General features: G+C 46.0%; 2 protein-coding genes across 3 annotated transcripts; both read left to right on the top strand.

Annotated features, from left to right (window-relative positions):
* Nucleotides 1-14,441: 14,441 nt before the first annotated feature.
* PRIM1 (DNA primase subunit 1) lies at nt 14,442-34,035 on the top strand (the record flags this gene model as incomplete). The annotated part of the gene is made up of 13 exons (XM_084256178.1): nt 14,442-14,544; nt 15,039-15,196; nt 16,849-16,955; nt 17,027-17,100; nt 17,901-18,037; nt 19,099-19,157; nt 20,094-20,206; nt 20,680-20,762; nt 21,362-21,491; nt 23,590-23,659; nt 24,337-24,425; nt 25,895-26,059; nt 33,818-34,035. 13 exons carry the CDS (start codon nt 14,442-14,444, stop codon nt 34,033-34,035), a joined length of 1,506 nt encoding a protein of 501 aa, XP_084112304.1.
* Nucleotides 34,036-34,132: 97 nt separating this feature from the next.
* Nucleotides 34,133-45,365, top strand: NACA (nascent polypeptide associated complex subunit alpha; the record flags this gene model as incomplete). 2 transcript variants are annotated; one of them, XM_084255858.1, is made up of 8 exons in its annotated part: nt 34,133-34,202; nt 36,652-38,399; nt 41,670-41,988; nt 43,163-43,248; nt 43,421-43,498; nt 43,653-43,799; nt 44,221-44,349; nt 44,863-45,365. In XM_084255858.1, 8 exons carry the CDS (start codon nt 34,133-34,135, stop codon nt 45,010-45,012), a joined length of 2,727 nt encoding a protein of 908 aa, XP_084111984.1. In that variant the 3' UTR covers nt 45,013-45,365. The 2 variants fall into 2 exon arrangements, with proteins under 2 accessions (XP_084111984.1, XP_084111985.1); XM_084255859.1 differs by lacking the exons at nt 36,652-38,399; nt 41,670-41,988.
* Nucleotides 45,366-60,948: the final 15,583 nt, after the last annotated feature.

Genomic DNA, 60,948 nt, shown 5'->3' with positions numbered 1-60,948 from the left:
TGATTGTATGGATGGACTGGCTGTCCTTGTGTACTACTTGAGAATATCCAGGATTGGGGAAGAGATGAAATGAGCTAGAAAGATTAGAAGGCAGTGTTGCAAGAATGGAGATGTAGGCAACTGAATGGCACGGACGCCTCAGGCTATTAGGAAATGAATGAAATTACCAGGCCTCAGTCCATCGGCTGTCTCTGCTTGGAAAAACTTGCATGGCCCAGTTAACAATAGGACCAAAGTCTAATGATTTAAAATAGATGAAGCAGAATGTTATCATGCCCCAGGTACTTCCTTCTTCATTCACCATACCTGATAAATGATCATATTGTAAATGTGCAATTTACCGACAGTGTTAACTGTGACCTTTCATTCTTTTGCATTTAAAACCTATATTGGGGGGCCTTCCTGGTGGTGTGCAAGGAGTTAAGTCTCAGCACTATGAAGCTATTGGCAGACACTGCAGCAGGAGTTCGATCCCTGGCCAGGGAGCTACCCACATGGCACAGCAGACCTCTCCTGTCTCCCTGCAGCTCCCCTCAGCAGTATATTTCAGTGGCTCTGCCTTTTCTGTTTCCCACTCTGTCTCTGGTGAATCCTCTCACCCTCTGCACCTTTGGCCTGTACCCCAGCTCTTCTACATTAAAACAAATAAAATCTTAAAAAAATAAACTGCGTTGGAATGTAAGTGACCCAGAGATAATGAGACCATAGATTATGTCAACCGCTTAGCCATGAATTTTGAGGGAGGGAAGGCGTGCACGAATGCCCATCCCAACATCTTCGCACACTCCTGATTGTTGCTAAAACACGGCAAGGTGCAGGGTAAACTGGTCGCAGTGACAGTCTTTTTTTTTTTTTAATTTATTTATACAAGCACTGGGTACAGTCAGAAGCACAGGAGGGTGAGAGAATTCACCAGAGCCAGAGCAGGGAGCGGAGCAGGCAGAAGGACCGAAGTACACTGCTGAGGGGAGCAGCGGGCGGCAGGAGAGGTCTGCGCACCATGTGGGACCCTCCTCTGGTGGCTGGGGCGCAGCCAGGGATGGAACCGGTGCTGCAGAGGCCGCTGGCAGCTTCGCAACCCAGCGCTCAACCGCTGCGCCACCGGGGAGGCCCCACAGTGACAGTCTTGACCCTGAAGGGTGACACAGGTAGAAACCCACGAACAGGCAGACTTCTCCTGCCTCGCCCGCTGCTCCCCTCAGCAGTGTCTCTGGTCCTTCTGCCTGCTCTGCTCCCCGCTCTGTCTCTGGTGAATTCTCTCACCCTTGCCTCTGACCTGTACCCCAGTTCTTGTATAAATAAATAAATCTTTTTTAAAAAAATAAAATAAAAGCCCTGATTTAGCAATGCACAAGGAGGAAAAAGGTAACTGTTGGAAACCACAGGCACCGGCACTCCCCAGATTTAGCTCCTGAAGTATAAAAAGCTTATTTCGGGCCTCCCCGGTGGCGCAGCGGTTGAGCGCTGGGTTGCGAAGCTGCCCGCAGCCTCTGCAGCGCCGGTTCTATCCCCGGCTGCTCCCTGGCCCCGGAGGAGGGTCCCACATGGCGTGCAGACCTCTCCTGCCGCCCGCTGCTCCCCTCAGCAGTGTGCTTCGGTCCTTCTGCCTGCTCTGCTCCCCGCTCTGGCTCTGGTGAATTCTCTCGCCCTCCCACGCTTCTGACTGTACCCAGTGCTTGTATAAATAAAATAAAAAAAAATAAAAATAAAATAAAAAGCTTATTTCTAAAAACAATGGGGGCTGTGAGGTCTTGAGGCTTCAACCTTACATTAACACAGTGCAGAAGTTTCTCTTGGCAGAGCCATTTCATTTTTCTCTCACTAGGGCAGGAGAGGAAAGGGAAAGAGAAACTTCCCAGGAGGCATAGATCCCAGAGCCTAAAGAATTTTCAAGTGTCTGTGAAAATATATCAGGCAGGGAAAAGTCTTTATTCACTCCAGGATACTGAAATAAAGTGGCCAAACAGAACACTTATTGAAATAAATGATTACCAATTATATGTCCTCCTCCTTAGTGGTTCATTGTTCTGTGAACAATTTAGGGCTCAAAATTCCTCACATCAAGAGAATTCCTTAACAGCCTTACCTTTATTTAGCGTGCTTTTCCTGGTGACCTCCCATAGTTGGTCTCCCTCCCCACACCCCAGCCTCTTTCATCTTAGCTATTTAAGGTGGTGACTGAGGCCTTGTGGTTGAGTTACTTAGCCTCATGGGTTTCTCCCTTATATACAGGAGTGTTAGGCAGTTAAGTCAAAGAGGGCAATGCCTAAAGAAAATTAAAGCACCAACTGTACCCAGGACCCCAGGAAACACTTGCCAAAGTTGATAAAGCCCAAGGAGAGCGAGAAGCAGTGAAGAACCATAACTGGTTCTAACCAGTCAAAGATTTTAAAGAACCATGAGCTTTGAAAAATGAGCTGTTATAGGTCAGGTAGATTAGCTCCTCATTGGACCTAAATGAAGACTGTCTACGAACCAAAGAACAATCAAACTCAATTCAATCAATCACATATGGGCTTGAGCAATTCTTCTGCCCAAATCAGGACACAGATTTCAATTCTAATATGCATAACCAAGCCCCTTCTAATCACACAAAAATCTGACTTCTCTCTTTTGTGAGACTCCTACCAAATTTCTGCATTGCTGTATGTTTTACTACCTGTATTTTATTGGTCATTAATGAGCTTAGCTCTTTTATCTACACGGTAGCTATCACAGTCTGTAATCGTATCTGTGTCTTTAACTCTTTTTTTTTTTTTAAGGATTTATTTATTTAGGGCCTCCCTGGTGGCGCAAGGGCACAACAGACCTCTCCTGTCTCCCCGCTGCTCCCCTCAGCAGTGTATTTCAGTGGATCTGCCTGTTCTGCTCCCCACTCTGTTTCTGGTGGGTCCACTCATTCCCCCCATACACACCTCTGGCTGTACCCCCGTTCTTGTATGCACAAATAAATAAACCTCTAAAAAAATCAACATGAAAAGTTGTGTCCAACAACTCCTTTTTTGAGACACCTTGGATTTCTCTGATCCAGTTCAAGGGTCAATATTATTGTTTCTAATTTCCAAGTACATTTTCCCATGTTTCAATTACAGGTCTCTCATCTCTGTTCACCCTAATGCTTAGAGCCTATTACAACCTCTAAGTCTAAATTGGTCATGCTGTCCAGTTTCTGAAAATTGGTAAGGGCTGGAACCAGGCTCCATTGCAGGTCACAGATGGCAGAACTGGTTGGTCCTGACAGACTTCCCCAGCCTCCATCATTTCATTTAACAAGAAGAGATTATCACTTTGCTTTTATTATCTAAGAGTCATCCCTCTCATTTGAGAAACCATGTAGATGTTAAAGAATAGCCACGTAAGGGAGAAATGCTAATCTACAACTTGGAAGATATGATTTATCATCCATTATGTTGGGGGGATAATTAATAATTGTGCCAAGACAATAGGAGTAAACTGAGAACATTAGACAAGGACCCCATAAGAAGATCAGATCGGGAACATGGGTTTGCACACCACGTCAGGAAGTGGGACCAAGCTAAATCGACCCTCATTGTGGAGTGTTTGATGTTCCCAGGGGCAAATCCCAGCACAATGGGGAAAGTTAAGAGGTTTGATGCAGGTACAAGAGCATCAGGGAGCGCAGCCCCTGTAACAAAATGGCAGACCAGAGGCTTACGGGATGGGGCCTGTTAATTATGGAGTTTTTAAACTCTAGCTTTGGGGCACATAGTCAACTTCTGGCTTCTCCCCTACAAAATCCTCTTTTGTAAGCAGATTCTTGGGAGCTAGGGAGGGAAAATTGGAGAGTTCTCTGAGGTAGGCTTTTGGGCTTATACCAAACCAAAATAATGACATGGCTGCCAGAACTGGAGCACAGGAGACCATCTTTATCTCGGTTAATTAACCGAAACAACTCTTGAATAACAGGGGCTTTATAAGCATTTTCATTTATCTTTAAACACACTACAATCCCACACAAAGTAACATGTGCTAGAGACCATGAGTAGCACAGGACAAAAACTAGGAAGGAAGGAGTTTGATTCTGAAGACTCAGAAAAGACTTCAGAGAGGCCCGGGAAAGAAAGACTGTCAAGGAGCAAAACTCTGGGCTAAGGATGAATTAGCATTTATAGGGGAAGCGAGGAAACTAGTCTCTCTAGAAGAGTGAGAGTCTGGATTTAGGTTGGTATCTTCAATCTGCAGGTTGAAAAAGGAGGAGTGGGGGGGTGGAGTACCTGCTGCTGTCTGTCCCCAAAGGCCACAGTGCCTCCTGTGCTGCCAGGCCTCTGCTTCTCAGTGTGCCCGGATATTCTAGAAACCCGGAAATTCCCTGAGGCTCTCAGTCCCTGGCCCCAGCCTTGGTCAGCAGCTTGGCCTTGCCCTCACCTCACACTGATCCTGTGCTGCACTCTGGAGCCTGGCTTTGGTGCTCTTAACTCCCTCACCCTGGCGCTGTCATGGCAGGAAGGGGAGGTTCCAGACTGACAACAAGAGCCAGACAAAATCCCTCAATATATTCCCCGACTTTTTAATTACAATTATTTGCATACACAAGAGACTATGAGTTGCATGCATAGAAGCTATGAGGCAAAACAGCGTGGGGCCTACCCCCAGGCTGAGAATGGGCCTACTGGTAAGCAAGAGTCAGCTTGCTCCCTGATTCTTCATCTGCCCAGGAGGTAACCACGGTCCTGAACTTCACCTTTTCCCCTGTTTTCTTTATAGCTTTACTATACACCCCTTAGCAGCATTGTTTAGTTTTCCTTGTTTTGGGATTTCATAAAACTCTTTTCAAACTACCGTCCTCAAAACCTACTTCCTTCTGTCACTTAACCGTGTATTTCTAAGATTAACCCCTGTTTGGTGTTAATCTTAGTGTAGTTAGTTCATCTTCCCTGCTAATTTTCTTTTTTATTATATGACTACACCACAATTTATTTCTCCTATCTTTTATTGATGGGCAATTTTTTGTTTCTTTTTTAAAAAATTGTGAGTTTTTTTAAATATAAAAATAAGATATTTGGCCTCCCTGGTAGTGCAAGGGGTCAAGATGCAACATATGAAGCTATCCACAGCCACTGCAGCACGAGTTCAATCCCCCTCCAGTGAGCTACCCACATGGTGCAGCAGACCTCTCCTGACTCGCCCGCTGCTCCCCTCAGCAGTGTATTTCAGTAGATCTGCCTGTTCTATTCCCCACTCTGTCTCTGGTGAATTCTCTCACCCGCCACACACACACCTCTGGCCTATACCCCAGTTCTTGTATGCATAAATAAATAAATCTTTTAAAAAAAGATACATTATTGTAGATAGTTGGAAAATAAAGGTCATTTGGAATCTCACAAATGAGATTTGTGAGATTTTGCCCTATATTTCTAACAAAATTTGGATCATACTGAACTTAATCTAATTTTACTTCACCCAGTCATGAATATTTCCCCATTCATTCAGCAGCGTCTTTCTCCAACTTGATTTGCCACGGCCATCTCTCACTGTGTCAGGGATGAGGGAGCCTCAAGTTTTTGAGCAAGAGAAATGAAGTTGTCATGAAAATATATTCTGAACAGAAGGATGAGGCAGAAGAAACCTGACATCCATTCAGAGACGAGGGCATTCAGGCTTCCCTTCCGAGTCCTGCAGAGACACCGAGAAATGCAAACAGGTCCCAGCCCTAAGGAAAGCACAGAAAATGGCTGCTCTGTAAAGCACCACAGGAGTGAGGCCAGTGATGAGTCTGTGAGAACTCCAGAGGGAGGAAGAAAGGGTCCCCACCCGGCAAGGAAGCTCCATAAGGTCTGGCCAACCGGAAAGAGAATGATGTGGACACTGCTTCTGCCTTTCTCGCTGTCCTCTGTTATTCACCATTTTCTATTCTGCCAAAAGAAACTAAAAATATCTCTTCCTTTCTCCCTTTTCCACGTGAAGACTGTTCTCACTTACTGTCCTCAGTGCAATCAGAGAAAGATGAGGCTGAAGAACCCTCAGCCACAGGGAGACTGACTCAGTTTAACTTTTACCTAATTTCAAATCCTTGAATATGATTCTTGACAATTTTGTATTTGTCTCACAGCTTATTTCTTGCATTGTTAGCTACTGTTTATAAGGTTTTTCTCTTTGTAACGCTCTCTCTCTCTCTCTCTCTCTCTCTCTCACACACACACACACACACACACACACACACACACACACATTTCTTTGGCAGCAAATCTCTGCTTCACTGTTACAACCTAGCTCAAATATTACATTGTCTGAGAAGCCTTCCCCCACATTCATTCCTTTCCTCCCACCCTTCCAAATAACTCTTCCTTTCTTTGATCCCCATTGTCCCAGGGCCGGCCAATGTCACACCACATAGGGCGGTGTTGCTTGCTAAAGTCTAAACAAGGTTCTTTCTAGAAGCAGGGATCAAGCCTACCTCCTGGCCTCTGTGGCCCTATAGTCTGGCTCCCTGGAGCTCAGTTGTGTTGCATGGATGCCAATTTGGAAAAAAAAAAAAAAAAAAAGCAAAAAAGAATCTAAGAAAAGTTTAGAGGATATCAAATTTCCTAGGGTCTACACTAAAGAGAACTCAGCTCTGGGTGGCTGTTACATAATCACATCACAAATTTTCCGAGGCACTATTTTCCATCCAGTCGCCTCTGTGCCCTGCGTGTTCAACATTAAATACCATCTTATTACTACTTCCACCCACGCAAAAACCTGCAGCGCATCTCAATGAAAAATCCTTCATATCTGCAGAACTCTGAAGTGCCTGCCTATCTCTGATTTCTCATTAAATGAATATTTATTAAGCAACTCTCAAAGAACAATCTCTTTTGATGTTCCCTGCAGCCCTCCTGAGACCCACTGCATGAAATAAACAAGGGCGCTATTGTAAACGGGCACCCAGACACTGGATAATGACAGCCAAGGAAGCTTCCAGTTTCATATCTGCGATGTGTGCTTTCAAAGTCATTACATCCTGTACTTCCTGAGTCCCAGCTTTCCCCATGCCTTTTAAATTTTCATAACTTTGGCTGTCCCCTTGATATAAACCATCTAGAAACAACTTTAAAAGTAAGGTTATTAAACTTTTAAAAAACTGTGTTGTACATGATATGTTATCATTTTAGCTCCTTTGGCTAATAAGAAGGGACTGTAATACAAGAGAAGTAAAGTGTGTCCTCAGACCAGCAGAACTGAAGAACTTGTCTGCTGTAACAAAATGCATAAAACTTCCTCATAAAACTAAATTGCATAGAAACAGAAGTTCAGTTTCTGACTTGATGGAGTTGACCAAGTTGTTCCTGTGTAAAGAATGGGACTGGTGTGAGATGGGGGATCCTGGAGACAGACAAAGAAAATAACCCCTCTCGAAGGAGACCCTGGAGGGTATGATGTCTTTATTAAGAATCTCAACATAGGCCCTCCCTGGTGGTGCAAGGGGTTAAGCACTGCACTATGAAGCAATCTGCAGCAGTAGCCTCTGCAGCCTGGCCAGCGAGCAGCCACATGGCACAGCAGACCTCTCCTGACTCACCTGCTGCTTCCCTCAGCAGTGTATTTCAGTCAGTCTGCCTGTTCTGTTCCCCACTCTGTCTCTGGTGAATCCTCTCGCCCCCACATCTCTGGCCTGTACCCCAGCTCTTGTATGCATAAATAAATAATTCTTTTAAAAAAAAAGAAGTTCAAGAGAGAAATACTATATTAAGGTCAAAACTGACTGGCTTTCATTAATTTTTTAAGATTTTATTTATTCTAATATTTTTATTTATTTTACTATTCATAGATCTACATTATTAATTTTAGAAAGACTTATTTTTTTAAATAAATTTAAAAACTATTTATTATATGCATTCCAATAAATTTAAACCCAATTTTTAAAATTATTTTATTTTATATAATTCTTACATCATTTTTCATTTTTGCACAATGTATGCATTTTCATTTTGGTTATATTCCCCATACAATTCCCACACACACCCCCTTATTTTGACCCTAATCCCCTCCTCTGCAGTGTGCCTCTGGTTTATAGTTGCTTGTTGATTTAAAAACCAATTTTTAATAAATATTTCCAAAAACATATTTTTAAGCAAGATGTTTTCAGCAAGATGTTTCATTCCCAAAAGGGTCCCAGTTTGGTATCAACAGTAAATTACTTGGTTACCCTATATGTGGTATCTTATACTATTTTACAAGTGTTTCATTTTTCTAAATAACATCTTTAACATTTTCCCATATTCAAAAAGTCTTTAAAACATCCCATTAAATTTTCCATTTAAGATGGGCATGTCCACCTCTGTGCACTTGTCCCATTCTCCCTTAGGAAGAGTTTAAAATAAACAACTTACTTTGAAAGTCAAAGTAGAGATTTAGTAAGATTTGCTCTTTCAATCTGAGATAGTCATGCTGGAAAACTGGTAATAGCCCCTCATTTCACAAATATTTGTTATGTTTGCATCTGTCTAGGCTCAATACCAGATACTTAGGAACATCTCACTCTCCATAACATTATAATCTCTTGCAGAGAGAAATCTGTAGATAAAAAAAAAAAAATACAGAGCAGCTCAGGAAATGTGTTGATGAACTGCCAGGGAAATCCCTAGCAGAAAGAGGTCATCTGGCCAGGTCATTGCAGAAGGTAGGGATAGCATCTACTATGGTATAAGATTTAGGATGTTATCTAAAACTGTACTCCAGGGCCTCCCTGGTGGAGCAAGGGGTTAAGTATCACACTATCCACAGCCACTGCAGCAGGAGTTGGATCCCCAGCCAGGGAGGTGACCCACATGGCACAGCAGGCCTCTCCTGTCTCCCTGCTGCTCCCCTCAATAGTGTATTTCAGTCAATTTGCCTGTTCTGTTCCCCACTCTGTCTCTGGTGAATCCTCTCACCTCCCACACCTCTGGCCTGTACCCCAGTTCTTGTATGCATAAATAAATAAATCTAAAAAGAAAAAGAAGACAACTGAACCATGGTGCTCTTTTGTTTGTTTAATCATTTCACTCAACAAACTTCCATGTGCCAAGTTCTATAATACGACTGAGGAAATGCAATTCATCAGATAGTAAGAGAAGACAGCATGGACAGGATTCTCAGAAGTGACACCTACTCTGGGATTCACTTTTTATTGTGATTAAACAAATATTACCTAAAATTTACTATTTGAACCATTTTAAATTACACAGGTAAGTGGCACTGAGAACATTTACACTGTTGTGCAACCTGATCTGAGACTTTTTTTTAAAGATTATTTATTTGTACAATCACTGGGTACAGTCAGAAGCGCGGGAGGGTGAGAGAATTCACCAGAGCCAGAGGGGAGAGCAGAGCAGGCAGACTGAGGAGGTACACTGCTGAGGGGAGCAGCGGGCGGCAGGAGAGGTCTGCGCGCCATGTGGGACCCTTGCCTGGTGGCCGGGGATTGAACCGGCGCTGCAGAGGCTGCGGGCAGCTTCACAACCCAGCGCTCAACAGCTGCACCACCCGGGAGGCCCCTTTAAAAATTTTTTTTTTATGTATTTTTTTTTCATTAAGACTTTTTTTTTTAAGGATTTATTTATTTATTTATACATGCACCGGGTACAGTCAGAAGCGTGGGAGGGCGAGAGAATTCACCAGAGCCAGAGTAGGGAGCAGAGCAGGCAGAAGGACCGAAGTACACTGCTGAGGGGAGCAGCGGGCGGCAGGAGAGGTCTGCGTGCCATGTGGGACCCTCCTCCGGTGGCCAAGGAGCAGCCGGGGATTGAACCAGCACCGCAGAGGCCGCGGGCAGCTTCTCAACCCAGCGCTCAACCGCTGCGCCACCGGGGAGGCCCTATAGAGATTTTTTTTGACATATTTATTGATTTTCTTCCCAAGGACTAAACTATTTTGCATTGCTGTTATCTGCTAACAATTCTACAGTTTATTTACTTCAGCTGACAGGATAAACAGGTCTCCCCATTAGTGATCCACTTGAACAAATTCTTCAGAATAGTGTTTGGCCATAGTAAAAGTTCCAACAATAAGCAGTAAATAAGAACATAGAAAAGCAGGTTCAAATTACTACTCCTGGGGAAGAAGCGATAGAGGCGGTCAGTCTGATAGTGGGAGTGGCCTCAGAACTTTAGTGGGGGGGGGGTGAAGTGAGGTTTATACACATATAGATAGAATTGTGAAACTGTACTCCCCAAAATTAAATACTATTATACTATTAATGGGCATCCCTGGTGGCATGGGGTTAAGTCTCAGTGCTATCACCACAGCAGCCAAAGCTCGATCCCCAGCCAGGGAGCTGACCCACATATGGACCAGCAGACCTCTCCTGTCTCACCCCCTTCTCCCCTCAGCAGTGTATTTCAGTAGATCCGCCTGTCCTGCTCCCCACTCTGTCTTTGGTGAATCCTCTCACAGCCCCCTCCCCGCCCCCCCCACACACACACCCGCACCTCTGGCCTACAACCCAGTTCTTCTGGGTTGCATAAAGAAATAAATCTTTAAAAAAATTATTTACAATAAATTACTATTCCCCATTGGAAATTTTTTTAACAAACAGTTTAAAACTAGGTGGGGAAGAGTTTAGAACACTGGCTGGCGCTCTGGGATGTGGGAACTGTGGCTCCCTGGCTGGCCATGTGTTCTGATTCAGGCAGTTTCTTGTCCGTCTTTCCTTGATCCAATTTCTCTTCCCGCACCCAAAAGATAGGGTTGTAGTCAGGTGTCTTCTCTCTGCACATTCCCCTTCCCCTTTTCTCTGGACTACAATACCCCCCAAAGCCAGTTACAGGGCTGCTGCTGTTCAGCACGGGGTCTTTATGTGAAATGGAAAAGAGAAAGCTCCCTCTGGTCTTGGCAAGCTGCTAACTTCTTTATGTGAAGAAAAAGCATCCCTCCCCCCAAGAAGCAACACCCCCACACCAGCATGTGGGACTACTAAGAGGACTGCCTGGCCTCTGCCTCCTCCACCGTGAGGGAATCCATCCTGTCTCCCCCGGCCGCAGAGGCCTGAATAGGCAGCCTCACCTTGGGCCAGTTTGTTACTGAGCATTGGGGTTTTCTGCCTGACGTGCGTAATCAGATAATGACATAAGTATTTTAGAAACCAGCTTTATTTTGTGAAATGACTGGTAAGGAGGTAGAAAATAAACTCAAATCTACCTCCCCAATTAAAAAAGGCGATGGGGTTTTACAGGTTTGGGGGAAGAGGGTTGAGAATAAAGGAGTTAAATTTTATTGGCTAAAAAAACAGGTTGGGGCAAAGAAATGAGGACTTGGCTGAAATTCACTGGGCACTTCATACCTGAATGTGAAGAGGCTTTTCTTCAAATAACTGGAATAGCAATACTGCCTCCCTGTGGTAATTGGAATAAAAGCCTCTATGCCAGCGCACTGTCCTGGAAGCACCTCGAGCGATTCTGTGCCTGTGCAAAGCACTCCTTACTTTATCTCACTTAAACCTTACAACAATCCCTTGTAAGGCATCATAGCATGTTGTTTAAGGATTAAATACACAGGGCCTCCCTGGTGGCTCAAGGGATTAAGTCTCAGGACTATCAAGCTATCGCCAGCCATGGCGGCACGAGTTCAATCCCAGGCCAGGGAGAGAAACCACCTGGCGCAGCAGACCTTTCCTGTCTCCCTGCTGCTCCCCTCAGCAGTGTATTTCAGTCAATCCACCTTTTCTGCTCCCCACTCTGCCTCTGGCGAATCCTCTCACCACCTTCCACCTCTGGTCTACACCACCCCCACTCTTGTATGCATAAATAAAATAAGTCTTTAAGGCCTCCATGGAGGTGCAAGGGGTTAAGATGCAACCTATGAAGCTACCCGCAGCAACTGCAGCGCGAGTTTGATCCCAGCCCAGGGAGCTACCCACATGATACAGCAGACCTCTGCTGCCTCGCCCGCTGCTCCCCTCAGCAGTGTATTTCAGTTGATCTCTCTGTTCTGCTCCCCACTGTCTCTGGTGAACCCGCTCACCTCCCACACCTCTGGCCTGTACCCCAGTTCTTGTATGCATATATAAACCTTTAAAAAATAAAATAGGGCCTTCCCTGGTGGTACAGGCGGTTCAGCGCCACGCTGTGAAGCTGTCCACAGCCTCTGCAGCGCCAGTTCGATCCCGGCTGGCCAGCGAGGGTCCCACATGGCGCAGCAGACCTCTCCTGTCTCACCCGTTGCTCCCCTCAGCAGCGAATTTCGTCAGTCTTCCTGTTCTGTTCCCCGCTCTGTCTCTGGTGAATCCTTCACCCTCCCACGCATCTGGCCTGTACCCCGGTTCTTGTATAAAATAAATAAATCCTTTAAAAATTAAAATAAAATAAATCTTTTAAAAAAGAAAAGAAAGAGTTAAATACACAGACTTGAGCCAGCCTCTCTGGTTCTCTCACTTACTAGTTGTGTGACCTTGGACAAATTATTGAAGTTCTCTGTGTTTTTCCTATCAGAAAAAGAGAGATAATAGTAGCACCCACCATAAAGGATTCTATGAGGAGTAAATTCTTAAAAGGGTACTCTGGCAGCATAGCAAATGCTTTATAAATATTAGCTATTATTCTCCTTTTCCTGATGAGAAAAAAGCAGGAACTCAACAAATATAATTTCCTTTGCTTTCTCCCCTTCTTCTCAGCTCCTCATGAGGTTGCCCTCCTTAGTGGTCCTGAAATTTAAACAGGGGACTCCTGAATAATACAAAGAAAATAATATAAATAATACAAACAAATCATTCTTGTTAATATTGTCAATATTGTAAAGGCTTCCCAGCAATGAAGTTTATCCTATCCAAAATGGGACACACAGTGGTTGTGAAAAATATAAGATTTGTGCAGAGAGTCAGATTTCTAGGAATATTCAAACAAGTATGATCTGCTCAAAACAGATTTTTTTACCACTTTGCCCATGATCATTTTCCAAATTAAGCTAATATGATAATTTATTATAGACTATTCTCTCCTTGCTTCCTACACTTGTAAAAACTAAATTCATGAAAATGATGGTTTTTCAAATGACAATATTGAAGGGATTATCAGACTATCCATTCCAGGCTACATTTGCCATAGATGCATCTTTACCTGGTGAGCCTGATGGGTAGATCCGCATGTGAACAGCAAGCAGGCTCCTTTCATACATACGGAACTCTCCATGAATTTTCAGGTTTCCTCTGATTCATATTTTATATTACTGAGTGTTCTATTTGAGAGATAAATTATACAAACAATGACCAGACCATATATAAAAGCAGAACTCTGACCCACAACCTTCAGCAGCCTGTCCAGGAAACCAACTTCCCCATCTCACAGCCATCCCAGAAAGTCAGCCTGCTATAAATCAGACTTGTGGAAAGTCGGACTGTTATCTCTAGTGCAGCCCCAAATGCCTAACACTAACCCCTGTAACAGTCGGCTCCAAATGGCCAGGATTGGATTAAAATTGACGGCTGCGCTAAATATGCCACTCAGCTATTAAAAAAAAAAAGAAAGTGCCATTGGGAACAAATGGATTTAACTTAACACCAAACAGAGCAAGAGAAATATGTGCCCCTAACTAATCGCAGAGGATGCCCGCCTACACTATCCCTGAGCCAACAGTCCCCAACCAGGGCACACCAGAAACCCTCCCTCTATCCGCTTCCCTCACCCCTCGAAGTTACCCTACACCTTAGGGGACATTTGAGTCTGCCTAAATAAATGTCTCCTTGCTATAGCAAGCTCTGAAAGAGTAAATAGCCATTGCTTTTCTCTTTTGGTTGGTCTTCTTTTATTTCCGTATACTAGACCTAGCACTGGTAATTCTACGAAGAACTAATTTCCAAGCCTTTTTTTTTTTTTTTTAAGATTTATTTATTTATTTATTTATTTATTTATTTATTTATTTATTTATACAAGCACTGGGTACAGTCAGAAGCGCGGGAGGGGGAGAGAATTCACCAGAGCCAGAGCGGGGAGCAGAGCAGGCAGAAGGACCGAAGGACACTGCTGAGGGGAGCAGCGGGCGGCAGGAGAGGTCTGCGCGCCATGTGGGACCCTCCTCCGGTGGCCGGGGATCGAATTCATGCTGCAGAGGCTGGCGGCAGATTCAGAGTGGTGAGACTTTAACCCCTTGCGCCCTCAGGGAGGCCCTCCAAGCCCTTCTTTAAAACGTCAGTTTACATTGTTTAAATGTGGTATTCCTAAAATACTCATCAAGTTGAGCAAACAACATCTTCTTTACCTTATCTATTTCACCTAAATCAATATTCTCAAGAACTCGCCTTTCAGCAGATCTTCCTAGAATGGGGACGGTCTCCCGAGCTGCGGGCAGCGTGGGAGAGGCCCGAGCCCAGGGGCTCCGAGGCGGCCCCCCAACCCCAGTGGGAACTACAATTCCCGGCTGCCCCGGCGGTCGGCGACGCCACTACGCGCCTGCGCGACGACGCGGCTACGCCGCGCCGCGGTTCCCGCCAGTTTTTGCTGTTGTCCAGTCTGGGTCGGGTCCCGCGCGCAATGGCGGTGTTTGACCCTGCCGAGCTGCCCGAGCTGCTTAGGCTTTATTACCGGAGGCTCTTTCCCTACGCCCAGTACTACCGCTGGCTCAACTATGGCGGAGGTGACGGGGCGGGCGGGGCGGGAGTGTGGCGGGGCCCGCGGGAGGTAGCCTCAGCCTGACGGCGAGCAGCGGCTCCCGCGCGCCGGACACCGGGCCGCGCGCCTTCGGCTGTACCTGGTGCCGGTCCCGCCGCCTCCAGGTCGAGAGGGCCCGAGAGAGGATGTAATGAGCCGCCGGCGGCCCAGCGGTGAAAGGCCGTGTTCCCGCCACGAACCACCGCTTGCTCAGACTGGTTCAGCGCCGGCTGCCTTGCGCGGTGCCGAGGGAGATGCTGTGCAGGATCGTTGCAGATCTGCTCCTGGGGGCGCGGCCTGACATAGTGAAAATACTTTCCAAATGCCTGCAAATCAGAATTAGGTCTTGTTTTGTTTTCCGTGTAGCACAGTGTTGAGCACAGAAGGCTCCTTGGAAGTGCCCTCTCATTGGTTGATGTTAGAAGGCCCAGAGCTGCCTAGAACACCAAACTCACTTTTAAATGTCCATTTGTTTTGCAGTGATAAAGAATTACTTTCAACACCGTGAATTTTCATTCACCTTGAAAGATGATATTTACATTCGCTACCAATCCTTCAACAGCCAGAGCGAGCTGGAAAAGGAGATGCAGAAAATGAATCCATACAAGATTGATATAGGCGCTGTATATTCCCACAGAGTAAGAAATTGGGTTTTTGTATATTGTGTTATTTAAATCAAGAATGGATTGGTGCCCCCAGCATTTTGAGATAACATTGCTAGAGTTTAGTAAAAGGGCCACACTTTAACTGTTTATGCAAGTACAATACATTGTAATATTTTTGTTCTTACATTCTCACTAGGCCAAAAAGAAAATTGAGTCTATGGCTAACAGACTAAATGAAAAAGTGAAGGTGGTTTAAGAGAGAGAATTGCCTATTTCCCTGTATTGGAGTTATCCTTGAATTCTCTCTTTTTCTCACACTGATAGCCTTCCAGTAGCATCTCTTTCTCTGTATTATTATATAATCACATCTAAAGTCCAACCAGTACTACAGCAACAGCATCTCTAATCTGAATTACCCTAAAATAATGGAATGAAAACTACACTAACAGACATCATTGGTTACTGAACTGCCCTGGAGCCTGTAACAATGCCTGACACTCCTGATCATATTCCTCAGAGAAGTCTCCTGCCTGGGGTAGCAATGGGAGGGTATAGACAAAAGACTTACATAGGTTTGGAGGGAACAAATAAGTATCTGCATGCAGTCCACATTCTTTTACCTAGTAGAACATGGCCTCACAAAGGCTACTTACAGGGCCTCCCCTGGTGGCACAGCGGCTAAGCGCTGGGCTGCGAAGCTGCCTGCAGCCTCTGCAGCGCTGGTTTGATCCCAGCTGGCTGGCTGGCGAGGGTCCCACATGGCGTGACAGACCTCTCCTGCCTCGCCCACTGCTCCCCTCAGCAGTGTACTTCATCAGTCTGCCTGTTCTGTTCCCCGCTCTGGCTCTGGTGAATTCTCTCACCCTCTTGTGCTTCTGACTGTATCCAGTGCTTGTATAAATAAATAAATCTTTAAAAAAAAAAAAAAAAAAGAATCCTTGGTAACTCTAAAAGAAAAAAGGCTACTGGCCTCCCTGGTGGCGCAAAGGGTTAAGACCAACCTATGAAGCTGTCCGCAGCCACTGCAACACGAGTTCGATCCCCAGCCAGGGAGATACCCACATGGTGCAGCTGAATTGCCCGCTGCTCCCCTCAGCAGTGTATCACAGCCAATCCGCCTGTTCTGTTCCCCACTCTGTCTCTGGTGAATCCTCTCACCCCCAACACCTCTGGCCTGTACCCCAGTTCTTGTATGCATAAATAAATAAATCTTTAAAAAAAGAAAAAAGGCTACTTACAGCTTGAGCAAAAGGCTCAGTTGAAATACTTGAGGAGATCTTTTTGAATTATTGAAAAATTTCATATGTATACATGGACAGTAACAATTAAAAGTTTGAAACATCTTAAAATTGGACATTAATTCTTTTTATATATGCTTATAACCTAAAAATAGTTTTATTATGATTTCTGTTGATCAAATATTTATTACACAATGTTGTGTCATTGATGTCTCAATAGAATTGGGAAAAAAAATGGCAATATGTATTTATCAAACTGTCTTAAGTAAATAAAGGTTAAATTCCTCAATTCTGAATGTGTAGGAGCTAAATGAATGAGCCTTAACTGACAGTATATGGGGTGTTTTTTTGCTTTTCTTTGATCACTTTTCCCTTGTAGGTAGAAAATAAGCATATTGGCACCACGGCAGCTCTTATAAAATACTGACTGATATTTTGTACTTGTAGCCCAGTCAACACAATACAGTGAAGCTAGGAGCTTTCCAGGCTCAGGAAAAAGAACTGGTGTTTGACATCGACATGACCGACTACGATGATGTGAGGAGATGTTGTAAGTAAGTGTCGCCTGCCTTGCAGGTCGGGTGGGTGATATCATTGTGAGTGAGTAATGATGACTGTGCTCCAGTTCCGCAGACATATGTTCCAAGTGCTGGACCCTCATGACGATGGCCATCCGCATCATCGACCGAGCATTGAAGGGCAAGTATCAGCACTGTGTGAATGGGGTCAGGGGCAAGAATCTGTTTTCCTCTGAATAGCAGTCTGCCTGTACCATTTTATAATTAAATCTCATCAATTTCTAACATGTTTCCTCAATGTATATGATAGAAAAATAAAAGATTAAAATTGTGGTTAGAATCCTTGCAAGACTGTTGGTCAAGCCAGTGAATTTTTGGTCCAATTCAGTCATCCATTGAGTCAAGGTATTGTCCTAGATGAGGAAAATGAGAAAGGTAACAATCCAACCTCAAGTAGGTAATACAGTCTAGGGAGACAAGAAAGTTAATGATTTCATTGTGATGAGTAATATATGTGGGGTGCCATGGGACTATAGAACAGCAGGAATGGGAGGATACAGGATTAGAGGGTGCCATGGGAATATAGAACAGCAGGTATACATACAGGAATGAGAAGAGATTGGATCAGAGAATGCTGCCTAGAAGAGGTGGTGAACAGATGATGATGATGATGATGATGATGATGATAATGGCTGACTCATATAGTGGCTTATTATGTGCCAGGCACGGTTTAGTATTCCTATGCTGGGTCTTTAAAGATAAAAGGCAGTTGGTCAGGGAAAGAAATGGAAGTGCTGCGGGATGAAGAAATTGACAGAGAGACCAGGTTGGGTAAAGACATGAAAACAAAAGAATGTGAGACACTGGAAACTATGAATAGTTTAGTAGCTGGGGATAATTGGTAAAAAATGAAACTAAGAATAAGCAGGAACTAAGAGTTTATAGATTTGTTTTAAAACTTACTCTTTCTCCCCTCCTCAGAGGACTTTGGATTTAAGCACCGTCTCTGGGTATATTCTGGAAGGAGAGGTGTTCATTGTTGGGTCTGTGATGACTCAGTTAGAAAACTGTCATCCGCAGTACGTTCTGGGATAGTTGAGTACTTGAGTCTTATAAAGGTAAGATATTCTTGAAGGTAATTTACATCTGTGCTAGATGTTACCAATCTTGGTATATTTAGTAATAAACTTTTTTTTTTTGGAAGATTTATTTATATATACAAGAACTGGAGTACAGGCCAGAGGTGCAGAGGGGTGAGAGGCTTCACCAGAGACAGAGTGGGGAACAGAGCAGGCAGATAGACTGAAACACACTGCTGAGGGGAGCAACGGGCGAGACAGGAGAGGTCTGCTGCGCCATGTGGGTAGCTCCCTGAACTGGCTCAAACTCCTGCTGCAGTGGCTGCGGATAGCTTCATAGGTTGCGTTTTAACCCCTTGCGCCACCAGGGAGGCCCTTAGTAATAAACTTTCTTATAGCATCCACATTCCAGAGCAGATGATCTTACCAGTAGATCAATTAAAATCATAGTAGCTACATTTGTAAGATCTTTTATATTTTGCTATATAAATATATATTTATAAGTGCCCCTCCTTTGTGGCAAAAATAATATTAGCTTACTTTTCTAGTTCAGTTATGACAAGTAAAGATAACCCAGGAAGTTGCAAGTATTTATAAAATAACCTAACATATAAAATAACACCCAACATATAAAATAACATATAAAATAATAATAATAACATATAAATAACATATTTATAACACCCAAGCTTCTGTACTTTGACAGAATGTAATCAGTATCTTTAAAACAAGTTAAAGAGGGCCTCCCCAGTGGCGCAGCAAGTTGAGCGCAGCTCTGTGAAGCTGTCCACAGCTTCTGCAGCACGGGTTAGATTCCCAGCCAGCCAGGAAGATTCCCACATGGCACAGCAGACCTCTCCTGCTGCACCTGCTGCTCCTCTCAGCAGTGCTTTTGGTCTGTCTGCCTATTCTGTTCCCCACTCTGTCTCTGGTGAATCCTCTCACCCTCCTGCACCTCTGGCCTGTCCCCCCCAGCTATTGTATAAATAAATAAAAAAAACTCTTTGTAAAAAAAAAAAAAAAAACAAAGAAATTTTAGAATCATTTTATTTAGGTTATATAAGATACGTGAAGTTCTTTTTTGACGGTTTATTTTTCAGGGTGGTCAAGATGTTAAGAAGAAAGTTCACCTAAGTGAGAAAATGCACCCTTTTGTCAGGTCTGTTGGGGAAAAAATTCATGCAGTTGTGTCTGATTTACCTCCACATATTTTTAGAATAATCTTGTTATCAATTTTTTTCGGCTGAGGTAGTGTTTTAGAATGATAGTAGCTAGAGTGAACTGTGTACCTACTTTGTGCTGCAGTATTCATAATAGGTGTTTTACAATGCTTCCATTGGTCTTCATAACAGCCTCACAAGAAACATGGTGGTATCTCCATATACAGATGAGGAAGGTGAGATTTGGAAAGAGTATAATTTGCTTGGCATCACACAAGTAATTGTTAAATTCAGGATTCGTGTCCCAGTCTGCCAGCTCCAAAACTCAAAAAAACTCATACCCTTTCCACTGAACTGACTACTGCTCCAGGCTAGCGAAAAAGCATTGCTAGGAGTAAGTGTCTGGAGTCTGTCACTTAGGATCGCCTTGATAAAATACTGGAGTCTCTGTTTCCTTATCTGTATGATGAGAAGAACAACTTCTCACCTATTCCAGAGCTATGGCAGAGATTAAATATAATGATAGCTATGAAGTCTATTTACAAATTGCTAAGCAATATAATTGATGAGGTGTTAAAAGAGGCAATTCAGAGTAGAAAAATAGACCCACATTCTACAACTGATATATTATTATATTGTATTGGCTTTGTTGCTTTCTATTCTTGTTACCTATTATAGTGCTATTAACTTTCTAAGTTATGGTATTTAAGAAGTTAACATTTCTTGTATTCTAAGGTATGTACTATGCTAGATTCATTCCACCTAGAATGTCTCAAGTATTTCTCATAACCCTAACTTACAAAGGGGTATTATTCACGTTTATCTAATTAAGACCTAGAAATTCAGTGAAAAGTGTGAGGTTCTGGAATGGCAACAAAAACTGTGGTGTATATGTTGCTAATAGTGTTGAAACTTTGTTACCGTTATTTCTACAGAAAATCTATAGACATAATAAAAAAATACTTTGAAAAATATGCCTTGGTTGATCAAGATATTCTTGAAAATAAAGCAAGTTGGGATAAGATTTTAGCCCTTGTTCCTGAAAATATCCTTTCCTAAGCCCATTTCTATGTGAGCAAGTTATACTAACTATATAAGAATATGCTGGCAGAATACATGCATAATGTCATAGTATTTTTTACACAATCTTTTATATGAAACATCTGTTTCTACATTTTTGTATTTCATCTCTAATGCAATAAGAAGTTAGGTCATTTCATAAATAAATGTCCTCATTTTGGAAGTTGATCCTCCTAGAATGGCTATTTAAAGAATGCCAAATCATTTTAATCAAAACATGCAGACCAGAGGAAACTTTTATTTTAAAATGTGAAATTATTTTGGCATTCTTTTTGTCTTTTACAGGGTAGTTATTTGGGAATATGTATTTAATATTTATATTTTAGAAAACATAACCGCTTTCTCATACACTTTAGATATCTTTGTGGTTAATATATAATGAAAGTAAGTTATTTGTTGATGTGCCCTAAATGAGTGTGTTCCTTAATGACCTATTACCAGTTCATGAAGAACTTCAGCAGGAGTTTCAAAAGCATCACAGTTCACTTCAGCGTTGGGAGTGTTTGAAAGCCAGCATGCATAAGGTATATTACATTAAAATCTGTATTACAGGGCCTCCCCGGTGGCGCAGCAGTTGAGCGCTGGGTTGCGAAGCTGCCTGTAGCCTCTGCAGCGCCGGTTCGATCCCCGGCTGCTCCTGGCCACCGGAGGAGGGTCCCACATGGCGCACAGACCTCTCCTGCCGCCCGCTGCTCCCCTCAGCAGTGTACCTCGGTCCTTCTGCCTGCTATACTCCCCGCTCTGCCTCTGGTGAATTCTCTCACGCTCCCGTGCTTCTGACTGTACCCAGTGCTTGTATAAATAAATAAATAAATCTTTTTAAAAAAAAATCTGTATTATAAATATAATAATGCAGGTTTTTTTTGTTCACATTTTTAAAAGTACAGGTTTGTTAGGAAAAGGAGAGCAGAGAGCTGTTGCTTTTGAAAGGAAAAGGTTTGTGAAAAGAAACGCCTGCAGAGACATAGGCAGGCAATCTTGGGACAAGAGCTGTACTAATTCAATTCTTAATTAAATTCTGGTTTTGCTTAGTAAGTTAAAGATTTTTGATTTTTTTTTTTAACCTCTTTTAATGAAACCTCAGAAATTCCTACTGATCTTCATACTTTGCATCTGCTTTTAGAGTAACAACAAAAATGACAAATGGCTCGAGGAGATCATGCTGCAGTACTGTTTTCCACGGTTGGATGTCAATGTTAGTAAAGGAATCAATCATTTACTGAAGAGCCCATTTAGTGTTCACCCTAAAACAGGTACTACGTAAAGAAAGTAAGGAAAACAAAAAGAAAAATGAACATTACTTTTTGTTTTAACAAGCGTGTCACTAGGTGTGAAAATACGATATCAAGAGTTATCAAAGGTCCACAAATACCTGTTTTCATTGTTGATTAGTAGCTACCAGATGAGTTCACAATGTAAATAATTTTCAGTTAGGTTTCTGGGGTTCAGTGTTAAAATTAGAGTTGGAGAAGAACTTAGAAATCATAAGACAACGGCTCAGTAGCCTAGGAAGTAAAAGTGACTTGTCCACAATCTTAAATGTGTCAGGGCTAGGAATAAAATTCAGTTCTTAAAACTCAAAGAACTGGGCCTCCCTGGTGGCACAGGTGGTTGAGCGCGGCACTGTGAAGCTGTCTGCAGCCTCTGCAGCACGGATTCCACCCCGGCCATTCATCAAGAAGCCCACATGGCGAAGCAGACCTCTCCTGTCTCGCCCGCTGCTCCCCTCAGCAGTGTATTTCATCAGTCTTCCTGTTCTGTTCCCCTCTCTGTCTCTGGTGAATCCTCTCACCCTCCCACGCATCTGGTCTGTACCCCGGTTCTTGTATAAAAATAAATTAAAAAAAAAAAATCTTTTAAAAAAACACAACTCAAAGAACTATAGTATTCCTACTATGTTGCCTCTCTCAGCTCACTTTCAATAGTTTTAGCTTTCCTCCTTTACATTTCCCTTAGTTAAGATTTGATGGGCTGAAACTGACTTTAAAATAAACTTCGCTATATCAGCATAAACCCTGCTCTTTCCAACCAGGAGACATAATAGAGAAATATACAGTTGTCCTTTTTAGGATCAACATGCCACCTACTCACTGTGGGATATTAGGCAAATTACTCTCTGTGGCTTGCTGTTCTCATCTGCGAAATGGAGATGATAATAGTAGTTAACTCAATTAGTTATTTTGAAGATCTAAAATGTAAAGTACTTAGAAGAGTATCTGTCACGCAGTCAATTCTTTCAAATTGCCTAGTTTGCTTTAATAATCTATAATAAGGCCTCCCTGGTGGCCTAAGCACTACCACTGCGATGGGCCTCCCACAGCAAAGCATCCCTGGCCAGGGAGCTACCCACATGGTGCAGCAGGCCTCTCCTGTCTTTCCCATGGCTTCCCTCAGCTGTGTATTTCAGTAGATCTGCCTGTTCTGCTTTCCACTCTGTCTCTGGTGAATCCTCTCACTCCCACGCCACTGGACTACACACCCCAGTTCTTATACGCATAAATAAATCTTTTTTAAAAAAATAGAATCTCAACATAAAGAGACTGCTTAAGAGAAGTAATATATTGAGGTCAAAACTGACTGGCTTCCATTAATTTTTTTTTTTAAGATTTTATTTTTACATAGAAGAACTGGGTATAGGCCAGAGGGGTGGAGGGTGAGAGGATTCACCAGAGACAGAGTGGGGCACAGAACAGGTGGAGTGACTGAAATACACTGTTGAGGGGAGAGGCTGGTGAGTCAGGAGAGGTCTGCTGCACCATGTGGGTAACTCCCTGGCCGGGGATTGAACTCAACTCATGCTGTAGTGGCTACAGATAGATTCATAGGTTGCATCTTAACCCCTTGCACCACCAGGGAGGTTCTCTTTGGTGTTTTTTAAAAGAAGTAAAAGGCACAGTTAAAGTAAAAATACTTTTAATTTATATATTTTTTAATTTATATATTTTTTAAAGATTTATTTATACATACAAGAACCGGGGTACAGGCCAGAGTTTTGGGGGGTGAGAGGATTCACCAGAGACAGAGTGGGGAACAGAACAGATATATCGACTGAAATACACTGCTGAGGGGAGCAGCGGGTGAGTCAGGAGAGTTCTGCTGTGCCATGTGGGTCACCTCCCTGGCTGAGAAGCGAACTTGTGCTGCAGTGGCTGCGGTGAGCTTTGTAGGTTGCGTCTTAACCCTTGTGCCACCAGTGACGCCTTTAATTTATATTTTTAATATTGTTCTTAACAGATAAATCTGATCCCTTTCATATGCCTTAGATTAGCATTTTAGCAGAAAATAACTCATAGGAGATAGTCTATGATTTCTATCCCACAGTCATCAGTTTGTAAATTTTGGTTCTTACAGGTCGCATTTCTGTGCCAATCGATTTACAGAAAGTGGATCAGTTTGACCCATTTACTGTTCCAACCATAAGGTATGTTTCAGATCATTCCAGATATTTGTTTCTAATTGTTGTTCTGAATTTTAGGCAGGTTGAATTAGATTCCTTCCAGAGAGGCAGCTACTCTGAGACTCTATGATGTTACCTTAATAGAAAATTTACCTAAGTGAGTTCCACAGAACACAAGACTTTCAGCTGCTATTATGCAAGAAAAAGATTTTAATAAGTTTGGGAAATGCTTACCTAAACAGATTGAGTTCTTTACTGCAAGATTTCCCAGTTTCATATGCTAATGTGCATGGAAAATTTGACGGATTATGGTTTTTAAAATATCCCAAATTTGGACCTCCTTGGTGGCCTAGGGATTAAGTCTCAGTGCTACCACTGAAAAGAGCCACCACAACAGCCTGAATTCAATCCCCAGCCAGGGAGGTGACCCAAACCTGGTGCAGCAAACCTCTCCTGTCTTCCCGTTGCTCCCTTCAGTAGTGTATTTCAGTCAGTCCGCCTGTTCTGCTCCCCACTTTGTCTCTGGTGAATCCCCCTGCACCTATGGCTTGCACCTCTGTTGTACGCAAAAATAAATAAATAAAATCTTTAATAAATAAATTAAATATCCCAGATTTAGTGGGACACATACTTTTTTCCACAGGAAATCTTGTAGTAGTCATACACCCAGCTTTAAAATTCCCTCATTCTATTATTTGTAGCTCTATCTGTCAAGAGTTGGATGTCATTTCTGCTAATGAAGAGGAAAAACAGGACAAAGCTGAATCTGATGTCAAACATAGAACCAGAGGTAGGTTAATATGTCAAAGACTTACTTGAACATAGGTTCTTTATATAGAGATCCTCTGCACTCCAATAATTAATTCTCCTTAGATTCAGCCCCAAATGGATCAGTGTTTATCCTGAAAGCAGCTCAGTAACATAATGTTATAGTAATGTTTCTGTCCTTTGTTCATGAATTGCATAAATGATAGTGTTGAATCAAATTTGAGTTAAAAAATACTTTCTAGGGCCTCCCTGGTGGTGCAAGGGGTTGGGTCTCTGCTATCAAGCTATCACCAGCCACTGCAGCACGAGTTCAATCCTCAGCCAGGGAGCTACCCACATGGTGCAGCAGACCTCTCCTGTCTCACCCATTGCTTCCCTCAGCAGTGGATTTCAGTAGATCTGCCCATTCTATTCCCCACTCTATCTCTAGTGAATCCTCTTACCCACCCACCCCCCGCACCACCACCTCTGGCCTACACCCCAGCTCTTGTATGCATAAATAAGTAAAATAGGTCTTAAAAAAAAACTACCCATCACTTCAAGTATTCATACGCTGGCACCCTCAATTAGTCAAGGATACTTAATAAGTGGTAGAAGATTGGACTAGTGCTATTTAAGTTCCTTATTATAACTTTAGTTTCTGTGATTTTTACCCTGTGCCCTTTTTCATATAAGTACCATTTCTTCTTCCCTTCTTCTTCCCAAATCCTGGGACTTCCCTACTCTCTAACTTTCTAACTGTACTCTAACTATTTAATTGTATCTGTTCTAAGACCCAGTTCATATCATATCCACCTCAGTCAACATTGATTGATCAATTCTTTGGACTCATAATTATCCACATGCCTCTCTGGCCTTTAATTATACATTGTTTTCTATTACTACATATAGGACTTACTTTTCAAATTCACTTAAGAATTTCTTGATACCGGGCCTCCCCAGTGGCGCAGTGGTTGAGCGCTGGGTTGCGAAGCTGCCCGCGGCCTCTGCAGCGCCGCTTCTATCCCCGGCTGCTCCCCGGCCACCGGAGGAGGGTCCCACATGGCGTGCAGACCTCTCCTGCCACCCGCTGCTTCCCTCAGCAGTGTACTTCGGTCCTTCTGCCTGCTCTGCTCCCCGCTCTGGCTCTGGTGAATTCTCTCACCCTCCCACACTTCTGACTCGACCCAGTGCTTGTATAAATAAATAAATAAATAAATAAATAAATAAATAAATAAATCTTTTTTTTTTTTTAAATGTACTTTAAGTAAAAAAATACTAGATTTCAAATGTAAAATATTTCTATTACATGTGGAAATATTTTAGATATACTGTATTAAAGTATATTAATTTCGCATTTTTAATGTCTGCTAGATTGTTTAAAATTATGTTTCTCGTATTTCTGTAAGACAGCGCTGTTCTAGAGAATTCATATAAGAGACTTAAGGTTATACTTTCATGTTTTTCTTGCTGCCAAAATGGTAATGATAATACTTGGTCTTCATAATTTAGATTATAAGAAGACCAGTCTAGCTCCTTTTGTAAAAGTTTTTGAACAGTTTCTTGAAAACCTGGATAAATCCCGAAAAGGAGAACTTCTCAAGAAGAGCGGTAAGACTATACCTTTCCCTTTCTTCTGTTTAGATCTTAATGTGGATAGCTTAAACCATCCAGCAAGTGAGCAAATTTTTTTTTAAGAGCTATAATCTTTGCCCTCTCCCAAAAATGTTATTGATTTATCTTACTATCCTTATCGCTTTGAAAACTGAAGTCTCTTAATTCCACTCAACACAAAATCATTAAATACCTCTACGTGTCAGGTTCGATGGGGGAAACAAAGATGAATTCCATACCTCCTTGCCCTTAAGAAATACTAACTTCAACAAGCAACTATAAACCAGAGACGCACGGGTTGGTGGGGGGACTACGGTCAAAATAAGGGGGGGTGCAATTATATGGAGAATAGAACCAAAATGAAAATGCATACATTGTGCAAAAATGAAAAATGATGTAAGAATTATATAAAATAAAATGTTTTAAATTAAAAAAAAGTACTAACTGGGGCCTCCCCGGTGGCGCAGCGGTTGAGCGCTGGGTTGCGAAGCTGCCTGCGGCCTCTGCGGCGCCGGTTCGGTCCCCGGCTGCTCCCCGGCCACCGGAGGAGGATCCCACATGGTGCGCAGACCTCTCCTGCCACCCGCTGCTCCCCTCAGCAGTGTACTTCAGTCCCTCTGCCTGCTCTGCTCCCCACTCTGGCTCTGGTGAATTCTCTCACCCTCCCGCGCTTCTGACTGTACCCAGTGCATGTATAAACAAAACAAACAAACAAATATAATAAATAAATAAATAAATAAAACATGCCTCTAAAAAAAAAAAAAGTTAAAAAAGTACTAACTGATAGAAAACAAAGTACAAGATGCTAAGAAAGAAACCTTATCTGATTGAGAGAATCTGAAAAGATCTCATATGAGAAGGGTACTATTTGAACTCCTTTCAGTGAGCTGCCACATTAATTCTGATCCCTAGTGCAAAATACTATGCTTTGAGGTTATGTGTGGCATTTCCACACACAGAGATTGGATGAGATGAGACTACAGGAGTGGAAAAAAGGAGAGGGACAGAGGGAGCAAAGACATAGAAACAGAAAAGCATCAGATCCCTCTGGCGGCCATCAAGTAGTATAGCTAATCTAGAAAAAATGTGTCAGGAGGTGATAGAAGCTGCAGATTGAAGCCAGAGGATAGGCCTTTAGTTTCAGTCTAAAAGTTTGGGATTCAGTAGCGACAGGAAAGCTATTAAAAGTTTTTGAGGAAGGAGGTGCCATGATTTACCTATAAAGCTAAATCTAGCAACATTATATCTGTGGAGAGGTAAGAGATAGAATCCAAGAGGCCAAGTGGGCTATTACCATTAGGACAATAACACTGGACATCTATCTCTAATAGGTACAAATGCTGGACAATCCTAGAAACTTGGTAATAATTTAGAAGTGAAGACAAGAAAGAAATTGTCAAAAGCCAGAGGAAGGAAAAGTTTCAAGGAGATTACCAAGTGTCAAATGCAGTAGGGAACTGATAAAATCCTGTTGGATACAGGAGCTAGATGGAAGTAAGGAGACAGCAGTGTCAAAGGAAGAGTGCTTTGAATAAGAGAGACCTGAGCACATGTGCGAGCCAAAAAGAAAAAATTCAGCAGTGGATATTCAAGAGATTGATAGATACCCTGAAAAACTTGTAATGCTATAGAAAAAGAAATTCCCCTCCTACTTCTTTTTTTTTTTTCCCCCAATAATGGTTAAAAAGTAGTGGGGCCTCCCTGGTGGCACAAGGGGTTGAGTCTCAGCACTGTGAAGCGATCACTAGCCACTACAGCATGAGTTCGATCCCCAGCCAGGGAGCTGACCCACATGGCGCAGCAGACCTTTCCTCTCTCACCTGCTACTCCCCTCAGCAGTGTATTTCAGTCAGTATTTCTGCCTGTTCTGCTCCCCACTCTGTCTCTGGTGAATCATCTCACCCGCCGCATCTCTGGCCTGTACCTCAGCTCGTGTATGCATAAATAAATAAATCTTTAATAAAAAAAATAGTGTTTAAGATAATGCTCTACTCTTAGTAGAAACTCAAACATGTGCTTACTGAATGAACAGTGATGATTCTGAACTTGGAAAGCATTTCCAATGAATGAAGCAGCCATTCCAGCTGGCCATATTGAGTTATTTGTATTTTTGCTGTGAACTAGCTCAGCCTAAAAGTTATAGTAAATGTGAAAGTATTTCTCATTTATGCATGATGTAAATTTAATGGAAGTAATAAGCAAATCAGAATGTGAAAGCAAATGGGCTTTCTTTTCCTTTATAGTTATTTGATAAATCTATTCTATTTTAGATTTACAAAAAGACTTCTGAAGATAAAAACTCCCATCAAACTAAAGTGGATCTCTTCTATCTTCAACCAAGAATCAAGTCCTTCAAGACCATTTAATACAATGGCAGAACAATGTATGCGTTATAATAAAGCAAATTTCCTTCTTTTCTTAAAAAAAAATTAGGTTGAAAAGACTTCTGAGACCAAAGGAACATGCCAGGCTTTCTGAAAAGAGGACTAAAGAGAGGAATAAGTGGATTTTAGACAAATTTGTAAAAGTTAATATTATACAAAGATAATTCTAAGACTTCTGATACAAAAATTCAGTTCTACCAGTTGCCATGTATATATAAGTAAATGAGCATTAGTATGTCCAAGACTTTAATCTCAGTTCACTGGATACATCCTTCATATGTCTGGAGTGAATATTCTAGGCAAATGAGGGCTTTGTCTTTAAGTCTTGGCCACTTAAGTTGTTTTATCTAGAGTATATAGTCAGGAATTCACTTCCTAATTTTCTTGCTGACAGATTTGTTGGTCAGGCCATACCCCACTCACTACCCATTTTAAAACTCATTTTAAACTGGGCATCTAAAGCCACCAAAACTTCAACTCAAAATACATGAATTACTCAATTACAATAGAGAATATTTATTTATAACTATTGCAATTATAGCTAACTTCTTCCCTCATGGAACAATCTGGATTAATCTAACATTAAAAAGCAACTTAGAAAAAAATAACCAACTTCACCAACATAAAACCTGTTGTACTTGTCAAAACACTTGGGCTTCTATATAATTTAAAGTTTCATTTCTTCCATATTTGACTTTGTGTGACAGATTCTGAATTCTTTCTTTTGCTGGGTTTTACCACCAATCTAAACAAAACATTTCTGGCTTACATTTTGTTTTCTGTAACATTGAGACGCTGGTGCTTTACCACTGTTTTCTTTAGTCTTATTAATTTTTTATTTTTTGGCTTATATTACACATTGTATAATGCAGTCAACACACTAAAATGCCTTGCATTTCTTTTCTAATTTTTTAAGAAAAAATATTAAAGACTATTGTGTAAAAGTCCTTGTTGTTTGAGCTGCTGTTTATTACACATTGTTTACTTTTCAGGTTTGGAAAATAGTTGGTCAATAAAGAAATAGCTTAAGGGCCTCCCCGGTGGCACAGCGGGCTGAGCACAGCACTGTGAAGCTGTCCGCAGCTTCTGAAGCGCGGGTTCAATGCCCGGCCAGCCAGGGAGATTCGAATCTCCACATGGCGCAGCAGACTTCTCTCGTCTCGCCCACTATTCCCCTCAGCAGTTTTCGGTCTGTCTGCCTATTCTGTTGCCCACTCTGTCTGGTGAATCTTCTCACCCTCCCGCACCTCTGGCCTTACCCCAGCTATTGTATAAATTAAAAATAAGCCCATGTGCCTCCCCGGTGGCGCAGCGGTTGAGCGCTGGGTTGCGAACCTGCCCGCAGCCTCTGCGGCACCTGTTCGATCACCGGCTGCTCCCCAGCCACCGGAGGAGGGTCCCAAATGGCGCGTAGACCTCTCCTGCGGCCCGCTGCTCCCCTCAGCAGTGTATTTCGGTCCTTCTGCCTGCTCTGTTCCCCGCTCTGGCTCTGGTGAATTCTCTCACCCTCCCGCGCTTCTGACTGTACCCAGTGCTTGTATAAACAAAACAAATAAATAAATAAATAAAAACATGCCTCTATAAAATTAAAAAAAAAAAAAAAAAAGCCCATGTGAAGAGTGGAAAGACTGGTATGCTTTCAACAAGAGATGTTTTAAACTCCCAGTATAGTTTCATAAATGTCTAGCATTTCAATATATCTTAATGCTTTAACTTTGAAGCTCTTTGATAAAAGCTGGTACACTAGCCCATAAAATTAATTATAGAACATACCATGTTCGTGTAAAACAGTACATAGTTCTTGAAAATAGCAAAAAACATGCTCAAAGAGTACTGATTTCCCTATTCTTTGATTTGCCAATTCATCCATATAGGAGAATTATAGAAACTAAGGACACACAACTGGTTTCCATCTCCAATCTTTTGAGATTTATAGAGGGAAAAAAACCTCCTTTGCCTAATCATTAACAAGAGTTAGAAAAGTTGGTGGGCTTGATAAGAAAGGAGAATGGTCAAAATGTAGTTTATTTACCTAAGGAGATAATTGGCTATTGCTGGTTTTTTGGTTGGGTTTTTTTGTTTGTTTGTTTTTATAAATTAGTTTACAACACTGTATGTTTCAGAAGTACAGGTTCACACCACTTCATGTTGACTTTTTTTTTTAAAGATTAACTTTACTTATTTATGCATACAAGAACTGGAGTATACGGGCCTCCCTGGTTGGGCCTCTCTGGTGGTGCAAGGTGTTAAGACGCAGCACTATGAAGCTATCCACAGCCATTACAGCTTGAGTTCCATCCCCAGTGACCCACATGGTGCAGCAGACCTCTCCTGACTAGCCCACTGCTCCCCTCAGCAGTGTACTTAAGTCAGTCTGCCTTTTCTGTTCCCCACTCTTGTCTCTGGTGAATCCTCTCACTGCCCACACTTCTGGCCTATACCCCAGTTCTTGTATGCATAAATAAAATCTTTAAAAAAAAAAAAAAAGAGGGGCCTCCCCGGTGGCGCAGCAGTTGAGCGCTGGGTTGCGAAGCTGCCCGCAGCCTCTGCAGTGCCGGTTCGATCCCCGGCTGCTCCCCGGCTGCTCCCCGGCCACTGGAGGAGGGTCCCACATAGCGCGCAGAAATAAATAAATAAATAGATAGATAAATAAATAAATCTTTAAAAAAAGCAAAACAAAACAAAAAAAAAACTGGAGTGTTGGCAAGAGGTAGTGAGAGGATCCACCAGAGACAGAGTGGGAAGCAAAACAGGCAGCGGGGGATAGAACTCATGCTGCAGTGGCTGGCAATAACTTGATAGCACTGAGACTCTAACCCCTGTGCCACCAGGGAAGCTCTGACCTTTTCTTCTGAAGTCGGTAGACTGCATTGAAAAATCTTCCAGATCACTTACTTACTTAGAAATTAATTCTGTCTACAGGGCCTCCCCGGTGGCACAGCGGTTGAGCGCTGGGCTGCGAAGCTGCCCGCAGCCTCTGCAGCGCCGGTTCGATCCCCGGCCACCGGAGGAGGGTCCCACATGGCGCGCGGACCTCTCCTGCCGCCTGCTGCTCCCCTCAGCAGTGTCCTTTGGTCCTTCTGCCTGCTCTGCTCCCCGCTCTGGCTCTGGTGAATTCTCTCACCCTCCCGCGCTTCTGACTGTACCCAGTGCATGTATGTATGTATGTATGTATAAATAAATAAATAAATAAATAAATAAATAAATAAATAAATAAATAAATCCTTAAAAAAAAATGACTTAAAAAAAAAAAAATTCTGTCTACAATTTTAATCTCCCTAACAATCCTATGAAGAACCTATTCCCTCCTTCAGACAAAGGAGCCAGGCTTCAGGTTCATGTTAATTACTCCACAATATCATCTCTACTGTCTGAAGAGAATTTCAGAATTTCTCACTCCTGGTAAATGCCACTATTTTTTTATTCCTAATTCACCGATACTAATCCTCATTTCACTATGGTAAAGGTCAGAAATTTGAAAATGGCTTTCAGAGCATTTTAAAAGTTCGCGACTTCTCTTAAAGGCAGCCTCAATCGTCTTCAAGCCATTAGATCAAATAGTGTCAGATAATTAGGTGATCCAGGTATAGATTTATTTAGTCCATTTGTAGGGCTGAGAGTGTAGGGGGGTCTCGACCTTTCATTAACAAAAACACTGATTTTACATTGTCAAGAATCCTACTGGTTAAAGCATGGGCTCTTAACACGGTGTCCTGGAACCGTAGAATAAAACAGCACGTTGAAGGCTATCCAAAAAGTGCCCCAATAGCAGGCAGAAAGAACTGTTTGTGTTCTTTTTCGTGGAGAAGGGAATCTATAGACATCAAATAATTTCAAAGTTGGGCTAAATTATGAACCTAGTGAGACACAGGGCAAGCTAGGGTTATTAGGCAGTTTCAGGGACAGTGCAGGAGGGACCCCTGAAGAATTTAGGGAGGCTTCAGAGATATAACCAATTCCATTAAGAAAAACAAATACCCCAGAACCACGGACAATATTAATGCTGTTAACGATGGTCCTGGTTTTCTTCAGGTGATAAAGGGGGGTGGAGACTAGCGAAATGGAGAGTGGTTTAATTTATGGACAACTTAGGAGGGCAGCTGTTTAACTTCAATGTAGAGATGCTCACCAGGAGGACTAGGCCATAAAGATAAAGTGTAGAGATGCTCACCCAGAGGACTAGGCCATAAAGATAGAATGACAAGCATGACAAATGGGGAAAGGGAAAGCTGTTAGATAAGGAATGTGAAATCTCTCACTTAGTAAGTGTGAGACCCTCTGGGAATTAGCCAATCAGGGAGAGAAAAAGTAAAACTTCAACATAATGAGGGAGAAAAAGTATATATTGCCAACATAATATCCCGTACCGGCTCATCTTGGCCCCTCCCAGGCACCTTATACCTGGGAGTCTTTCTCCTTTGTCTCTCTTCTTCCTAAATAAACTTTTCTTTCAAAGACAAGATTTGTCTCTCTCTGCTTACTTACTTCAAAAAGTCTGTGAATTCCTTTCTACGGTTTCACGAGACAAGAACTCGTGGTAAAACGGCAGCAGTTGTTACACACGCCGGCATCACTAGGTCACTGCTACTTCCCACTGGTGTGGCTGCTCAGTGGCAGTCGATATTATTTAATGCCTTATTTTTCTGCATTTGAGAAAGGGAAGTCGCTAAAATAAGCGCTGTGGCTTCTTGGCTGACCGCGGGCACAGCAAGTTGCTTCTCTCACTAGTTTCTCTTCGGGGTTTAAAGAGGCCTCGACTTGGGAGACGGGCAGGGACCGGCCATCCAAGGAGAGAATTCCTGCCGGGCCTGCGCGCCCGGCTCCGCATTCTTAGCCTTATTTAGCCTCGTCGTCACCCCCGCGGGGCGCAGGGACGAGTCACCCGCTGGAGGAAGCGCCTGGCGCCAGCTCCTGACCCGGAATCGAATCCCGGCCCCGCCCCGTCCGCCGGGCTTCTCTCTGCAACAGGCGCGGGTCACGCTCTCGGTCGCTCTCTCTCTGCCGCCATCTTGGTTCCGCGTTCCCCTCACAGTAAGTGTCTCCGCCGCTGCTCTCTATCCGCGTCCATCTGCCTATTGGGCGAGCCAAGCCGCCCCGGGGACGGGGAGCTGAGGACAGGGGAGGCTTTGCGCGCCTGTCGGGCTCCTGCCCGGCCCTGAGGAGTGTGGCCTTGGGGCCGCCGCGGGACAAAATGGGCTCTGCACTGGGTGTCCTGGCCGCGGAGCCGAAGGGCGGCGGGCCGGGCCGGGGTCCTGCGCCGGGGTGGGGGGTCGCGGTGTGAGGGGCGGGGCGGGGGGCGTCTGTCGTTGGGGGCAAGGGCTTCGCTGGAAGCCAGAGGCGGTTGCGGGGTCACGGCCTTGGCGCCCTCACACGGCTCGGATTGTGACGCGCGAGCGATGTGGCTCCTGGCTCCCTGTCCCCTCCCGGTCCCCGAAAGTCCGCCGACGGGGGCCCCCCGGGGCCCGGGGGAGCCCGACCGGGCCCGGCTCCCGGGCCGAGGACGCCGTGCGGGCGCCGCCCGCCGGGGTCGGGCTTGTGGCCCCCCGCGGGCGCCGCGGCGGCGGTTTGCGTGAGGAGAGCCCCGAAGTCGCTACTCACGCGCCCGTCCCCAGCTACTTTGGGGGGCCGTCCCGCACACACGGGATGTTTTCATAACCGTCGTCCCCAGAATTTTTAAGAATTCTCGACTGATTTGTTTTCCTAAACAGATCGCAGCCAATTCAGGCCTCCCTTTTCTTCCTTTCCTTCAGAAATGCCCGGCGAAGCCACAGAAACCGTCCCTGCTACCGAGCAGGAGCTGCCCCAGCCGCAGGCCGAGACAGGTGGGTGGGCCTGGGCCCTCCTCGCCTGAGGCCGGAGCGTCCGCCTCGGGAAGGGTGCGCTGCGGTGCGCGGAGTCAGCTCCGGAAAGGAGATGCGGCCGGAGCTTTCCCCGGGAGGAGAGTCCAGGCGAACTGCTGTCCTCGGGGAGGGCGTTCATGCGGGCGGGCGTGGAGTAAAAACAATGGCCTTTCAGTTTGGGGCGCGTGGAAGGCTGCTTTGTGCAGTGTGGGGTTGTGCTGTGAAAGCCCCAGCTCGAGGAAGAAAACCGGGACTGGGAAGGGCTGTGATTCTGCCTCTCGGAGCTGAGCGACGCCCTGGCAGGCCGCGGAGACCTGAGCTTTCCCAAAGGTCCGGCCAGCGAGTTGCATCAAGGCTTTAAATGGCAGAGCTTGTCACATGTCTGGATGAGACGCGCTGCTGGTAGATGTGCCCTCCGACGGGGCCTCGGGGCCTCCTAGGTTGACTGGTTTTGTGGACTGGGGCTGAGATGGTGGTGCTGGAGTAATGCTGTAGCACGCTCCTCAGAGCCCAGGATGGACGCCTTTGCTCTTCAGCTTTGCAGTGAATGCATGTAGGACACAGTGTAAAGGCAAGTTTTGAATTCTGGTTCAAAGACTTCTCCAGTAACTTGAGGTAAGGAAAGGAAATTCTGGAGATAGTCTGCTTGCTGAGTCAGTTGTGCAGAACTAAATGGAAGAGACTCTTCTTACTCAGCGCCATCTTCATTCTTTTTTTAGTAGTAAATTCATTGGGGTTTTTTGTCATTTTGTTTTTAAGCTCCACCTGTCAGTTAAGGGCAATTTCTGTCTCTTGGAATTAAAATAGCGTTGTTTATAATTAAAGCATTGAGATTCTCTGTCTCCACCTGTCTGGTTTTAGCAGCTGAAGGGATTAGTACAGCTGCTAGAAAAAAAATAAGAGGGAGGCCCCTGAGCTGGGGAATGAGCTATATGAAACCCTCCGACTACAGGGGACTTAAGGAAAGGAAAAAACAAAAGACTCGTCTCTACACATCTTATAATTTCAGTGCTAAACAAGACCTTAACGAGTCTTTTTGAATGATTTGATTTTATAAATTTGGAGGCTGAAATTAAGGCAAATTTAGCTTCCCACTTCAAAACTAATTATTAGGATGAATGTGAAACTCAGGGAGTTGGTTATGGTGTTTAAAGCAAGTGATTTGTACTGTAATCTTAAGATTTTGACCTACCAACTTTCCAGGGAAAAAACTGGTTGAGCCACCTGTCTCTTCTGTAGTAGGATTCTTAAGAATTTCAAAATTAGCGGTTGAGAAAAATGTGAATTTAGATGTTGTGTGGGCTTTTTTTAATACTCCTTTCTGGGTGTTGAACATTTGTTGATCTAATCCTGTGTTATCTCCTGAATAGCAAGTATGGTATTTTTCCATCATTCAGAAAAGCTTTTGCTTAGCTTTACAGTAGTGCCAAATATTGGTCTATTTTGGCAGGATGACATACTTATCCAGATTAAAGGGTGGGTATCTAGTGTAGTCTCTCCTCTTCAGTTCCTTGCTTCCAAAATAGACCAGTCTGGTTTAACAAGTTGGGTTACAGTTTCATAATACAGTCCCTACCCTTGTGACTAAGCGCTCTTCTGAAGTTCTAATTAATCTTCAGATTGATGTCTGAAGAGCTGACATTACATAGGAAGGCCTGTAAAGTCCATGGAGTCCAGCCAATTTGTGGTTGGGTTTTTTGGTTGGTTGGTTTTGGGTAAGTAAACAGAGCATAGGGGAGACTAAATGTGTTAGTGTTTAATACTCATTATTAAATTCTGAAGAGTTTCAGCTTTGGGAAGAATTGAATTAGATGAGAGAGCCCTTCCTAAGACTTTTTTCAAACAGATTTTGCCTGACCGAGTGGAAGCCTGAGCATATAAAGACTTTTTTTTCCCCACCTCCCCTCATTCAGCTCTGATTTTCCATCATGCTCCCCACTCGCTACCTTCCTTGTTTCAGTTCTCAGTGTGCGTCTGTTGAAGCTCCTGAGTGGACTGCAGAGGACAGGCGCTGTCCTGCGGTTGTTTTTCCTGTGAGAAAGATTTAGGAATAGGGCTGGCGGGGGCACGACTGGGAAGGGTAGGAAACTGCTGTTTCTGCTCCTGGGCCTGTGATCTCTATTTAGAGCCTGAAAGGCTGCTGCTTGGAGGCTTATTTCCACCCTAAAATCGTTAATTTATTTTGGTAGAACTTGGGAAATGTGGGAGATAAGAAAAGGGACTAGTCTTACATGACCAACTGGAGTGTATTTGGGGAAGGTTGCTCTTGCCTGTCACCTTTGTCTAATCCTGCGTGGTGACTGTCATCCTCAGATTAAAAATTGCAGTGTTTCCTGTGAGGCATGTTGTACCAAGTTGGGCTGCGTAACTCACCTTTGTTTTTTTTCCTTCCCTTTCCTTCTTTATTCCCTTTTTTGCTTTTCTCCTCCAGCTGTGCTCCCTGTGTCTTCAGCCTTGAGTGTTACTGCTGCCTTAGGGCAGCCTGAACCTACCCTTCCCCCCACTCCTTACCCGCTGGCACCGCCCCCTCAGTGCCCCCTACCGACCCCTCGCCAGCCTTCCCCTTTCCTTTCTCCTTCTCCCATTGCCTCAGTAACCCCTTTTGAAAGACCTTTTCCCCAGTCTTCCTCCGAGACAACCGTTCCTTTGGGGGCTATCCCTGATACCCCAGTTTTCCTGCCGAACCTAATAGGGCCTCCCATCTCCCCAGCTGCTTTAGCTCTGGCCTCTCCCATGATAGCTCCAACACTGAAAGGTGCCCATTCCTCTTCAGCGCCCTTGTCTCTGGCAGCCTTGGCTCCCCACTCAGTCCAGAAGAGTGCTGCTTTTCCACCTCGCCCTCTCGGTTCACCTTCAGTCACTGTAGCTAACCCAGGGGCCATGAAATCTCTGGCAGCTCCCACTGCTTCCTCAGAACCAAAGCCCTCTCCTGTTGAAGTTTCCTCTCAAGTAGACCCTAATCCAAAAGGTACCCCCATGCCTCCAGGTGTAGTCAGTGCTGTTCCTTCCCATTTTGTGTCTCCTGTAGCCTCTGTTCAATCTGGAATGTCCTCCTGTTTTCAGACCCCACCCACCACCCCTCTCGCCATCACGTCCCCTCAGGTCAAAGGCGTCCCTGCTTCCTCAGCTCTGACTTCTCCACAAAATCCTGTAAGCCTCAGTCTTCAGGGACCCCTTAGCCCACCTGCTGCCTTGTCTCTTTCAGTCCAGCCTAGTCCAGTAACTCCCGGCGCCCCTCCGGCTTTTCTCACTTCTCTGGACTCTCATTCTGCATCACTGCATCAGAGTTCTCTTGGCTCTTTGGCCTGGTCAGATCCTACAGTGAATACTGTTTCTGTAGATCATTCTTCCGTGAGGGCCTCTGGGGCCTCACACCCTTCTCAGAAATCTGTAATTCCTCCCTTTCCTTCCAGAAACGTGGTTACTGTTGCAGTGGGGGCTCCGGCTTCCCCTCTGGCTCTCTCTGTTGACAAAGGCTCCTCTGCTATCACTAGCGTAGCCACCAACAGCCCTTCTGGTTCCTTGGATGTAGCTGACACTTCATCATTGTCTCCTACAGCCTCTCTCATCAAAGGTTCTCCTAATGCCACACATAAGTCTTCGGTGGCCCAGATTCCTGCTACTTCAGGTAGTTCTAGCCTGACAGAAATTCCTGTTTCTTCTGTTGGAACCACCCCACTTGTGATGACTAACCCCTCTACAGTAGCTCCTTGTGTCTCTCCTCCCATTTCATCAGGTCTCATAAGCAGTAAGGACTCCACTTCTCGTGCTGCCTTGGTTTTGGCGCCTGTGACTGCCAAAGAGCTACCTACTCCTCAAATAACACCTACTCTGGGCCTGTCAGTCTCTCCCCTGCCATCCCCTGAGGATTCCAAAAGTCTCCCTGCTTCAGTGTTGGTGAAGTTCCCAACACAGAAAGATGCACAAGCTGTACCTGCATCTCCTGTGGGATCCCCTGTTTCACCCACCCAGGCAGGAACCCCTACCAAGAAAGAACCTACTTTACTGCCACTAGCCCTGGCAACCGCTAAACATCCCCCCTCTCCCCAAAATACATCATCTCTGGAGCTCTCTCCTCCTGAAGCCGTGTTAGCAAAGAAGGGCCTTGTAGAGACTCTCCCTATAGTTAAGCCAGCCAGTGCTGCTCCCTCTCTCGCAGATGTTACCTCCCCAACATCTGTAATCAGGACAGATCCATATGTAAGCCCAGACCCCACTGGTGTTCTTAAAAGTTCTCTCTCTACCCCAGCCATGGCTCCATTTCCATTTGAAAGTGCTGCCACTGCTGGGTTGGCTTCTGCAGCTGCCAATCATGCTTCCACTCCTACAGCTGCACCCAGCCCTTTTCTAGAAGGAGCTGTCTCTTTAGCTCCTAAAAGCCACTTGGCCAGAGAGTGCACTTCCACTAGTACAACTTTACCTTTGATTCCTCCAACCTCTGAGAATAGCCTTACAACTTTATCACCCTGGAATGTTGCTGCTTCTCCAGCTACTGTGGTAAAGTCTGAGCCCCCTCTTCCTCCAGCTGGTCCTCCTCAGGGAGCAAAGACAAGTCCTGGAATTTCTCGTCCTTCAGGACTGGCGCCTCTGGCTTCCTCTCCTGAAGGACACTCTAGTGAGGACTCTGGTGCATCTTCCAAAGGCACTTGCTTCGCTGACTCTCCATCTCCTTTGGGAAATAGTGTGTCTTCTCAGACTAAAAGACTTCCAGCCAAGAAGGGTTCAACTCCTTCTATAACTCTTGATCCTTCTGAATCTAAAAGTGTACCTGCTGTCCCCAACACTCTTGCTGGAACTCTCTCATCCCCTGCTTCTCCAGTGGAAACTTCCGATCTTCCAGAGACCAATCTTTCTTTTCAAGTCTCTAAAGGATCACCAGCCAAGAAGCAGTGTCTCTCTCCAAAAGGGACCCCAGCTACCCCATCACCCACAGGGGGCCCTGCTCCCCCAGTTACCACCCCTCCACCTCTGAAAGGGGGCCCTGCCCCCCAAACTACTCCACCCTCTCCCAAAGGAACCCCAGCTGCCCCATCCCCAAAAGGGGGCCCTGTTCCCCAAACTACTGCTCCTCCCTCTCCCAAAGGAACCCCAGCTGCCCCATCCCCAAAAGGGGGCCCTGTTCCCCAAACTGCTGCTCCTCCCTCTCCCAAAGGAACCCCAGCTGCCCCATCCCCAAAAGGGGGCCCTGTTCCCCAAACTGCTGCTCCTCCCTCTCCCAAAGGAACCCCAGCTGCCCCATCCCCAAAAGGGGGCCCTGTTCCCCAAACTACTGCTCCTCCCTCTCCCAAAGGAACCCCAGCTGCCCCATCCCCAAAAGGGGGCCCTGTTCCCCAAACTACTGCTCCTCCCTCTCCCAAAGGAACCCCAGCTGCCCCATCCCCAAAAGGGGGCCCTGTTCCCCAAACTACTGCTCCTCCCTCTCCCAAAGGAACCCCAGCTGCCCCATCCCCAAAAGAGGGCCCTGCTCCCCAAACTGCTGCTCCCTCTCCCAAAGGAACCCCAGCTGCCCCATCCCCAAAAGGGGGCCCTGTTCCCCAAACTGCTGCTCTGCCCTCTCCCAAAGGAACCCCAGCTACCCCATCTCCAAAAGGGGGCCCTGTTCCCCAAACTGCTGCTCCTCCCTCTCCCGAAGTTGCCCCAGCTACCCCATCCCCAAAGGGTGCCCCCATTCCCCAGGCTGCTGCTGCTTCCTCTCCCAAAGGGACTTCAGCTACACCATCCCCCACAGAGGCCCCAGCTACTCCCTCCCCTAAAGGTGCCACCATTACCCAGACTGCCAGTCCTCCCTCTCCCAAAGGGGCCCCTGCTACCCCATCTCCCAAAGGGGCCTCTGACCCCTCAGCTGCCACTCCTCTCTCTCCCAAAGGGATGCCAGCTACTCCACCCCCCAAAGGGGCTCCTGCTCCCCCAGCTACCCTGTCTCCCAAAGGGCTCCCAACTGCCCCATCCCCCAAAGGGATACCAGCTACCCAGTCCCCCAAAGGAGCCTCTGATCCCTCAGCTGCCTCTCCTCCCTCTCCCAAAGGGACCCCAGCTGCCCCATCCCCCAAAGGGACCTCTGCTCCCTCAGCTGCCTCTCCTCCCTCTCCCAAAGGGACCCCAGCTGCCTCATCCCCAAAAGGGACTCCAGCTACCCAATCCTCCAAAGGGGCCTCTGACCCCTCAGCTGCCACTCCTCCCTCTCCCAAAGGGACCCCAGCTACCCGATCCCCCAAAGGGGTCTCTGACCCCTCAGTTGCCACTCCTCCCTCTCCCAAAGGAACCCCAGCTGCCCCATCTCCCAAAGGGACCCCAGCTACCCGATCCCCCAAAGGGGCCTCTGACCCCTCAGCTGCCTCACCTTCCTCTCCCAAAGGGATCTCAGCTGCCCCATCCCCCAAAGGGACCCCAGCTGCTCAGACCCCCAAAGGGACCGCAGCTGCCCAGACTCCCAAAGGGACCTCTGATCCCTTAGCTGCTCCTCCTCCCTCTCCCAAACAGACCCCAGCTACTACCCCATCCCCCAAAGGTGCTCCCACTCCCCCAACTGCAGCTCCATCCTCTCCCAAAGGAACACCCACTCCCTCATCTGTAGCTCCACCCTCTTCCAAAGGGACCCCAGTTACTCCATCCCCCAAAGGTGCCCCCACTCCCCCGGCTGTGACTCCATCCTCTCCTACTAAAGGAACACCAGCTACCCCATCCTCCAAAGGGGCCCGTACTCCCTCGACTGCTGCTCCTCTCTCTCCCAAAGGGATGCCAGCTACCCCATCCCCCAAAAGGGGCCCATCAACCTCATCCTCTAAAGAGGCCTCCAATCTGCCAGCTGTGACTCCTCCCTGCCTCAAAGAGTCTCCAGTGGCCCCCACCCCTTCAAAAACTCCTCCACCCTCTCCCAAAAGAACCCAAGCTGCCCTATCACCCTCAGCTCTTACTTCTTCCTCCAAGGGAGACCTAACAGCTCCAGCCCCCACAAAAGCCTCAGCAACTCCCTCCTCCAAAGGGGCTCCAGCAACTCTAACCCCCAAAGAGAGCCCAACAGTTGCATCCCCCCAAAACTCCCCTCCTTCCCCAGTTTCAGTTACGTGCCCTCTGGGGTCTGCAACCCCTCAGGTAGCTAAAGGACTCCCAGTAAAAAAAGACCCCAAGGCGCTCAAAACAGTACTTGCTGCCTCAGCTCCTGAAAGTGCACCAGTCGTCACAGCAGCCACTCAAAAAGGTCCACAGGCCAAGAAGAGGTCAGCTACTTCAGATCCCTCAGCTAAGAGTGGTGCTAAAGAACCCCTTTCTCCAGCAACTCCAGCCCCCCAACTGACAGTGTCACCTCCCAAAGGCTCTTCAAAGGCTACAAAAACCATCCCTGTTGCTCCCGTGAAAGGCAAGGATTCTTCTCATTCCCCAAAGGGCTGTCCCTTGGCCGTTCATCCTGAGTCTGAGGCAGCTGCCCCTCTATCAACAGCTGCCTCTGAGGTCCTGCCTAATGCCAACTCAACATCTGTCTCTCCAGCACCCACTCCCTCAGCCTCTCTGCCTCTTGCACCCTCCCCAGTTCCCCCTCTGCTTCCTAAACAGCAGTGTCTGCCGTCCTCAACTGGGCTGGTGTTGGAATCACACTGTAAGCCCCTAGCCCCTGCTGATGAGGATGAGCTGCCGCCTCTGATTCCCCCGGAACCAATCTCTGGGGGCGTGCCTTTCCAGTCGGTCCTCGTCAACATGCCCACCCCCAAACCTGCTGGGATCCCTGTCCCAACCCCCTCTGCCAAGCAACCTGTTCTGAAGAACAACAAGGGTATTTGCCTTGGTTTGCTGTGTGCATGGTGTGTTGCCCACACTCCTCCTGGGGGCCACCCACCAATACTAACCCTAGGATGCGCCGCCTTCTCCAGTATTCATGCTTGTGTTTGGATGTAGAACATAGACCATTTTAAATGTGAAACAGAATCTTGGTTTTCATCACCTCAGAGAGTCTTGAGTATCATCTTGTGTAACATGGTCCAGACTAACCCTGGGTCTGTTTTTGTTGCTTAACCTAACTGATCTGACATTGAAAACCAAGAGCTACTAGACCTTTAATATGCTCTGATCTCTCCACATCACTAACCTGTCCCTGGGCCTGGAAGTTGCTATATAAATAATGGCAAATCCGAAGCAATTTGAATTTTTCATTCCTTTGACTTAGTAATGACCAGTTGCCCAAGGACACCCTTTTCTTAGATCTATTTTTCCTAGCCTGAGAATGGTGCAGGTATATGCATTTTTTTCCTCAGTAGTCTTGATTGATGCTTGGCCTTTCAATTTAAGGAAACTTAAAATATGTGAATTATGTTTGGAAGAATTAGGAGAGGTCACAGGACAGAATGTAGTAGAGAGACTATGAGAATTCTAGGTCGGCATTACTAAGAATCTTAAGGCTATGAACAAAAAGAAGATCTTAAAGCCTTGTTGATTAGATCAAATTACTTTGTTACGTGGTTTGAGAATAAGATCAAATGTGTGTACACAACTGCTTCTGGCCTCCCCAACCCAGTCTAAAAGATGAGGGGAAAACACCTTCCCTGGGGTACCTCCACAATATGGCCTTGTCTTTTTTCTCACTTAGGTTTTTCTGGAGACTCTTTGTCTGCCAGAACTTTTCTGGGATGGTTGGGCTATTGAGTAGAATTTGGAGTTTCATAGGTCATTCTGGTGTTTGCTGATGCCAAGAAATGAAAAGCTTGAGTGAAAGAAAGTTTCAGAAGTTTCTAGTAATTGCCTTTCATTTCTGGGGCTGGGTCTTTAATGGATGTGTACACACTAGTTTGTGACTGAGTTGGGGGCGGTCAAACTAGCTTCACCTGAGTCATTTGGTTTACATTTAGCTTTGTGAGTGCTAATAAACCAGTAACCTCTCTCTAGTTCAGGCAGGACGTGTCTTGTCTCCTCCATATAATCTATAAAATAATGAAAGTTATCTGTCATCTTAGGCTCTGGAACAGAATCTGATAGTGATGAATCAGTACCAGAACTCGAGGAACAGGATTCCACACAGGCAACCACACAGCAAGCGCAGGTTGGTGTTCTCTTACTGGGGTAAGCACTTGGGTCAAGGAAGCAGTGGTAAGCTGTGGTGGCCAGAGAAGCTTACCATGTGTTTGAAGCCGTGAACCTTTATAAAGTGGGAACCACGCGAAACTGTTGTCCTGGTCTTCATTCCAGTTTACTCAAAATTCTTATCTCAATAGCTGGCGGCAGCAGCTGAAATCGATGAAGAGCCAGTCAGTAAAGCAAAACAGAGCCGGAGTGAAAAGAAGGCACGCAAGGTGAGATTTTACGTTATAAACAAGCATGAGCGTTGCTGTTAAGCCAGCTTTAGCGAGCACAGTTACAGTGGCACTAACGGTAGGCATAGTCACGTTCAGCAGAAAATCCAGTAGTTGTAAAGAAGTTGAAAACATGTTCTTTTCTATTCTTCAGGCTATGTCCAAACTGGGTCTTCGACAGGTTACAGGGGTTACTAGAGTCACTATCCGGAAATCTAAGAATATCCTCTTTGTCATCACAAAACCAGATGTCTACAAGAGCCCAGCTTCCGATACCTACATAGTTTTTGGGGAAGCAAAGGTAGGTAAACTTTTCTTGATTGTTGGTCTAACCCAGGGTTTCTCAACCTCAGCATTGTTGACATTTTGGGTCAGATGATTCTTCGTTGTAGAAGAGCCGTCCTATGTATCCCAGATACTTAGCAGAATTATATCTAGTGTAGTAACCAAAAAAAATCTGCGGAGATTGACAGTTGTCCTGGGGGGTGCTGACGCAAAATTGTATCCATCCCTGGTGGAAAACCACTGCTTTAGACCTATGCTACTTTTCTTCCTCCGGAGATAGAAAGGGCAAACAGTTTGGGCCTCCCCAGTGGCGCAGCGGTTGAGCTATATAGTAAATTAATCTGAAGTGAGTTTAGAGTGAGATTTTGGAAGAAGTAAAATGATTCATCTGCTGCTGACTGACCCGCTCACATGAGTCTGTTTTCTCTGCCCTACAGATTGAGGATTTATCTCAACAAGCACAGCTGGCAGCTGCCGAAAAATTCAAAGTTCAAGGTGAAGCTGTCTCAAACATTCAAGAAAACACACAGACTCCAACTGTACAAGAGGAGAGTGAAGAGGAAGAGGTATACAAGGAAATCTTTTATATTTTTAATCCCCTCCAGATAGTAATATTTGTGTTAGTAGGAAGATTATCTTGTCTTTAGCCTCTTGAACCCTGTGTTTTTTTTTTTTTTTTTTTTTTTTTAAACATTTATTTATTGATTGATTGATACATACATACATACAAGCACTGGGTACAGTCAGAAGCGCGGGAGGGTGAGAGAATTCACCAGAGCCAGAGCGGGGAGCAGAGCAGGTAGAAGGACCGAAGTACACTGCTGAGGGGAGCAGCGGGCGGCAGGAGAGGTCTGCGCGCCATGTGGGACCCTCCTCCGGTGGCCGGGGAGCAGCCGGGGATCGAACCGGCGCCGCAGAGGCTGCGGGCAGCTTCGCAACCCAGTGCTCAACCGCTGCGCCACCGGGGAGGCCCTGAACCCTGTGTTTTAAGTACTAGATTGACAAGACTCCTGACTTCAAAGAAAAGCAAAAGTTGCTCTTGCCTTTACTTTGTCGTGTGTTTTTTTCCCCTCTCTTAGGTTGATGAAACAGGTGTGGAAGTTAAGGACATAGAATTGGTCATGTCACAAGCAAATGTGTCGAGAGCAAAGGCAGTACGAGCCCTGAAGAACAACAGTAATGATATTGTAAATGCTATTATGGTGAGTGTCCAGATCTTTATCCTTTGACTCCCTTTGCCTGACCAAGTTATACTGACTATCAACCAGTTAAGAAGTCTCATGCTTAAAGCCTGTTCTGAGTTGCTTCAGATTATTTTCATGACCTGAATTCTCTCCATTTGTCTAAAACTACTGATGAGGATCTCTTTTTCTCTTACAGGAATTAACAATGTAATCATCTGAAAAGGGGGACTTTTTTTTTTTTTTTTTTTTTTTCCTTTTCTTTTGGTGTTTCAAGAGAGTGATTGCAGCTTGGTTTGAAATTTGTACTGTTTCTATCATTAATAAAGTTATGCTTCTTGTTGGATGAACTCAGCAGTTCCCTGGTCTCTTCCCAGAAAAAAACCATGAAGGCCTCTAAAAAGGAGAACACGTTTATAAATTACTCTTAAGACTTTAGTTGAAAAAAGTTATAGTGCCACAGATTCCCCGCTTAAAATCTCAGCTTTTTTATCTCTCATAAAAAGTCATCTATTGGGACCTAATAGATAGCCCTTCTCTATCCTGCAATCTTTCTCAATACAGATCACTATATAGAAGTCCCAAGAAGAGTAAAGTTTAACTTTGTGGAAATCTTTTGCAACTAAAGAAGTTTAGATGTCACTGAATTCAGTCTTTTTTTTTTTTCTCCCCTAAAGATTTTTATTTATGCATACAAAAACTGAGGTACAGGCCAGAGGTGCGGGCGGGGGTTGGTGGTGAGAGGATTCCCCAGAGACAGAGTGAGGAAAAGAACAGGCGGACTTCCCAAAATACACTGCTGAGGAGCAGCAGGAAAGATAGGAGAAGTCTGCTGCGCCAGGGATAGAACTCATGGTAGGGAGGCCCTGAATTCAGTCTTCCTGATCTCTATGAGAGTGGGTGTTACTTAGATGTGAGCTAAAATTAAAGACCAAAGAGGTTAAATGACTTGTCCAAAAGATAGCCACTTTTTTTTTTTTTTTAAGATTATTTATTTATATAAGAACTGGAGTACAGGTCAGAGGCACGGGATGGTGAGAGAATTCAGAGAGAGAAGGGAGCAGAAGAGGCAGACAGACCCAGGACACTGCTGAGGCGAGCAGCGGTCAAGACAGGAGAGGTCTGGGCCTCCCCGGTGGCGCAGCGGTTGAGCGCTGGGTTGCAAAGCTGCCCGCAGCCTCTGCGGCGCCGGTTCAATCCCCGGCTGCTCCCCGGCCACCGGAGGAGGGTCCCACATGGCGCGCAGACCTCTCCTGCCGCCCGCTGCTCCCCTCAGCAGTGTCCTTCGGTCCTTCTGCCTGCTCTGCTCCCCGCTCTGGCTCTGGTGGATTCTCTCACCCTCCCGCGCTTCTGACTATACCCAGTGCATGTGTAAACAAAACAAACAAATAAATAAATAAACATGCCTCTCTTAAAAAAAAAATTAAAAAAAAAAAGACAGGAGAGGTCTGGTGCACCCTGTGGGTTGCTCCCTGGCAGGCCGGGAATCAAACCCGTGCTGAGAGGCTGCAGACAGCTTCACAGTGCGGGGCTCAACCTGCTGTGCCACCAGGGAGGCCCCCCTCTCTTGCCTTCTTCAAATTAGTTTTCTTAATACCATTCTCATTTTTCTTAAATCTCCATCTTCAGTTCCAAGATACCCAAGTTCAATTATCCACCCTGTGAAAATTTTCCCATGTTTATTTCCAGTTAACAGCTAATAGATGACCCAGCTGTTCATTTGATGATTAAAAAAGGAACCTGGGGCCTCCTTGGTGGCATAGGTAGTTGTGCGCCGCACTGTGAAGCTATCCGCAGCCTTTGCAGCGCTGGTTCGATCCTGGCAGGCCAGCGAGCATCCCACATGGCACAGCAGATCTCTCCTGGCTTCCCTGCTGCTCCCCTCAACAGTGTATTTCTTCAGTCTGCCTGTTCTGTTCCCTGTTCTGTCGACGGTGAATCCTCTCAACCTCCCGCGCATCTGGCCTGTACCCCAGTTCTCGTTTTAAAATAAAAATTTTTTTAAAAAGATTTATTTTATTTATACAAGAGCCGGGGGACAGGCCAGATGTGCAGGAGCGTGAGAGGATTCACCAGAGACAGAGCAGGGAACAGAACAGGCAGACAGACCGAAGTACACTGCTGAGGGGAGCAGTGGGGGAAACAGGAGAGGTCTGTTCTCCATGTGGGTTGCTCCAAGGCTGACAGGGATCGAACCGGCACTGCAGAGGCTGCGGGCAGCTTCATAGCGCTGTGCTCAACCACCTGCGCCACCAGGGAGGCCCTAAAAATAAATCTTCAAAAAAAAAAAAAGGAACCTGGTCCTAACAAATGGTGTTGGGAAAAACTAACATCCACATGCAAAGAATAAAATTGGACCCTTATATATGACCTTAAAACTCTCAGGAGAGGGCCTCCCCGGTGGCGCAGCGGTTGAGCGCTGGGTTGCGAAACTGCGCGCGGCCTCTGCGGCGCCGGTTCGATCCCCGGCTGCTCCCTGGCCACCGGAGGAGGGTCCCACATGGCGCGCAGACCTCTCCTGCCGCCCGCTGCTCCCCTCAGCAGTGTACTTCGGTCCTTCTGCCTGCTCTGCTCCCTGCTCTGGCTCTGGTGAATTCTCTCACCCTCCCGCGCTTCTGACTGTACCCAGTGCATGTATAAACAAAAAAACAAACAAACAAACCAGCAAACAAATAAATAAAGCATGCCCCTATTTAAAAAAAAAAAAAAAATCGTTTAAAAAAAAAAAAAAACTCTCAGGAGAGGGCCTCCCTGCTGGCACATGGGGTTAAGCACAGCGCTATGAAGTTCTCTGCAGCACGAGCTACCCACATGGTGCAGCAGACCTCTCCTGTCTCCCCACTGCTGCAGTGTATTTCGGTCAGTCTGCCTGTTCTGTTTCCCACTCTGTCTCTGGTGAATCCTCTCACCCTCAGCACCTCTGGCCTGTATCCCAGTTCTTGTATGCATAAATCTGAAACTTGGGCCTCCCCGGTGGTGCAGTGGGTTGAGCACTATGCTGTGGAGCTGTCTGCAGCACGGGTTCTATTCCCCTCTGGCCAGGGAGATAACCCATATAGCATGGCAGACCTCTCCTGTCTCCCCTCTGCTCCCCTCAGCAGTGCTTTCAGTCCATCTGCCTGTTCTGCTCCCCACTCTGTCTCTGGTGAATCCCCTCACCCTCCCATGCCTCTGGCCTGTACCCCAGTTCTTGGATAAAAATAAATCTTTTAAAAAAAAATGGAAAGCTCTGCCATTCATTTTGGTAATAATTAAATCAACAAAAGCAAGGCAGCAAAAGGAAAATCAGTTAAATTGGATTTTTTTCAAATATTTATTTATGCATACAAGAGCTGGGGTACAGGCCAGAGATGCAGGGGGTGAGAGGATCCACCAAAGACAGTGGGGAACAGAACAAGTAGACTGACAAATACACTGCTGAGGGGAGCAGCAGGCGAGACAGGGGAGGTTTGCCTCGCCATGTGGGTTTCTCCCTGGCTGGCCAGGGATCGAACTTGTGCTGTAGAGGCTGTGGATTACTTCACGGTGCGGTGCTTAACCCCTGAACCACCAGGGAGGCCCTAAATTGAATTTTTTTTGTAAAGATTTATCCATTTTTATTCATCTATTTATACAAGCACTGGGCACAGCCAGAAGTGCGGGAGGGCAAGAAAATTCACCAGAGCCAGAGTGGGGAGCAGAGCAGGCAGAAGGACCAAAGTATACTGCTGAGGGGAGCAGTAGGCGGCAGGAGAGGTCTGCGCGCCATGTGGGACCCTCCTCCGGTGGCTGGGGAGCAGCCGGGGATTGAACCGGTGCTGCAGAGGCTGCGGGCATCTTTGCAACCCAGCGCTCAACTGCTGGGCCACCAGGGAGGCCCTAAATTGGATTTTTTTAAATCAAAGGACACAACAATCGGGCCTCCCTGGTGGCGCAGCGGTTGAGCGCTGGGTTGCGAAGCTGCCAGCAGCCTCTGCAGCACCAGTTCACTCCCCGGCCACGGGGTGAGGGTCCCACATGGCGCGCAGACCTCTCCTGCCGCGCCTGCTGTTCCCCTCAGCAATGTACTTCTTCAGTCTGTCTGTTCTGCTCCCCACTCTGGCTCTGGTGAATTCTCTCACCTTCCTGCGCTTTTGACTGTACCCAGTGTATATATAAATAAATAAATTTTTAAAAAATCCCACTAGCATTCAAACACATCCAGTAGGTGCTTGATTTAATGAAAAAAAAAAGGACACAACAATCAAAGATTAAAAAAGGCAAAGCACTTGAATAGATATTTCTCCAAAGAACACATTCAAATGGCAAATGAGTACACAAGATGTTCAAGATCACTAAGAAAATAAAAATAAAGGGCCTCTCCTGGTGGCACAGCGGTTGAGCACTGGGTTGTGAGGCAGCCTCTGCAGCTCCAGTTCAATCCCCAGCCACCAGGGAGGGTCCCACCAAAAAGAAGAAAAAAAAATCAAGGGGCCTCCCTGAAGGTGCAAGCAGTTAACACGCAACCTATGGCGCTTTCAGCAGCCACTGCGGCATGAGTTCAATCCTCACCAGGGATCTGCCCACATGGTGCAGCAGACTTCTGCCTCACCCACTGCTCCCCTCAGCAGTGTATTTCTGCCAGTCTGCCTTTTCTGTTCCCTACTCTCTCTGGTGAATCTTCTCACCCCCCCACACCTCTGATCTGTGCTCCAGTTCTTGTATGCATACATAAATTTTTTTAATTATAAATAGAAATCAACTACAATGAGATAGCATCTCACACCCACACACACCTCCCTCAGAATTGCTGTCAACCAAAATAAGTTGACAAAGATGTGAAGATATTTGAACCCTTGTGCAATGTTAATAGGAATAAAAAATGACTGCAGTTCTTACAAAATAAATTGAATTACCATTTGATCTAGCAATTATACTTCTGGGCATATGCTGAAAATAATTGAAATCAGAGCCTCAACAAGACATCTGTACACTCCTGCAGCATTACAATAACTAAAAGATTGAAGAAACTTAGATGTCCCTCATGAACGAATGAACAATGTGTATACATGAAATATATATACACACATGCGCACACAACAGAATATTAAAGGAAGTTGTGACATAGGCTACAAAGACAAACCTTAACATGCTAAGTAAAATAAGCCAGGAGGAAAAAATACTGTTACGATTGCACTTATGTGAGGTACCTAGATAAAATTCATAGAGACAAAATGGAATGGTGGTTTCTAAGGGCTGGGGGCGGGGGAGAGAAAAAGGGGGATTATTGTTTAATGGGTCCAGAATTTCAGTTGAAGATGAAAATGGTGTTTAGTTGAAATGAATGGTGGCGATCATTGCATAACAATGTAAACACAATCCCTTGAACTCTACACTTAAAAGATGGTTAAGATGGTAAATTTTGTTAAATTTTATCTTTTTTGTTTTTAAGAAGCCTCAGCATCAGGGCCTCCCCGATGGCTCAGCAGGTTGAGTGCCAGGCTGTGAAGCTGTCTGCAGCCTCCACAGCTCCGGTTCTATTCCCGGCAGGCCAGGGAGAATCCCACATGGCGAGGCAGGCCTCTCCTGTCTTGCCCACTGCTCCCCTCAGCACTGTATTTCTGTCTGTCTGCCTGTTCTGCTCCCTGCTCTGTCTGTGGTGAATCCTCTCACCCTCCCACGACTCTGGCCTGTACCCCAGCTCTTGTATAAATAAAAATTAAAAAATCTAACAAGCCTCAGCATCATCCTAATGTTATAGACTGCCTTCTTCAGTCATCCCTTACAAGTTTTCTTTCTAAATATTTTCATATCCCCCCTCACCTCATTCTTAGTACCACTGCCTTAATTGAGAACACCTGGATAGGCTCTTGGTCTAGTCTCCCAAATGTTCTGTCCTCCACTAAGAATTCCTCTACATTTGCCTCCATAAAGTGGATTGGCTCTAGGGCCTCTCCAGTGGCTCAGCGGTTAAGCACCGGGCTGCAAAGCTGCCCACAACCTCTGCAGCGCCGGTTCGATCCCCGGTCGCCTAGGCGAGGGTCCCACATGGCACGTAGACCTCTCCTGCTGCCCGCTGCTCCCCTCAGCAGTGCTTTTCGTCAATCTGTCTGTTCTGCTCCCTGCTCTGGCTCTGCTCTGGTGAATTCTCTCACCCTCTCACACTTCTGACTGTACCCAGTGCTTGCTTGCATGCATAAATAAAGAAATATTGGTTCTAAAACCCTCTCCCACTGAAAACCTTACTGAATAAAGCAGCCACTTTATTCAGTCATACCTTACTCTTCTTGCCTTTATCTAGTTGTGATAATGATGAGCCAAATTCAGCCTATAGGGCCTCCCAGGTGGCGCAGCGGTTGAGCGCTGTTCTGCAGCACCGGTTCGACCCCCGGGCTGCTCCCCGGCCACCGGAGGAGGGTCCCACATGGCGCGGAGACCTCTCCGCTCCCCTCAGCAGTGTACTTCGGTCCTTCTGCCTGCTCTGCTCCCCGCTCTGGCTCTGGTGAATTCTCTCACCCTCCCGCACTTCTGACTGTACCCAGTGCTTGTATAAATAAATAAAAATAAATCTTAAAAAAAAAAGCAAACATTGTACAAAAATGAACAATGATGTAAAATATATATAAACAAATTCAGCCTACAGAAGTATGAAGATGTGTAAATGTAGTATCTTGGTTTTATTGTTATGTTACTACACTTAGACTTCCTAGTTTACCTTAGTCTGTATTTTTTTTTTTTAAGATTTATTTATTTATTTATACAAGCACTGGGTACAGTCAGAAGTGCGGGAGGGTGAGAGAATTCACCAGAGCAGGGAGCAGAGCAGGCAGAAGGGTCGAAGTACACTGCTGAGGGGAGCAGCGGGCAGCAGGAGAGGTCTGTGCGCCATATGGAACCCTCCTCTGGTGGCCGGGGAGCAGCTGGGGATCGAACCTGCGCTGCAGAGGCTGTGGGCAGCTTCGCAACCCAGCGCTCAACCGCTGCGCCACCAGGGAGGCCCTTGTCTGTATTTTCTTGCCTGGTAACTATTCACATGTCTGGCTACTAAAGATTGGGTTTGCTACTCCTGCATGAGAGCCTTATGTGGAAATGGAGTTTTCGCCTTCCCGGTATGGCCCATAATAGGGTTCAAATATTTTAAAGAATAGATAAAATATTGGCATTGCATCAATACTGAAAGATTATTTATGCATACAAGAGCTGGCGTACAGGCCAAAGATGCGGGGCAGGGGTGGTGGAGAGAGGATTCACTAGAGACAGAGTGGGGAACAGAACAGGCAGACTGACTGAGATGCACTGCTGAGGGGAGCAGGGGCAAGACAGGAGAAGTCTGCTGCGCCATGTGGGTTGCTCTCTGGCTGGACAGGGATTGACTCGTACTGCAGAGGCTGCGGATTGCCTCATAGTGCGGTGCTTAACCAGGGAGGCATCAATATTGAAAGCAAGTTCTACAAAAAGCTAAAACTAAGTGAGAACTTACACCATGTGTACAGCTTAGTATTCAATCAAAGATCCAACATCTCCACAGATTTTTTTTTTTTTTCTCATAGAACTTGGGTATAGACCAGAGGTGCAGGATGTGAGAGGATTCACCAGAAACAGAGTGGGGAGTAGAGCAGGCGGATCTACTGAAACACACTGCTGAGGGGAGCAGCTGGCGAGACAGGAGAGGTCTGCCGCCATGTGGGTATCTCGCCGGCCAGGATCGAACCTGCGCTGCAGAGGCTGCAGACAGCTTCACAGCACTGCACTCAACCGCCTGCACCACCAGAGGAGGCCCCATTTTTTTCCTTATCCTTAAGGAGTCAAGGTCCATTGAAACCTGATATCCAAATGATGTCCAGTTTTTCTAGTTTTTTGTTTGTTTTTTTATTTATTCATACAAGAAATGGGGTACAGGTCAGACGCACGGGAGGGTGAGAGGATTCACCAGAGACAGAGTGGGGAACAGAACAGGCAAACGGACCAAAATACACTGCTGAGGGCGAGACAGGAGAGGTCTGCCGCACCATGTGGGATTCTCGCCAGCCGGCCGGAATCGAACCAGCACTGCAGAGGCTACGGACAACTTCACAGGGCTGCACTCAACCGCCTGCGCCACCAGGGGAGGCCCCCAGTTTTTCTAGTTTTTTAAGTTAGATTAGATCAGATTACTGTTGCTTCATCTTCGCCAGAGCAGTTCTGGCACTTTTCCTGCATAACATCTTCCTCATCAGCAACCCATGCAGCAAATTCCTCCTGACTGCCTCCACAAAGTCTAGTCTGTCTTCTCAGCTCAATCAGACTACAGTGTTCTGCTTGGATCCCACCTCCCTTAGCTGAGGTCCACAAAATACCTCCAGGCACAAAGCCAAGAGGATTCAAGTTCTTTTTTTAATGCCTGTGTGCAATATCTGAAAGAAAATGCTTGATACCGTTTTTCCAATTTCTAGTCTTTTACACAAAGAGGATTATTCTGTGCCAGTTTTGGGTTTTGTTGTTTTTTTTTTTTTTTTTTTTTTTTTAAGGGCAAGTTTATTAGGGAAGGGATAAAACAGTTAAAGACATTTGCATAGACACAAGCAGGCAGGAAGAGCTGCCCTGAAAGGGACAGGTTTGCTAAAAGAGGCCTATGTGGTTGCAGGCGGGTGGACTTGACAGGTCACAGGCAGGCAGGGGGCTGCTGCCCTGCAGAGGGAGAGAGTTGGTGAAAAGAGGCACCTGCATAGTCACAGGTGGGCAGTGGGGTTGCTGCTTTGCTCTGTTTTTTTTTTTGATGGCTAGAAGCAAAAGCCTAACCTTCTAACTATAATCTTCCTTGCTTTCATGCACAAACAAGACGTCCATGCATACCTTTTGCCTTCCTTGCCCCAGATTTAGTTTCAACCACTTCTCAAAAAGAACCTGATTCCTTTCAAAGGGGAAAAATAATAGAAAACTAAATTGTTCGGGGCCTCCCCAGTGGCGCAAGGAGCTATGCACAGCACTGTGAAGCTATCCAAAGCCTCTACAGCACGAGTTCCATCCCCGGCCAGGGAGCTGACCCACATGGCACAGCAGACCTCTCCTGTCTCACCAGCTGCTCCCCTCAGCAGTGCATTTCAGTCAATCTGCCTGTTCTGTTCCCCACTCTGTCTCTGGTGAGTACTCTCACCCCCACACCTCTGGCCTGTACTCCAGTTCATGTGTGCATTAATAAATAAATCTTAAAAAAAAAAAAAAGGAAACTAAAATTTTCACTTAGCATCTTCAGGGTTTTTTTTTTTTTTTTAAGATTTATTTATTTTTATACAAGAATTGGAGTACAGGCCAGAGATGCAGGGTGTGAGAGGATTCACCAGAGCAGGGAACAGAACAGGCTGATAAACTGAAGTACACTGCTGAGGGGAGCAGCGGGTGAGACAAGAGAGGTCTGTCCCGCCATGTGGGTTTCTCCCTGGCTGGCCAGGAATCCAACTCATGCTGTAGTGGCTACAGATTGCTTCATAGGTTGCGTCCCAACCCCTGCACCACCAGGGAGGCCCCTAGCATCTTCAGTTTTATCTCTTTTCCTCTAATAAAGAAAATCTTGATTCTGTAAGTCTATAACATATTATTTATTTTATTCTGTAATATTATGAAAACTTTGTTAAAATAACCAATATCAACTCAAGCATTTAGTAAAGTTAAAATTTTCAACTTGGGTCTTTTTTGCGTAATCATTGTAATCCAGAAAGAGGCTTGTTTTCATCAAGTGATAAAGTATTTCTTTTCAAGATGATCTATGGGGGTCTCCCTGGTGACGCAAGGGGTTAAGACACAGCACTGTGAAGCTATCACCAGCCACTGCAGCATGAGTTCGATCCCCGGCCAGGGAGGTGACCCAGGTGGTGCAGCAGACCTCTCCTGTCTCACCCGCTGCTCCCCTCAGCAGTGGATTTCACTCAGTTTGCCTGTTCTGTTCCCTACTGTCTCTGGTGAATCCTTTCACCCCTCCCCGCACCTCTGGCCTGTACCCCAGTTCTTGTATGCATAAATAAATCAATCTTTTAAAAAAAAGACACAGTTGTTTTTAATTCTTTCCATTACTGCCAGACCAGACTGCTAGGGTAGACTGTGGGAACATCAAGTAATTTGTATCAGAGAACATCAAGTAATTCGTTGTTCTATTTGATGTTTATATTTAGCTAGGTCATAGTGTCCTCCTTAAACTTTATCACCAATTTGGTATTCCCTATACCTAGAACAGATTCTTACCACTTTGCCTCCTTTATTCACCTCACAAACACAAAAAAACCTCTAATTTCTTCTTTTTTAATATTTATTTATGCATACAAGAACTGGGGTACAGGCCAGAGGTACGGGGGTTGAGAGGATTCACCAGAGACAGAGTGGGGAGCAGAACGGGCAGATTGAAATACACTGCTGAGGGGAGCAGTGGCAAGACAGGAGAGGTCTGCTGTACCATGTGGGTAGCTCCCTGGCCAGGGATCAAAATCTTGCTGCAGTGGCTGCGGATAGCTTCATCGGTTGTGTCTTAACCCCTTGCGCCACCAGGGAGGCCCTCTAATTTCTTTTTAGAAAACACCTTCATCAACTGGATTATTCCCACCTGTTAAAACTAAAAAAGAGGGCCTCCCTAGTGGCGCAAGGGGTTAAGCACAGCACTATGAAGCTATCTGCAGTCTCTGCAGCAGGAGTTTGATCCCAGGCTGGCCAGGGAGATAACCACATGACACACCAGACCTCTCCTGACTCACCTGCTGCTCCTCTCAGCAGTGTATTTCAGTCTATCTGCCTGTTCTGTTCCCCACCCTGCCTCCGGTGAATCCTTTCACACCCCACATCTCTGGCCTGTACCCCAGTTCTTGTATGCATAAATAAATCTTAAAAAAAAAAATCTTAAGGGCCTCTCCTGGTGGCTCAGGTGGTTGAGCACAGCGCTGTGAAGCTGTCCACAGCCTCTGCAGCACCAGTTCGATCCCGGCCGTCCAGTGAGGGTCCCACATGGTGCGGCGGACCTCTCCTGTCGTGCCCACTGCTCCCCTCAGGAGTGTATTTCAGTCAGTCTGCCTGTTCTGTTCCCTGCTCTGTCTCTGGTGAATCCTCTCTCCCTCCCATGAATCTGTCCTGTACCTCGGTTCTTGTATGTATGGATAAATAAATCTTTAAAAAAGAAATCTTAAAAGATTTATTTCTAGCTTCATAGGTTGTGCCTTAACCCCTTGTGCCACCGGGGAAGCCCATAAAGTAAATCTTCTTGGAAAAAAAATTTGTGGGCCTCCCCAGTGGCACAGCAGTTGAGCGCTGGGTTACGAAGCTGCCCGCAGTCTCTGCTGCACCAGTTCGATCCCCGGCTGCTCCCCGGCCACCAGAGGAGGGTCCCACATGGTGCGCAGACCTCTCCTGCCGCCCGCTGCTCCCCTCTGCAGTGTACTTCGGTCCTTCTGCCTGCTCTGCTCCCCGCTCTGGCTCTGGTGAATTCTCTCATCCTCCCGTGCTTCTGACTATACCCAGTGCTTGTATAAATAAATAAATAAATCCTTAAAAAAAAAAAATTGTGAGGGGTCTCCCTGGTGGTGCAACGGGTTAAGACACAACCTGTGAGGGCCTCCCCGGTGGCGCAGCGGTTGAGCGCTGGGTTGCGAAGCTGCCCGCGGCCTCTGCAGCGCCGGTTCGATCCCTGGCTGCTCCCCGGCCACCAGAGGAGGGTCCCACATGGCGTGCAGAACTCTCCTGCCGCCCGCTGCTCCCCTCAGCAGTGTACTTCGGTCCTTCTGCCTGCTCTGCTCCCCGCTCTGGCTCTGGTGAATTCTCTCACCCTCCCGCGCTTCTGACTGTACCCAGTGCATGTATAAACAAAACAAACAAACAAGCCAGCAAACAAATAAATAAAGCATGCCTCTATTTAAAAAAAAAAAAAAAAAAAAGACACAACCTGTGAAACTGTCTGCAGCCACTGAAGTGCAGGTTCCATCCCTGGCCGGGGAGCTTCCCACATGGCGCAGCAGACCTTTCCTGGGTAGCCCGCTGCTCCCCTCAGCAGTGTACTTCCATCGATCTGCCTGTTCTGTTCCCTGCTCTGTCTCTGGTGAATCCTCTCTACCACCACCCCCGCCTCTGGCCTGTACCCTGGTTTTTTTTTTTTTTTAATTTATTTATTTATACAAGAACCAGGGTATAGGCCAGATACACAGGAGGATGAGAGGATTCACCAGAGACAGAGCAGAGAACAGAACAGGCAGACTGACTGAAATACACTGCTGAGGGGAGTAGCGGGCGAGACAGGAGAGGTCTACTTCACTATGTGGGATTCTCACCAGCTGGCTGGGATCGAACCGGCGCTGCAGAGGCTGCAGACAGCTTCACAGTGCGGCACTCAACTACCTGCGCCACCAGGGAGGCCCTGTACCCCAGTTCTTGTATGCATAAATAAATCTTTCAAAAAATTGTGAAACTTCTGGGTGAGAGGCCATTTCCAGAGCTACACTAATATATGGAATCCCTTGAAATATGTTTAGCAGAGAAAGATACAGGAAGTAAATCAACCAACAGTGATAGTAAACTATGAATTAGGATGCAATGAGTCTGATTTTCCAAACTTTCTTGTATGAAAGGGCATTTTTCCCATAGCACTTCTCTTGATAAGGGAAACTGCCTGTTAGTTGGGGTTGCAGTTTTCTAAATGCTGTCTTCTTCAGTTCCTCTACATTCAGTTCATATTGTAAGTTGTTACCAAATTAATCTTTCCAGAGTAGAAGAATGTTACTTCCCTTCAAAAAAACTTCAACAGTTCCCATTGTCAGAGAAATAAGTTGAAAACAAAAGAAAACAATTAGCCAGACATTCAGTGCCACCATTATTTGGTTGTGACCTACCTTCTAAGCTCTATTTTACATTATTCCCTACACTCTGGGCTACCTTTGCCAGGGGTTGGCAAATACCTTCCTGAAGACCAAGTTCAGCAGGCTGCCATTTTTTTTTTTTTTTTTTAGAGGCATGTTTTTATTTATTTGTTTGTTTTGTTTATACATGCACTGGGTACAGTCAGAAGTGCAGGAGGGTGAGAGAATCCACCAGAGCCAGAGCCGGGAGCAGAGCAGGCAGAAGGACCGAAGTACACTGCTGAGGGCAGCAGCGGGCGGCAGGAGAGGTCTGCGCGCCATGTGGGACCCTCCTCCGGTGGCCGGGGAGCAGCTGGGGATCGAACCAGCGCCGCAGAGGCTGCGGGCAGCTTCGCAACCTAGAGCTCAACCGCTGCGCCACCGGGGAGATCCCCAATTTTTTTTTAAAGATGTATTTATGCATACAAGAACTGGGGTACAGGCCAGAGGTGCGGGGGCGGGGGCGGTGAGAGGATTCATCAGAAAGAGTGGGGAACAGAACAGGAAGATCAACTGAAATACACAGCTGAGGGGAGCAGCAGGGAGACAGGAGAGGTCTGCTGCGCCATGTGGGTAGCTCCCTGGTCAGGAATCGAACTTATGCTGCAGTGGCTGTGGATAGCTTCAAAGTGCTGCATCTTTTTTTTTTTTTGTTTAAGATTTATTTATGCATACAAGTGCTGGAGTACAGGCCAGAGGTGTGGGCGGTCAGAGGATTCACCAGAGACAGAGATGGGAACAGAACAGGCAACTTAACTGAAATACACTGCTGAGGGGAGAGCGGGCGAGTCTGGAGGTCTGCTGCGCCATGTGGGTTGCTGCCTGGCCGGGGATGGAACTGGTGCTGCAGTGGCTGCGGATAGCTTCATAGTGCTGAGCCTTAACCCCTTGCGCCACCAGGAAGGCCGCCAATTTATTTATTTTTTTGTTTATTTATTTATTTAGTTATTATTTATACAAGAACCGGGATACAGGCCAGATTCACGGGAGGGTGAGAGGATTCACCAGAGACAAAGCAGGGAGCAGAACAGGCAGACTGACAAAATACATTGCTGAGGAGAGCAGCGGGGAGACAGGAGAGGTCTACCGTGCCATGCGGGACCCTCCCTGGCTGGCAGGGATCGAACCGGTGCTGCAGAGGCTGCAGACAGCTTCACAGCATGGCGATCGACCGCATGCGCCACCAGGGGAGGCTCGAGGCCGCCAATTTTTGATTGGTCTTTGAGATAATGATTTTTACATGTTTGGAAAAGAATACTTTTTTTTTTTTTTTTTAAAGATTTATTTAGGGCCTCTCCGGTTGCGCAGCGGATTGAGCACCCCTCTGTAAAGCTGCCTGCAGCCTCCACAGTGCCGGTTTGATTCCCCGCCGGCCAGGGAGAATCTCACATGGTGAGGCAGACCTCTCCTGTCTCACCTGCTGCTCCCCTCAGCAGTGCTTTCGGTCCGTCTGCCTGTTCTGCTCCCCACTCTGTCTCTGGTGAATCCGCTCACCCTCCTGCGACTCTGGCCTGTACCCCGGCTCTTGTACAAATAAATAAATAAATCTTTAAAGATTTATTTCTACAAGAACCGGGCTACAGGCCAGATGTGTGCGAGGGTGAGCGTATTCACCAAAGAACGGGGAACAGAACAGACAGATGGACCGAAAGCACTGCTGAGGGGAGCAGCGGGTGCAGCAGGAGAGGTCTGCTGTGCCATGTGGGTTTCTCCCCAGCCAGCTGGGATCGAACCAGTGCCGCAGAGGCTGTGGACAGCTTCACAGTGCCGCGCTCAACTTCCTATGCCACCCGGTAGGCCCCGGAAAAGATTATCTTTAAATAGGTGAATATAAGAATTTTAAATCTGGGCCTCCCTGGTGGCGTAGCGGTTGAGCACTGGGTTGCGAAGCTGCCCGCGGCCTCTGCGGCGCCGGTTCGATCCCCGGCTGCTCCCCGGCCACCGGAGGAGGGTCCCACATGGCGCGCAGACCTCTCCTGCCGCCCGCTGCTCCCCTCTGCAGTGCACTTCAGTCTGCCTGCTCTGCTCCCCGCTCTGGCTCTGCTGAATTCTCTCACCCTCCCATGCTTCTGACTGTACCCAGTGCTTGTATAAACAAAACAAACAAACAAACAAATAAAATAAATAAAACATGCCTCTATTAAAAAAAAAAGGGGGGGGGAAAGAATTTTAAATCTGCATACTTTGCTCTCTCTTTAACAGCCACTTTCATTTTATTTACCTATTTTCTATGGTTGATTTCTTGGTACACTAGCAGAGATCCGACCTTGCAATAGGAAGCTTATGGCCTTATTTGACCTTTGGTAATTGAATTTCAACCCCTGACCTAGATATACTTGCTCTGTCAACCTATCAAGAATCCGGCCTTTTTAAAAAATATTTTTGCATAGAAACCTGGGGTGCAGGCCAGAGGTATGAGGGGGTGAGAGGACTCCCCAGAGACAGAGAGGGGAGCAGAACAAGCAGACTGACTGAAATACACCACTGAGGGGAGCAGGGGGTTAGGCAGGAGAGGTTTGATGCGCCACGTGGGTAGCTCCCTGGCCGGGGTATCTAAGATGCGCAGTGGCGGTGGACAGCTTCACAGTGCTGAGTCTTAACCCCTTGCGCCACCAGGGAAGCCCCATATTATCATTAACTTATATGGAAATAATTGAGTGTTCCCAGAAACCTGTATTTCTGGAGTTTCGTTAAACCATGAGCAGGCAGGTTAAACCATGCCCGGTATGAAGCGAAAGGCCATCGTTCCATCCTTGTCTTAGTTCCAAGTGCTGGCTAACTTTCCTTAACCAGGGTTGTCCTAATTCGGCCAATATTAACCTCTCCTCCGTTTTCGCGCCATTACTTTGTCCCTCCTTTTGTTTACTGTGTTTTTCCCAGCAGGCACCGGACCCCGTGGGATCTCAGTATTTACAAACTGGGCGTTCATTTCTCTTTTTCATGGAATCTGCGCGTTGGGCCTCTGTCCACAGGTTCCTCTCAGTGAGTCTTGCACAGCCCGGCGCCAAGTCCTTCTGCCGACTCTGACCCCCCAGTCATCTCCCTAAAACATCTCCGGGCACTGCCCACAAGCGTCTGCTCTAACTGGCGGCGCGGGGTGCATTTCTCCTCTGCCTCACCGCTCGGCAGCCTCCCAGAGCGGGCGGGGACGGCTGGTCCCCGCTGGAGCCCAGCGCCAGCGCCG

This window comes from Talpa europaea (assembly GCF_964194135.1).
Source record: "Talpa europaea genome assembly, chromosome: 15".
Lineage (NCBI taxonomy): Eukaryota > Metazoa > Chordata > Mammalia > Eulipotyphla > Talpidae > Talpa > Talpa europaea.
Note: the sequence above shows the minus strand (reverse complement) of the source record. Positions and strands in the feature narration are given on the sequence as shown.